This window comes from Barbus barbus, assembly GCF_936440315.1.
Source record: "Barbus barbus genome assembly, chromosome: 13".
Lineage (NCBI taxonomy): Eukaryota > Metazoa > Chordata > Actinopteri > Cypriniformes > Cyprinidae > Barbus > Barbus barbus.
In genome coordinates this window covers 30,306,885-30,378,973 of record NC_136741.1, presented here as the reverse complement: position 1 = coordinate 30,378,973, position 72,089 = coordinate 30,306,885, and the positions used below count along the sequence as shown (strand labels likewise).

The window sequence follows — 72,089 nt, the reverse complement described above, 5'->3', positions numbered from 1 at the left end:
TAATAATTTGTGATAGTGTTAATTAATGTTTAATTAAATTATTTTGAAATTTATCTCAACACTTAAAATATAACATCAATCAAAAAATATATATATCAGTGTTTTTGGAAAAAATGCAAAAGCAAAATTACATTTTCAGATAAATGTATTAAAATGAATTTTATGCCAGTGGGGTAAGAACAATTCAAATCCAAAACAATTTATATGCTCATAAAAATACTGATTAATATTTAAAAATATATATATTTTTTTTTTTTTTTTTTTTTTTTTTTTTTTTTTTTTTGCAGTGTTTGAGACAAAGATATCACAAAGACCTAATTTTTCTTGTTTTTGACCAAAGCTATTTCTTTCTTATAAGGCAGCATCTGTCTAGCTGTCCAGTTAGGCAGCTCACTAGGTTTTGAAAGACAGCCTTTAATGTTTGTAATCTTTCGGCCTTTCTTTCCATGTGTTTCCCATAATTATTATTATTATTTTATTTTATTTTATTTATCCGTCAAAGGGGATTATCCGTTTAGGGAAAGTCGTGGCCTAATGGTTAGAGAGTCAGACTCGTAATCCAATGGTTGCGGGTTCGAGTCTCGGGCCGGCAGGGATTATAGGTGGGGGGAGTGAATGTCCAGCGCTCTCTCCACCCTCAATACCACGACTGAGGTGCCCTTGAGCAAGGCACCGAACCCCCAACTGCTCCCCGGGCGCCGCAGCATAAATGGCTGCCCACTGCTCCGGGTGTGTGTTCACTGCTGTGTGTGTGTGTTCACGGTGTGTGTGTGTGTGCACTTTGGATGGGTTAAATGCAGAGCACGAATTCCGAGTATGGGTCACGATACTTGACCATATGTCACTTCACTTATTTTTATTATTATTGTATTTTTTTCTTTTTCAAAAATGCAAAACAACAATTACATTAAATCTCATTTTCATAGAACTTTAACAAAATATAGTTCACCTTATGTTAGATGCGTACATTTTTTTTTGCATTTTATACTCATAAAAAAGATTCAGAATAATATTTAGTTAGTTATTCACAAAGACCACTTTTTGTTTTGTTTTTGTGGCCAAAACAATTTACATGAGAATCCATGATGCCATCTAGTTAGGCAGCTCACTACGTTTTGTAGCAAAGCCAGTTTTTTCCCCCCATTATTCATCATTTTTGCAGCAATCTTTCTGTCTTTCTTTCTTGCCATGTGTTTCTCATAACATTGAGCGTCTAGTCTTGCAGAAACGTTTCGGTGCGTTCCTCTCAGGACTGGCTCTGTCTTTACGCCACAGACTAATCAGCTGTAAATGTTTCTTTTAAAAGGAGAAGGAGGCAGGAGTTAAACCACCGTTTAACTCCTAACAGATCTCTCACAGGAGAGGAGAGGAGAGGAGAGGAGAGGAGAGGAGAGGAGAGGAGAGGAGAGCAGCAGGAAGGAGGGGCCAGAAAGAAAGAGAAGACAAGTAAAGAGCTCTGGGTTTTGACAAATGATCTAATAAAGGGGCAGGAGGATTATGGGCCAGGAGCCCACTGGGAAGAGGAAGTGTACGGGTAAATATTTTTAAAGGCTGTCAATAAATTAGAAGAGTAGAGAGTAGCTGAGGAAGATCATCAGTAGCAGCCAGTCTAGAACTGAGAGAGAGAAACAGAAGTACAATAACATGATGCATATGTATACATACACTGTCAACAGCCTTTTTATAAAATGCAAATGGATTTCAGGGGAAAATACAAGATTAGTCTTTGTCTTTTGCACTTTCTGTCCAACTCTAATATGCTTTGATACTTTTCCCATTAAAACAGGCTATTCTAACATAGTTAGTTAGTTAGAAAGTTGGTAAACACGTTTCTCCCCCAACAGACACTAACAGGATGAACACAATAATCCAATATAACTTGGTGTTCGTTGGCTTTTATTGTGTCAATTCAATTTATTTGTTTAGCACTTAGCTTTGAAAATAGCTTAAAATAAAATAGAAAATGGAAGAATAAAGAAGACAGAAAGAAATGTAAATGAAAAGAAAACAGTACCCCTAATAAAAAAAAAAAAGCCAAAAGCGACAGTGGCGAGGAATTAGACTTTATTGTCCTTTATTGTATTTCATTAATTTTATATTTATATTGGCAGATTTAAGTGCTATAGAAGCTCATTTCCACCATGGGATAAACTGCAAGCTCTGAGATTTTATTCAGAATTTTGACCTTTTTTCTCTGAATTCTCAGCTTATTTCTCGCAATCCTATTTTTTTCTGCTACGGAATGAATAAATAAATAAAGTAAAAATAAAAAAAGACACAATTGTTAGATAAAAAGTTTAAATTAAATTTAAACTTTAATTTCATTTTAAATTAAAAAAAATGGTAATTGCGACTTTTATCTCACAATTGTTTGTTTTTCTGGCAATATCTGAGTTTATATCTTGCCATTCTGACTTTTTTTTCTGTAAATTGTGAGGAATAAAAGACAGAACGATGACATAAAATGCCATAAAATCCTTTTTGTGTGTGTGTGTGTGTGTTCCATGATGGAATAACAGTCTTCTATAAAAATATAGAATATTATTAAAAAAACAAAATCCCAAAAATAAAATGTCACAATATACAACATTATGCTTTTATATACAGTTCATATATATATATATATATATATGCATGTGTCTCAAGCTCAGATTTGCCAATATATGAAAGTCTGCAGTCAAAAGTCAGTGATATCAATTGAACTTTCGAAATGAACTTTCACATTTCTTGTTAAATTCTTCTCTTAAATTTGTCTCTCATGAAGATCAGACGAGCGATGTCATTAAGACATTAAGATCTCATCGAGACATTAAGATCTGAGCGTCTCAATGTTCTTATGGTATGATAACTATTGACTTGTTTGTATCAGTTTATATTTCTACAAAGAATTTTATGACTTTTGTTTTATAACTTTTGAGACAAAGTTAAAATAAGCCATTAAGAAAAGAGCAACCTGTAAGCAATCTTTTGAGTACGGCCACAAGGTGGACATCAGTTCAGATTCACAGCGAACAAGCCTGTGTACACGTCACATTTTACTGCTCCCACATTCACGATCCGCTCAGGTTTTTCGTATTTCCCCTCCGCCCAACCCTCCTCCTCTCTCTGTTTTCTTTCTGGAGCGCTCGGGCCTTTGAGCCTATAAATGTCAAGTCCTCTCACTTTCCCACACCATTCATCTTGGCTGGTTAGTCATCAGTCTGTTAAAGCTGATTTAAGCAGTTCACCTGTGCTGGCCATGGGCGGCTGTTGCTCCAGATGAGTGAGGGTTTGATGAGGTGAGGAGGAATCGCTGGAGGTCAGGCCTGTGCTCGCTTGCCCCACAGACGGCTTCATTAGAGCAGATAAGAAGAGCTGCTGGAGAGGAGAGGGAAGATATTGGAGCAGACGACAGATAAAAACAGATGAGCAGCCGAGACACCTAATTATAAGAGTAAAGAAGGTCATTAATAAATTTATTTTATATTTATTTATTTATGATTGCCTGTATATCAGGAACAGTGTCGCATTCAAACTGAGGTCAAATAGCTGTCTTTCAAATAATACAAATACTTTTTCTTGTTTCATTTATTTAAATATAAATTATTGAGTGATTGATTGTAGCCTTGTTATCCAGTAACAGCATCAAATTTAATCCATAAGGTTTAAAATAAAAAAAAAGAATATCATTTATTTATTTATTTAGCCCTGCTTTGTTATGCAGGAGCGGGATCTAATTCAAACTTAAGGGTTTTTTGCGCTGGGTGTTAACGCTAACACATTTCAGGGAACAAAAATAAGAAAAAACATAGACGGCAGCAAATTCAATTTCAGGACCTCCCAGGATTCACTCTCAAACTAAATACAAAATATTACCTACTAAAACATGAATTCATCACAGAAAGTCAGCCTAAAGTATGGCATTACAATAAAATAAAATAAAACAAAATCAAATCAAATAAACTAATGAAGTTTGGAATAAAAGTAAACATATTACTGCATTGGGTGTTAACCCTGACACATTTAAGGGAAAATAATAATAAAAATGGCAGCAAATTCAATTTCAGGACCTCCCTGAATTTACTAGTTAAGAAAATATCAGTAAGAAATAAAATAAAAATAACAACAGAACAATAAACAAACAAATAAACTCAAGCAGTGACTACTGGGTTGTCAGAAAGTGATATTGTCTGTGGGCTGCTACGAGATCGACAGTGTTTGGTCCTGACAGTCAAACACAGATACAGCAGGCCAGCATACGGAGATATATCAGAGCTTTAATGGTCCGTAAATGTGAAGCGATTTGCAAATCATGAATGTCATGTTACCACACACGTCATTACTCACTCAGGGGTTTTGAACACACACACACACACACTCACACCTTTCCTTCTCCCTTCTGAAGATCTGAGGATTTTTCCTTGTGTTTCCATTTCTGAGGACGTTCTTTATCAGTGATCCATTGCTATGATCCCACCGTTGTGAAATATCACACTAATTGAGTCATGTTTTCATGTTTTCTGGGAAAATTCGAACTAAACCAAATTGTATTAATTGGATTGAATTTGATTTGACAAATTTGATTTGTTTGGAACCAAAGAACATGATGAAATCATGTAAATTCAAACACATGGGAAAAAAACAACAACTCAAAAACAATGACTGACCATTTTTGCAATGACAATTTTTGTCATTATTGTGCAGGTTCAGCTTGAGCTCACAGCTGCAGGAGCTGCTTCAAGGATCTGCAAAAAACTCTGTTGCTCTGGCAGACTGTGAGGATGATGATGATGATGAAGGTGAGTTGATATACGCTCCTGTCCTCCCTCTGTGCTAAAAAGCCTTCAGAGGCATCTGTCTCTTCACCTCGCCAGCTCTATCTTCCCCTGGAGCTCCTCATTCATCAGTAAACCCTGCAAGACAAGCCAAGAAGTTTTTTCCCCAATATATTTTTTTCATTTTATTGCATTTCTAGTAGTGTTTCCATGCTGGTTTAGTGCTGATCTGCCTTTAAACTTTGTTGTGCTACAGACATGAATAATGCCGCAGATCATGTAGCTTGTCACATTTATTTATACAGCACTACAATACATACTGTTTCAAAGAAGATTCACATTTATAAACAGGAAAATAACAAAAGCTAACAAAAACATGTTCTAAGAACGCTTTGCTAATGTTCCCATTAGGTGATGAAAACATTATTTCTGAATGTTCTCTAAATGTTTAAAACATCCAGGTTTTTTTGGCACTATACTTTTTCCACTATAAAGAACCTTTTGATTAATGGAAAAATGCCATGAATGTTAAAAGTTCTTCATGCCAATAAAGAACCTTTATTTTTAAGACATTATACTAACATTGAGGGAAGTTCCTGAATATGAAAACCTGGAAGGAGGGCTCTGTTGACTTGGGCCAGTAAGGAACCACCTAATCATCGTGGTTTCAAGTTTTGCACGGCAAACACTCTTCAGAAAATGTAAAAACCCAGTCCTTCATGTTCTTTGCCTCTTCCTCTCGTGCTCTTCGCCAGCACACATTCTCCATTTACTAGAACGTACAGTAACCATAAGCTACAGCCAAACTCAAGAAACACAGCAAGCAAACACATCACTGCAGCGAGTGCAGCTCAGCCGACACCTTACTAAATCAAACATCTGTCTTTACCAATTAGCCTCAGCTCTCGCCGTGTGCCCTGGAGGAGGAACGCCAGCATATGGGGTTTCATGCCCACCATCACACCGCTCCCATCCAGCCGCTCGACAGAGAAGATGTCATGGTGGAACAATGAAGAGGTCTGCGGAACTAGACAGCGTGCAAAATTATTATTTTGAAAGGTTTGATGGCCTTGATTTTGGAGAGCGTATTTGCCGCCCGTCTCTCTCTCCAAACAGGCTTTGCAGTTCGTTTGCTTTGGCAGTCGTCTCGGGTTTGTGGTTTGTGTGTGTTCAGGCTCTCAGGGCATCACGGCTGTGCCATGCTTTCAGAGCGGCGTGATGTCAGAATCAAGCTTCTGAGATGAAGATGCAACTTGTAGTGAGTTCAAAATATGTAATTAATCAAACTAAAAGGTGCAAATTCAATAAACACAATCGCACATGCTATTTAAGTGCAAAAACATGCATTTTATCCACTAATCACCCTAAAACAAGGTGCTAAAAAGTACATTTTGGTAGCCTCAATTTTCAAAAAATTCATCAATCCATCAATCAATCAATCAATCAATCAATCAATATAGAATAAAATTAGAATATAGAATAAAACATTTTAGAATAAAAATTTCTTATAGAATAAAATGGATTATATACAGTATAAAAATTAAGTTTGTTATTAAAATAAAATTCAAATGAAAGTTTACATACTAATAAGACAATACTGATTAAGAAGCTTCTGAGATGCTAATTAAATATGAAAACATGCATTTTATTCACTAATCACCCACTAAATGAGTTGCTTTCTGTGCTGGTATGGCACAGTGAGTATTTATGTCATTAATGTCATAAATTATAATTCCTTACTTTTATTCATTAAGCAGACACTTTTCTCGAAAACTAAAGAATGCAACAAATGAAAATGTCTTCTATGTAAATGAGACTTATTGACTGTCCTTATGCATAAAACACATTCAGGCTGCCTCAGTTTTCTATTTCTGTTTCTCTCACCACAGTAACAGTTTAGCAAAAGAAGATCAACTGGTAGAGAAGCGAGCCAGTCTGCGAGATGAGTAACTGTGTCATGTTAATTGCATTCAGCACTAATTTTGTGGGTGTGTTTGCACTGTATCCTGATTTGCATAATTCCTTTAGTCAACAGGGTGCTAAAACAACAGACAGATCTATTTTTCTTATGTATTTTTTATATATTCATGATTATATATTTATTTAGGTGAAAATAATCTTTTTAAATTAAGTATTAGTACATTTTAAATTATTTATTATATTTCACGGAATCAGGACAAAGCATTAAATGTGATATGACATGCTTCCATTAGGAATTTGATTTTATCCATCAGGATTTGATTAGAGCATGGGAAGCTTTCAGCTGCATTATTACTTAACATTATTAAACAATTTAGGTGGAGAACATTTCATAATTATTTGAAAGATTATGATTTCTAATATTCTTTTATAATAATTTGCACTTATGAATTTAGAAAGTAAACAAGGTCAATTTTGCTTTTTTATTCTCTATAAACGTCTGTGAGGTTCATCAGACGCCACACACTGATGGCAGCAAGCTTGTTTTCAGTGTTGCATGAAGAGCATTTGCCAGCAGACCATCATCCTCATGGCCTGTGATGTGCGTTCACTGGCTGAGCTCGAGGGGTTTTATTTTTCATTCGAAGGGGGGACGAGGGTACCCTGCTGTTTGCATTCCACCCTCCGTGGGTGTCAACCCGAGTTTGAGCTGCTACGTTCTTTCAGTTGGCACCGAGGCTCCTTCCCTCACGTTCATCGATTAATGACCTCACTTATTCAAAATCAAACAACTGCAACTTCCTCCTGGTATTCTAGTCAAAACACGCTAGCCCGGCCGTGTCCGCAGTACCCCGGCCAAATCAGCACCAGATGTCCCTAAAGCATTTTTTTCTTTTCCACCATCCCTCTTTCCTGTCTGGTATTCCACATTCCAAGAGGACTGGGATCTGCCGACATCTCTGAGATTTGATCTGCTGTTGAGAATTAGATGAGATCTTAAAAACCTGTTACATAGTGAGGGTGTGAAATGAGATTGCTGCATTAACACATGCATTCATGCACAAATATTTAAGCATGCAAAGTTGCTCAAACTGCCACATTTCACTTATATTGTTCAAGGCAATAAAGTGCATACATACACTAACACAAAAAGCACCTGGACGAGGATGCATTAAACATTTAGCCTATCCATCCATTGCTGCATTTACATATGCATGCATGTACAAACAGTTAAGCATGCAAAATTGCTGAAATTGACGTGTCAAATATACAAGTCAATATAGAGCAGATAGTTAATATAGCTCATTCACAGACAAACTAGCACAAAAAACATCAAGAATAGGATGCATAATAAGTTTAGTGTCTCCATACATTGCTGCATTTACACATACATGTATGCACAAACATTTAAGTATGCAAAGTTGCTCAAACTGATACGTCAAATATACAAGTCAATATAGACACACTTACACAAAAAGCACCCGAAGGAGGATTTATTCAACATTTAATGCCTCCATGCAACATCTGCAAAGTTGCTGAAATTGACGTCAAATATACAAGCCAATGAATTGCATACATATGCATACTAACACAAAAAGCATCCAGAATAGGATGCATTAAACATTTAGTGTCTCTTTGCATTACTGTAGTTACACATGCACGCACTCACAAATATTTAAGCATGCAAAGTTTCTCAAACAGATACATGTCAAACACACATGTCAATAGAGTGCATACACACACACACACACACACTAACACAAAAAACACCCGGAGGAGTATGCATTAAACGTTTAGTGCCTCCATGCATCAGTGCCATGCAGCTCTTTGAAGCCGAGCACATCTCAATAAGGGCTGACAGTATGCATCAGCTCCTGCCAAAGAGACAGCAAATCGGCCCATTAGCCCACCCAAAGCTGTCCAACACCCTGCCTGTCGACACACACCATTCACACCGCTCCTTCAGCCAGGAGGGAAGACTAATTTACTTTTCCACTTCACTGCAATAGGAAAACAACAGCCCTGCAGTGCCTAAACAAAAGAGCCACTTGAGAGGTGATAGCAGCACCTCTGGAAGCTTCCACGCTCTCAGATAAAGCCTATTTAGCAAGAGAGCAAACACACGTGCACTGTCTCTTTCTCTTTCTCTCTCTCTCTCTCTCTGTATGACAGATTGTAAATAGCTCCCAGTGTTGTTTTTAGGGCTCAGGAGTACCCCGGGGCTCTGCGCTGGACCCGTTTAGAGAGTGAATCAGTGTGTTTGAAGTCCGAGACGGGTTGATGGGGCTCGATTTATGTCTGTCTTCATCTCTCCTTACCCTTTCACTGACATATAAAGAGGCCCGAGATGTCTGTGAGGAGGTGCGGATAGGTTTGGGTTAATATGCCTGTAATGTACACTTTCAGCACATTTTAATATTCAAACACTTTTGCTTAATGTTACATCCTTTTTAGCACTTTATCTTGAATGATTATGAATTGCCTATATGATGCTATTTGTATTTGCACAGTGTACATGTTTCAATGCGATTCATTAGTAGAAAATCACAGAACTGATGTCAAGTTAGGAAAATGAGTTAAATACATAAATGTGTTAAAAGTAATGGCATTAAACACAATTAACGAATCAATTTACTATACTTTATTATATTTAAAAATATATATTATTAATAATGTTCACTGAAACTGCTCAAAGTGAAGTAACTACAATACGATAAAATTACCATATTTTTTTTTTAAATAGCTGGTTTTGGACACCACAAAAATGGTAATAAGTGTTATTCTTTTTATATAATATAAATAATCTGATACAAGTAAACAAGCAAACAATAAATAAAGAAATAAATATTAAATCACAGTATATAAATATAGGGTGAGCTCAGATCATCTTAATGCCTCTCACAATTTATCAGGAGTTCAGATTCATGGTGCTAAACTACACAACAAAATTAATGAACTTAAAAATAATCAGAAAACAAACATCAGAAAGCAGAAAATCTGCAGTGGATACTTTAGCTTGCAGTGTGACTCTTGTGAAAAATTAATTAAAGTCTTGTCACATTGACGTGAAATCCAATGAATGAATAATATTGCATTGGTCTCTGTATTAAATACTCATCCACTCTAGAGCACGGGACAGCAGACGTGTCCTGGACGGGACAATGGCAGGGGTTTGAAGGGGAATCTTGTGGGAAGGAAAAGCTCTCATTGCTTGGGATCTGCTTGTGTAAACAATCAGGTTAATGAAGCTCACCGCTCCTAATCCCACCTCCCCCTCCTGACCCGCCCACCCCTTAATCCCACCACACAACCCCAAACTGTCAATCACACTGCCCCGGGGCAGGGGCTGAGCATGTGTGTGTGTGTGGATCAAGGTGAATTTCAGAGCCTAAATCATACTCAAGCCCAGTTGAGGGCAAAGAGGAGCACAAGTTTAATCAACTCCACATGAACGTGTTTCCAGCAGAAAGAGGCACTTCAGCGGCTTTACAAACACTTACATCATGACCTGCTGCTCTGGGGTTTCAAATCAAGGCATTTATGGGCCTTATTAAGGGCACATATGAGTTAAGCACAAGCCACACATGATGACATGCATGAGAAAGACTTATAACAAGATAAAATAATGGATTTCTTTTGTATATTATGATAAAAGTCACTGTACATTTACTATTAGAAAACACTGGGGTGGTGATGGCGCAGTGGATAAGACACATGCCTTTGGTGTGAGAGACCCGGGTTCGAATCCACTGTGAGACACCAATGTGTCCCTGAGCAAGACACTTAACCCCTAGTTGCTCCAGAGGCGTGCGACCTCTGACATATATAGCAATTGTAAGTCGCTTTGGATAAAAGCGTCAGCTAAATGAATAAATGTAAAATGTATATTTCCTTTCTGCCTTGTTTTCATTTTAATAAATAAATGTATATATATATATATGTATATATATATACACACACACACACACACTAACTGTGTTTTTGTTAGAATTTTCCTAAATGTGTTTGTATCCATTATTTGGGAATAATTGCAGGAACTTTCTGTTGCTGTAACCTCAGTGCTGTAACCTCGAGCAAAACTATTGTTATATAAATATACATTATGGACCCTGTGCCTCTCGTTACCCCGGGGCTGTAAAATGGGTGTTAACCAGCAACACCATCTCTACCTAAAGAAGTGTTTAAAAATCTGTTCCCTACTTAAAACTTAAAACAATCCTTAAGAGCAAACAGAGCTGTGAGCTTTAGGAACAGACACAAATCTGGAGTGTCTGTGGACATTGTTTCCATCCCCAGAGAAATAACAATTATTATAAGCAGAGCAGAACGAGGCGGATCCATTACACCATCATCACTTTCATCCTGACTGCTGGTTTCAGAAATACAAAAATCATACATGTGCTATGGAATTTAGAGCCAAATAAATATAGATTACCTATATGGTATTGTTTTGTCCTTTGTTGACATTCGTTGTCATTATGAACTGTAATTAAATATAAATATTAAATATACTGTAAAATCATTTAAAAAGACATTTTTCATTATCAATATCATGACTCACATTAGTTGGTGTTTCTTTGCAGTCTGTCTGTTTTCACACTTCTCTTTTATCTAGTAGTCGTTGTGTCATCTTCCTTTCTCTTTGTCTTTTCCTGACGTTCATTCAGAGGAGGGTGCTTTATTATAGCCAGATTATTGTTATGATGTTGAGCTATGAGTCTGAGGTCTCTCTCTTTCTGTTTTCATTCACATTCATGAGTGTGAAGCCTCTGGCGTCATGGCAGACAGACACTTTGAGGGACTGAGAAGAGCTGAAATGTATCAAAACCACTGTGTTATTCATTCACAATATTACTTTATAAGCACTGTTCACCACCAACAACATGTTTTTCTTTCCTCCTCCCCTCTACAGTGTCAATATATGAACAAAGTGACAATTAACCTCCTTCCTGTGTCTTGGATGAGGGGCCCAAGATGTTCAGGACGGCTTAGCTTCAGAGGTTTATATGAGACAATTGACAAATTAACTGCAATGTAAGATCAATTTACTACCAAAACATAAATTGCCACAGTAACGGACTGTGCACTGTATCAAAATACCATGTTATTTTTAGAGTACTATGTAAATACTGTAAATACTGTGATGGTCACATACTATGGCACTCTGAAATATACCATGGTACTGATATTCATGTACCATCATTTTTATACTTTGTAAGTAGTGGTATTACAGTATAATAATGATATCAGATGCCAGGCATGGTCATACCATGGTACTTTACTGTGGTACAGAAATACAGTACATGTACCATAGCACTCCAATGTACTGCCAAAACCCCTTGTCCTAAAACACAGTAATCATGATTTGAAGCTTATCAAAAAAATTCAAAGTTATTATGTGACTATAACGCAGTTTGGTTTTAGGACAACATTGATGAAAGGTTTTGATCCGCTTCAAATGTTGACTAGTGTATATATTATTTATAAAAGTACCAAATAGTGCTGTGGTACTACCATGGTATTTTTGAAATGTATACCATTGTAATCAGCACCATATGATAACATGTAAAAACCACTGTATATTTCAATATACCATAGTATTATCATCTGATACATCATTATACCATGGTACCACCATAGTACTCTTTGGAAAGATGTACAAAGTTGAGCATAATTTCCACAAAGATTCTGGAAGCTTACACAGTGAAAGAAATCCCAAATATATTTATTATGGTTTAACAGTAATTGCTATTTTGGGGGAAACCATTGTTAATATATGGTAAACCTTTATGAGATTAAATAATGTTGTGATTTGGGCATATTTCAGTCTGAATTTAGTTATTTTACCTGCTTGTTTATCTGAGAGAGACAGAATAAATGGAGGTGAGCAGTGAAGGAGGAGAGTGGTCGGACGGTAAGGAGGATAAACGGGAAAATAACAGCCCTGAAGCAGCCGTGGTTTGGTGCTCACCGTGTTGGAGCGAGCGAGCTTTTCCGTGCCATACAGGAGTCCTGTGCCCAGATTGCGGAGCGCCGAGGCGCTGACTTCAGGGGCGCTGCGCCAAACGCAACTTTACCCGAGCGGTGCGTTTGGCAGAACCGGGGTACGTTCATCCCATCATCCCCTGTGTCAGGGTGGTGACATGGGCCGCCTGGAAGGCTCTTACAAGACTGGAGCTGCTTACCAGAGGCTTTATGGAAGACCCTGCCGGTTATTATTTCTATTACGCGGCGTTTTATTCTGCTGCAGATGCCAGCGCTCGCTCTCCACAGATGGTTCTGCTCAGACGGACCGTGTTTGCTTTACTTAAGAGCTGCTTTGCCAAATACCGTTCTGATATTTTTCTTCATCCCCTCTGGTCTCTTCCTCATCCTGTCAGTCTTCATTTTTGTGTTTGTGGAAGTGATGCCTTTTAGCACGCTCGTGTTTGAGTTTTCTGTTTATTAGTTTTTCTTTGCTTTTTTTCAAGAGGAAGTCAAATCATCAGAACGGTAATTACAGCTCGGTCTTTGGTGGGACAGGTGGTTTTTCTTGTAAAATAAATGAATATCCTTATAGAAAGATCAATTTAAATGAAGAACAAATTCACATGACAACACTTTGATATAAACCATGATACTTATGATTAAAAATTTCATTTCATTTTCTTTTTTCAGTTTAAAGTACTTTATTGAATTTTTTGTGTTTATACACTTTTGCCAAGGTATTATTATTATTGTATTATTAAAAAACAAGTGAAAGGAAAAACAAATACGCAATATTTGAATAACATTAATTATTTATATAATTATTTATTATATATATACATATATTAACTCATTTATATATATATTAACTCATTTATAATTTTAAATTAATCACATGCATTAACGTCTTAAGGTTGACAGCCCTATTATATTATATAAGTGATTAATTTAAAATGATAAATGAGTTAAGGCAATTAACACAAATAAATTACTGAATCACGTGAAATTGCATCATTAATCATGATTAAAAAACCATACATTGTATGGATCAAAATTATCGATTTTTCTTATATGGCAAAAATCATTAGGATATAATGGTAAAAGATCATGTTCCATTTTGCAAATTTTCTACCATAATTATATCAAAACTTATTTTTTGATTAGTAATATGCATTGCTAAGATCTTCATTTGGACAACCAAATGTGGTCATATTGACCAAAAATCAACATGATTTTCTCAATATTTAGATTTTTTTTTTTTTTTTTTTTTTTTTTAGATTTTCCAGATTATCTCAGCCAAATATTGTCCTATCCTAACAAACCATACATCAATGGAAAGCTTATTTATTCAGCTTTCAGTTTTCAGATGATGTATAAATCTCAATTTCAGAAAATGGACCCTTTTGACTGGTTTTGTGGTTCAGGCTCACATATAGCCTATGATACATGGTACCATAGTACATGTCTCAAATAGTCACATTTATGTCAAAAGAAATATGCAGTTAGCAAGGTACATCTCCAAACAAAACATGGTATCACTGTGATATTGTTTAGCACAGGCCTTGTTTTAGGATTCAGTCACTAAATAAGTCAAGAGTTTTTGATCATACAATGAAACAACATTGGCACCCACTGACTTTGCACAGAAGAAAGAAAGTCATACCGGTTTGGATCAACATGAGGGTGAGTAACTGATGACAGAATTGTTATTTTTGAGTGAACTGGCCCTTTAAATCACAGAGTCTCTGAGAGTTCTATATCTCTCATGTAGTTTTACTTCTCAAGTAAGCTGATCTTGTTTCAAGGACGTTTAAATGTTGTTACAGAAAAAAGGCACGATAAGAAGTCTGATGTTTCTGTTGGTCTTGTCTGACAATAAGTTGTTTTGACAGTGACATGTAAAGCTGAACGTTTCACACAACGCACAGCTGCTGTGATTGACAAGAACATTTAAACATGGAAAACATTGTAACACAATTTAACAAACCTAAACCAGACTGAGCTCTTTTTCACTTGACTTCACCCGCTGATATTTCTCACGATGAGCCACAAATCTGGGTTTTTGAGAATGAAAAGCGAGAAAGGAAAGAGAGCAATAAAACAAAGATTTATGGATATCATCTTGAGATCTCAAACTGTTACTGCAGTATTTGGTATTTTGACAAATCTGAGCACATTGTTGAGATCTGAAACTTTAAAGGAGGTCATAAAAAAACATCTGAGAATCAAGTCTCCATTTGTTCTCCATTGAATCTCATTGCTGTCTAGACGAAACGGCTGTGATATTACAGAACCTCATGTGTGATTGTTCTATCCTGTGGGTATTTTCCCAGTCGCTCGTGTCGTAAAACATCTTTTGTGTGTTTGGGCCAGTATTCTGTGTATGACAGCATAACAATGGGGAAATTCCCCCAAGTTTTCTTCTGGACATAATGATAGTCACTCGAGAAGGAGGAGGAGAATAGCAGTACTACATAACATCAGCCACAACTAACACAAAGATGCTCAAAAATACTGATTTTGGGACAAATGGACAGTAGAAAGTCCAACGGGAATGAATTGTTGAGTTATATCTGCATGAGTCCAAATGAAAGTAAACATCAAAAACCTTTGTTTTCTTCAATAACCACCCAGAATTCAGGTCTTTCTCCATCTCAGGGCTTGAACCGCACAGGGGTTGTAGGTGAATAAACATCTCCACTGAGATGATAACACTCCACCCTGAAACCTCTGTTTTTCTGTCTTTCATTCTCTCTTTAATATCCATCATCTCTGCACTGTCTCCGATTTTTGCTCATTTTGGAGAAGGTCAAAAAACACTGGTCTCTTTCGAGTTCATCAAACACTCTGGAAAACAAAGCTTTACTAGCTGTGAACTGCGGTCGAGAGGTCGTGCAGACTGCGTCCACCAGCCACTTCGTCTGGCAAACAATTAAAAGTTGTTTTGATGGTTTGGACCTGACTGAACTCATACAGTAACGACTTATTGTTATGTCTGGAGCAAAATATGAAAATAAGCCGCCTTTATTGAGGAAATTAAATTCACTGTGAAGCCAGAAAGGGAAGGGCACTCCCTTTGTGAGCTCATCTAAATGAAAACGCGCTGATAGTCCAGCGTCTGCTGTGGTAACGTCAGTCAGACAGGAGAGACAACGAGACAAAAAATCAGTTCTGATCAGTATTTTTGTCTTGTTTTCCACCACTTGATACAGAAACTGTAATATAACAAGATTGTTTTTAGTGGGAAACATGAAAAATACTAGTAAGAAAATGTCTATGTATAGACAGCTATACCTGGAATAAAAATACTAAAATGACAAAATCAGTTGAATTACTAAAAACTAGAAACAAAATAAAAAATAAAGCTAAACAGGAATATTAAAAACTAATAAAAAGTACAAATTAGAATGAAATAACAGTATATACATAATATAAAATACATAGCACACACAAATAGTGGGTTGTGATTTATTATAATTTATTATTTTATTTAAATATTAACTTTGAAAGTGATATACATATAGTTGTAGAAGATTGTTTCCACCATGTAATAGCTCTTTTTTTTCTTCTCAAAATTGCTCAGGATTCTGAGTTTCTATCTTGCAATTCTATTTTTGTTTTGTTTTGTCCATGAAATAAAAAAAAATGACTTTTTTCCCTCAGAATTGCCTTTTTATTTTATTTGTTTGTTTGCTTAATTCAGTTCTATGTTGGAAATGGGCTTCCATAAATAGTTATCAATACAAACAATAAAATAAAATAGGTAATATATTAAAAAAATAAGATCTTTTTTTGAGACCGCCTTCATGTTGAAAAGCTCATATGATGCCTTATAGTAAGCATGCAGCTCATAGGTTTGGGAGCAGATCTAATGTTGTTAATACTAGTGAATATGTCAGATCTGTGGGTCAGTGGGGGTGAAAGGCCACGTGGAGGTCATTAGCTTAAAGCATTAATATTGATCTTAAAAGCGGATTGCAGAGAGTCAGGGAAGTAAGTTGATTTCTGACAGTGTCTTATAAAGAAGCGTGCCTCAGGTGGTTTTGGCGCAAGCCTGAGAGAAACTCAAGGAAGGGGGAAAGACAGACCTTAGACTATTTTTGTTCTCACACACAAGGGAGGGCAGGGCAGGTGAGCGGGGGTGTTCGACGCTTCTCAACGCCCGGGGTGACGAGAGAATACGAAGGTGTGAGAACAAAAAAAGAAAATGACATTCTGTGCATTTCCTCTCCTGCTCGCCAACTGGCTCTAGGCTGAAGATTTCCCAAACTCTGCCTCTCTCTCTCTGGCCTTCCCTTGTCACTCAAACCTATGTGAAAACTCCTCCCACCGAGGCTTATCAATGCCTGCACACCATGAGAACCTGTGTCACTTTCACCTGCAGTTTGCATTATAAATTCTTCTGTCTGTATTTAGAGCATGACAGAGTTCCCAAAGTAAAACTCCCATTCATTTTCTCTATAAAGAAGCTCTGAGGTTATTAAATGATGATGTACGCTTATGCAGAATATATGCATGTATTTCAACTTTAATACTTTTAAAATGTTGGAATCATTCAATTCCCAGTACATATGGCAAAAATTTTTAATATTGCTCAATATTTTTGACTTGATTTACAGTACAAATATCTAAATATTTTAAATCAATAGATTTACTTCAAGCTAAATTACTAAAGTGTTGTTTTGAGTTAATACCTAATATGACAAAAATATAGACAAAAATATCTGCCAACTGGGTAATAAAAGTAAACTTAATTCGAACGGAAAATTCTTATTTTTCTGACCCCATTGGCAGATATTTGTTATCGTTTTAATTATAAATTCACTTAATAATTGTGATAAAATTGATATATTTATAAAAAATAAAAAAGCCAGATGCAGGTATATTTATAGCAGTAAATTATTGTTTTCATAGCCTATAATAAATAAGTCGATAGTTTTATACTGAATCAATATTTTTATTTGATTATTTCATAAACATTTTGATTTAAATGAAAGTTTGTAAGATTGCGACAGCTGATTGGTTTGGTTGAAGTCCTACAACTTTTTATTGTGGGTTTGTTTGTTTTGTAATTCATATGGAGAAAATTAATGTGATGAAATACCGGAACCAAAGCCAATATAAAAAAGTGTGTGATCGCTTTATTTATCATATTATCATAACTACTCCTTCAGATACAAACGATCCCAAATAAAAGATAAACAAATGACATTGGCATGTTTCTAAGCTTGTAACACCGTATAACAAGCATAAAACACAAAAAAAGGTACAAAAGTTGTCACTGGAGCAGCACCATTACGGGACTAATATGTATCTTTAAGGTACTTATATGCACCCTTTAGGAGTAAATAAGGTACAAATGTGTAACCTTAGAAAGTGTTCTGCCCCAGCGACAGCTTTTGTACCTTTTTTCTGAGAGTGTACAACAAATACTAAGATGGGAAAATTAGTCCATATATGTACAAAATGTACAGTCAGACAGTACAGTCTGGGGTGTAGTTTCTGACCTCCATGTTCAAACACGGCTCGTCCTTTGAGCTTTAACAGGGCATGCATCTCCAGTGGAGCTGCGGTCACGCTCTGTGACTTTATGTGTGTGTGTGTGTGTGTGCGCGTGTGTGTGGGGAAGATGCTGGAACGCCTGTCAAACCACATGTAATTAGAACAAGACTGCAATGACCAACACAATTTATGATTTCTTTAAAGTCAACTTATCTTATTTAAAGATTTTTCCTTTGTTCTTTGGTTCACCACACGTTTAATAAATGCTGTCAACCCTCACACAGAAGATTTACATCTCAGAAGTTAAACGTCTCATTTTCATTTATAAAGAAAGAGGGAAATGTTAACATTTGTCAGACTCAGACTTAAATGTTGCACATCTACTACATTTTTTAAATGAAAAATGCATCATTTTTTATAAATATTATAATGGAACAGAAATATTCAAATAAGTATTGTAATGAATAATAATAATAATAATATAATTTAATAAATTATAAATAACATATAATACATAATAAATAAATACTGACATCCTGAGAATAAAATCTGAGAATAAAATATATAATTAGTAATGGTGATTTAATAGTGATTCAGCCTACTGAAATTGAAAGAAAATTAGCTAAAAAAAGTTGTGCGAAAGTTACTTTTATATATTCATGTATATTGTGGGATTGTGTATCTTTTTAAATTCTGATGATTGCTTAATTAAACTGATAAAAGTCAGAAGAAGTAAGTGACAGGTGAATTAGCACCGGAATATGGTTTTATTGGATGAACAGTTATTGAAAACAAATGATAAGAGAAGCGTTTTATCCTCCCTTTGGTTTGTTTCATGTTGAAGGCTGAGAGATTGTTAACAAATGGGAGTTCAGGTTTACATATGTTTCCAGCTGCCAGATGGGTGATCTATTATTAATCATTCTCCAAAGGTGATAGGAATCCAATAACTTATCAATAATTCATGGCACTGTGATCAGGCTAACTTAATTACAGGACTAGTTAAAAGGTTTAAAGTGCCCAGGTCTTTCTATTAGTGCAGTTAGGTTATTGATACGGCATAAGGACGCTGTGCCAAAGATCACCGTTAGTAGCGTTGGTATCGGCAGGCTGAAAGGATTTTGATGTTTGAGTGAAAAATTTGGCATTGATCAGCACTGAAGCTCAGATTGAGTCCGATGATTCTTTGCCACCATTTCTATTCAATAAGGATTGTGTTTCTTTACCTCGTCACATCTCTCCACTAAAGGCTTCCCAAAGTGCATAGAACTGATCCAAATCTCTTTAATATCTCAACCGTTTCTAAGACAGATATTAGATTTTATCGTCTGATTCTCAGAAAAGAAAGACCACAGTATCTCACATGATTCATATGGAGTTTCCCGTGAGATCTCCTTGACGTCTCAAACTGTTATCAGATTTGCCAAGAGACCCAAGTCTGCCATCAAAGTCAGATGAACTCAAACATGTCTCATCTAATGATCTGAGCTGCTCTACATTCATTTCACAGCTCTGTACTCTTACTAGATGACAGTTATTATATATCTCAAGTGTCTAGTTTTGGTTCTTTTTCATTATTAAATATTTGAGAGTTCATCATCAAAAATGATAACCAATAATCAATTATTATAAAATAAAATATAACATAAATAAACACAATAAAATGAAAAACAAAATAAAATAAAACTATTTTTAATTTCCTATGTGATCCAAATGTTCAGCATATGCCTCCACACTTTATTTAATATGAAAAATGTGGTTATTTATGAGCTCATACAATGCATTACAAGGCATAAATAATGCAATAAAAATCCTTTTATTATTACTTATACATAATCTACATAATTACATATACATAGCATCTATTTTATAATATAATAATTTAATAGATAATAAATGAATAAAAAATAGACATTTTAAAAATTTGAGAGTAAATCATCAAAATCAAACTGATAATCAATCAATTATGATAAACTGACAAGTCGATAATTAAATGTAATATAACATAATCTTCTGAACAATGAAAGATCAACATCTGAGTAAAAAAAAATAAAATGAATAGCAAATAAAATATTATAATGTATAATAAATCAAATAAATATAACAAAAATACAATATAAAATAAAATAAAATAAAAAAAATAATAATTTCCTAGGTGATCTAACTGTTCAGAAAAAAATTTATCATAACATTTATCTAATATTATAATGGGGTAGCATTACATGTTTGTTGTTTTCCAGTATATTGAATAACAGTATTTCTGTGAATAGACTGCGAGCTCTTAAATCAAGGTTTACCCTCAAGATTCAGTTGCAGGCCTGTGCTGCTGTTGGGAAGGCAACTGTTGTTTGGCATCTCTTAAACAGAGACGTGCTAATGCCAGGACCTGCTGTATTGTTTGGTTAACAATGCTTCAGCGCCTGTGGCCATGCGAAACACCAGCTTTCTCAGAGACCCTCCTACCTACACCCCGCTTACAGAGGGACAAACAAACAGAAACACAAAGCTATTGAGAACAGCCTCTATTCATTTCCTAACAGTCGCCTCTGCCTGAGGGAGGATACAGATACATCCACACACACACACACACACACACACAAAATAACAATTCCATCATCATTTACTCTTGTACAGTTTCCCCAACTAACAAAAATTTGTTGTAAGAACATTTTACTAACGTTCCCATTAAGTTATAAAAAATGTATTTCTGAGCGTTCTCTGAATGATCTAAACAAATGTTTAATTTTTTTTTGATAACACTTGATCAAGGTGTTACTTTGTAACTAAGGGAAATAGGTCATTTGTCATTTACTCTAATTAATTACACTTTCTAAAGGTGTAACAATGAATATACAAGTGTTACATGCATATAACAGTGTTTACAATTATTCATGAGATGTTTTCAATGCATTAAAAACATTTATATTTATAATACATTTGTATACTATTAATATATAATGCATATAAATGTTTATATATGGGTGTGTGTTTGTGTTTGTGTGTAGAAAAAAAATTATAATAAATATAGAATATATATTATAAATTAATATATAAATTCTTAATAAATAGAATATTAAATTATTCATATAATTTATATAAAGCATTTAAATGAATATATAAAAACTTCAAGTAAAGCGTTATAAAATGTATTTATTTATTTAAGCAAATATTAAGAGAGCATTTCATTTGATAATTTTGTTAACATTTTGGGAACATTACTTTTAAACTTTAAAACAAGTAGAAAAAAACTTGAGACAAATGTCAAACTAAATTATTTCTGAAATGAAACTTTATTTTATTTTTTTTGTACCTTTGTTTCAGTACTTTAAGTCAGATAACTTTGAATGAATATTCTATTAATGTTCTTTTAACGTTGCCAGAATGTTCTGAGAACGTTCTCTGGTAGCTGGTTCAGTGTTCTTCATGGGAAATACAAAAGGTGAAGTTATATGAAAACACTTCATTATACAAGACTGGAACAGACATAAATGGTCATTTTTGGGTAAATTGCCCCTTTAAAACACACAAAACTGTCTACAAAAACACACACATCCACAGGTGAGCGTAGATATCTGTACACCTATGGACAAACGTGACAGAGGATGTGTTTTGCTGAGCCCCCTACACACACACATCCAGTCACGTTGCATGAAATTTCATAATATCCAGCAGCATAATGGAGAGAGTAAAATGTGCATTAGTCACGGCTGCTCCTTTAAGTGCAAAATTTAAAAAAATCCCCCAGTGCATGAGCCCTGGGGTCAGGTGCATTTTTGACTGCCGTGGGAACCACAAAATGAAATGTGTGAACGTATCTGTCTCACCTCTGGGGCTGGGCTGGGAAAAGAGACATACACTCGCACTTTCACACAGTCCTGATCTGTCGTAAAGCGTTCAGACTGCTCGTGGCCCGGCTTTATTATAAATCATCTGGGGCCTGTTCATTTCAAAGGGCCAGAACAGGTGCCAATCAAATGTTGTCGCCAAAAAATGTGAGAAAAAAAAAGACACTGCATGTGCAACAGAACATAAACGCTTAAAACATCTAAAGAACTGAAAATATGATTTACAGTAATTTATGTTATAATTAATATTATTTTAATTGCATTATTTCATTGTTGCAAATAGATATGTATACTGCATCTAAAAATATATTAAACAGCATTATGCTCTTTTAAAATGATTTTGCATGCTATTATTACTTCTTTTGGATCATTTGGGCTTTTAAAAATGACTTTGTCTCTCTGCAGTGCTGTTTAAAAACATTTAGTGAAGACACTATGTGTGATATAAAATGTGAAAAAACATTGGTGAAAATGACAAAGAAATTACATTCTTTTATACATTTATGTGCATTTAAAACTACATTGTCAACATTAAAGAAAAAAAGTCCCTTTGGCTTTTATTTAACTTTTTAAACTTTTATGTAGCATGCCAATAAATCCACTTGAAGGCCTAGCAAAAGTTAAGATTGACGTCTGACACTGATTAAGGTTTTCATTTTCATCATTAGTGTCTGTTTAGTGTCTGTTTAGCTGCACTGTTTTTCGCGATGTTTCACTCATTCCAGAATGGCATTTTCACATCAGTCGACAAGACAAGACTGAATATTAGCTCATGGGATAATAGCGCTGTTTGTATCAAATACCTTCCTGCAAGGCACTCTTGAATCAGTGCATTTTTGACAGAGCATACTTGGAAACGTTTCTTCAGTTGTTTTTAAGCTTTACATACCAGAAGATTTGTACACACCTTTCACTCAGATTTCTGAGAAAAATAGATTTCCCAATTGAACAGTTCACCCAAAAATGAAAATTTGCTGATCATGTACTTGGCCTCAAGCCATCCAAGATGTAGATGAGTTTGCTTCTTCAAGGGAACAGATTTGGAGAAATTTAACATTACTTCACTTATTCACCAATGGACCCTCTGCAATAAATGGGTGCCATCAGAATGTCCATGAAAAAGCCCATCCCCTGTTGTCTTTCACATCATAATCTATCCACATATTGGGTTAGAACTGTTTTTGCTGTGCAGATTTCTCTGCCGATTCAGACCAGATTGCTTTTTCACTGGAGGAAGCAATATTATGGATTATGGACTCGCATTTTAGCCAGGAAGCAACAGTTTAAAGTTAAAACACATCAATGACAAATTTGAAGCTTTTCGCTTCATACGACATTAATTGATGTACTGGAGTGGTGTGGATTACTTGTGGATTATTGTGATGTTTTATGAGCTGTTTGGACTCTCATTCTGACGGCACCCATTCACTGTAGTGATGTAAAGCCAAATTCGAATAGATTGTCAGCAAATTTTCGTTTTATGGTGAACTATTTCCTTTAACCCCATTACAAGAGCATTTTAAACTCTGGGTTAACAAATAGAAAAGGTCGTAGTGCCAAACACTCGTCCAAAAGTCCAGTATAGGCCAATAATATAAGGTGCATAGATCCAAAAAATACAAAAGGTATAATAGACTCTGACTCAGGCTTATGAAGCCACTCTTCAGAGTAACAGCAGTGCAAACCCAAATCACAGCATGCAAGTTTCTGTAAATGTGCACAGTATGTAATTTTTTCTTCTTGAACAACTTGCTGTAACATTTTAGCATCACATTGTAAACATTTAGCAATGCAATGCTAAAATGTTACAGCAACTTGTTCAGAACGCTGCACACTGTGATCATTCTTGCAGGCATTTGAAGGCAATAGATTTCGTTGTGTTGCGTCTTGTTTCTGTTGTGGAGATTTCGTTGTGTTGTGCACTCCTGGGCCACCGTAGTAACCAACCAGTTGACGGCAGCCATTGACTTTAATAGTATGGAAAAAAAAAAACTATGGAAGTCAATGGCTACCGTCAACTGTTTGGTTAGCAGCATTCTTCATAATATCTTTTTTGTGTGTTTAACAGAGGAAAGAATCTCATACAGGTTTGTAAAAAATGGAGGGCGAGTAAATAATGACAGAATTGAATTTTTGGGTGAACTGTCCCTTCAAACTCCAAAGCTAAAAAACAAACACGCAAAAATCGCTATTTTGGAAAGTGGAAGTAAACTGGATGTGACCGCAGTGGCTTTTGTTGTGGAGATATGCAGTGAAGGTGGGCCTGTCGGGTCAGCAAGGTCTCTGGAGAGATCACTTCTAGCTGAACTTTATCGGCTGAAACATCTGTTGTAATTTCTGTCAAATTAAACTTTTATTACCTGATCATTAAAGTCCTGGCGATGGAAAAAACAGATGTCGGCGCTGTTCTTACGACCGCTGCGTTTTATAGTGTTGGTGAAAATTGAACCAAAGGGAGGCCGCCCCTCCACTTCCATTATAAAATTAAGTGGGAAATGATTTCCACATTCCACGGACACGAGGGGCACTGGTGGGGTGCTGAGAGACGAGCGGCCGGTGTGTGAGGGGTTAGCTGAACTACTCAGAACCACCACAGACTGAGAGTTTATTAGTGCTGGGAAGGGCTCTACTGTATATATTGGTGTAGTACTGAGACTCAAGTACATTAAAGGAAATTTGCTTTATGACATCCACTTCAGTCATGTGCAAAACCTGCCGTCACGGTGATAGGGTGTTGCTATGTGGTTGCTAAGGTGTTCTGGGTGGTTGGTAGCATGTTGCTAGGCAGTTCTGAATTTGTTCTGCGTGGTTGCTATAAGACATTGCAACACCATTGCCATAGTATTTTGTTTTGTGGTTGCTAGGTTGTTCCTATGTGGTTGCTAAGGTGTTCTGGGTGGTTGGTAGCATGTTGCTAGGCAGTTCTGAATTTGTTCTACGTGGTTGCTATAAGACATTGCAACATGATTGCCATAGTATTTTGTTTTGTGGTTGCTAGGTTGTTCCTATGTGGTTGCTAAAGTGTTCTGGGTGGTTGGTAGCATGTTGCTAGGCAGTTTCGAGGTTGCTCTGGGTGGTTGCTAATACATTGCAATGTGGTTGCTATTGTATTTTGTTTTGCAGTTGCTAGGGTGTTGCTTTGTGGTTGCTAAGGCATTGTGAGTAGTTTTTAAGTTGTTATGCAGTTTCTAGGTTGTTCTGAGTGGTTGTTAATACATTACAGTGTTGTTGCTATAGTATTTTGTTGTGCAGTTTCTAGGGTGTTGCTATGTAGTTGCTTAGGTGTTCTGGGTGGATTGTAACATGTTGCTATGTAGTTTTTAGGTTGCTAAGACATTTCACTGTGCTTGCTTTGGTGTCCTAAGTATTTTGGCTAAGCATGGTTATGCTAGGGTGTTGCTATGCAGTTTCTATGGTCTCCCTAAAAGACTGTTTGTCCAGTTGCTATGCGGTTTCAAATGTATTCTAAGTGGTTTTTAGCATGTTGTTATGCAGTTGCTAGGGCATTGCTATGTGGCTGCAGAGCTGTTCTGAGTGATTTTTTCACCATGTTGCTATGTGGTCTCTAAGATTGCTAAGGTCTAGCTGTGGTTGCTAAGACTGCTACAGTTTGCTAAGGTCTTCTGAGTGGTTTGTTGTTTGTTGCTATGTGGTTGCTAGGGTGGTGCTATGCAGTTGCGAAGGTGTCCAAAGGTGTTGTTGGTGCATTTCTATGTGTTTCTAAGCTGTTCAGTGTAGTTTTAGGCAAGTTGCTATGTGGTTGCCAGGGGATTTGTACAGTGTGTGGTGCCAAAGGTGTTCTGAGTCATTTTATTAGGATGTTACTAGGGCATTTCCAGGCAGTGGCTAAGGTGTTCCAGGTGCTAAGTGACTGCCTCAAAAGCCGAAAGTGTCCTCAAGGTGACAATAATGTGAAATAAGGTGAAACAGTCACAGATTGGTAAAGTAACAGCACGATTACTGTATGTCTGGAGCACAAACACTACAGGACGACGCAAACACTAAACTTTATCGCTTCATGTTAACGATTTCATTAAAATATGAGCAATTTAAATGTGTTGCTCAGTTTTCCCCCTAAATATATTCACTACCGCTTCATGGTTTTAATATTAGTATTGGCATCAGCTGAATGCAGACTTAAATAGAAAAGAGCTTCATCTCTTTTGGGGAATATTTACATGATGTTTTGGAAATGGGTTCTAGTTCTTTGCTCATGAGGGATGGTAGACAGAACTGAATTGAGAGGAAACTCTCCCTGATCTCTTGCTGTTCACAGCGTGTTTGACCGGCTCAACAAAACTCCAAGAGAGAAATAAAGATAAAGACAATGGCTGCTTTTATTTTCTTCTTTAGCCACACATTCTACAGAAAGCACGGAGATCGCCCACCCTCCTCGCAAAATGAATCACGGCCAGACAAATTTGTGTCTGGGTTGCGTTACTTAACTACAGTCATAGGTAAGGTTACCAGATTTTTCCTCATCCGTGCTCTTGCTCTCCTACATTCAGACTCTTTCTACCTTTCTGTCTCGGCAGCCAAACTGTTGCCATCTCTGGAAATAAATCAAATCCACTAGCATATCACACACACATCTGAATCACTGCTTATTGTAACCAGATGATGGTCACTGTTGTAATGTTTCTTTTAACATTAATAAAGTGTGAACTTGATTTGACCCCCATATGTAGACTGTTGCTACGACTTCATGCACCACAATCTGATATCTGTCTTCGATTTTAATTACAATAATAGACAGACCAAGGCTAGTTGTCACACTTTTTACACCAGTTTATTTTTGAAACCCACAGATACAAAACTTAAACTCTTAACTGCAAAAAGCTATTGAACAGTGCAGATATAAAATATCATTAACTAGTTAAACTAGGTGTTTGAACCCAGCATAAACAACCACTGATTGTAAAAATCGGTATTTGTACAATTAGACATTTCATTCAAGATGCTTGGGAAAACTTCTGAGAGAATAAATATACTACACATAACAACACAAGCTTTAAGGCATTTTCAACATTGCAGTTTGAGACGCTCACACAAATCTCTTATAAGATTATTTACAAGCCTTGCAAACTAGTTCAGACTCACCTCACAAATCTGGTATGTAGTGGGAAACTAGACAGTAAAAGAAAGAGGAAATGTCATTAACAACTTGATTAGCCTGAATATTTTGTTTGCTTCACCTAATGTTTCCCTAACATAATAACTGCAACAAAGCAGGTTATACAAGTTAATAGATTTTTTATATAAATTTTCTTAAAAAAAACAAACAAAAACACACACACACACAACTTCTTAAGCCTGTATCTGCCAGGGAATAAAATAAATAAAAAAGATTAGGTAATTGTGACTTTTTTCTCACAATTCTGAGAAATGTCTCTATAGACACAGAATTGTGAGATATAAAATCAGAATTCAAATTTTTTCTCAAATTCAGAGTTATATCTCACAATTATGACATTTATTCAAGTAACATCCACATGGCTAGTTTCCAATGACAACATATTTTATACAGAATACAATTTTAAATGAGAGCCACTATCAAATTTTGTATTTTATAATGAAGTTATGTATTTACATTTAAGTATGATGAACATGGGTATGAACAACAGTATAATGAAACACCACTACGCTTCTAATGCAAATGAAGTACACGTATACTGTGATAACTGAGGATATTTCTGTTGATAACAATATGATGATGATTTATCTTTCTCTTTTAACCACTTTTGAAATAATCCTTTCGAAACCAAATGTCACTGATTTTCAAAGGAAACTTGCTTTACTGCTCAAAATAAAAAGGAACTCTATAAAAGAGGAACAAAAATCAACATGTTTATCCAGTTATGGGTCAAAACTATTTGTTAATTATTAGTCCTTCACACTGGCTGGAAATCATTGTATTTGACCTCAGGTTCATTTGTTACATCACAGTGTGTGAGGCTTCATTCATAGAAGTTTACGAAGGTAAATCTGCTGAAACACACTATGAACACTGCACCTTCATAACGAAGACATAAATCATCATCATTTAAATGAGATCATCAGGATTTACTATGCAACTTCCATTGAAGCATACATGAATAACTTTTCTGACAGTTATGGGGTTTATACTTGTGTTTAAACCATTGAAATACAGTTTCAGAAAGATACATAGGCTATCACAGACTTGTATTGTTTTCATACTGAACTAATTATATTTTATATCCCCTGCCCTTAAACACACAAACCTTTCTGTACTGATACATTTCGAGTAAGACATTATTTAGTGTGTTTCTGAACAACATATATTCACTTTTTTTATTAACTTTTACAAAATAAAATTCCAAATAACAAATACATTACATATATATATGGCTGACTGATTTATAAAGCTTAAAGAGTAGGCTAATTCAAATACCCTTTTATGCCTGTTTTGCACGTTCCGGCATATTTGTGAGATTTAAAAAATTTACAAGCATAGATAAATGAGCGTGCGCGCGCACACAGAGCAGGATGGTCATTGTGGTGGAGCTACACGCGCGCGTTGAGGACTGGAGCAGTAGGAGGAGGAACGTCAGGTCGGTCATTTATTGAACGTTTCTTCACTTGAGTGCGCCACACACGCAGGGAGCGAGACACAAGCAGCAGAGCTCTAGATCACAGCGCGCGCCGCCGGATCGTTCCAAATTTGAAAATTCGAATGTAACAGCAGCGGCGGGATGCGACATTATATCCGTCTGTCGGCGCTTTGATCAACACGCATCCCGCAGGATGGAGAGGGAACTTTGCTGAACTTACCGCTGATTTTTCATTTGCTTTGCTTCAGACATGGTGAGTGCATCATTTCCTCACTTCTTGTGCGTTGTATTCTACAATAATGAACCGCTCATATTTCCTCTCTTTATAATATAAAGCATTATTTATCCGTCATATTGAGTTATGTCGTTAGAAAATCTCTTAAAACGAGGAAAGTGCAGGAAGACGCGTTTATTAACATCTTGAGAAGGTTTGAAGGATGGTTAAAGATGCAGATATCTAAATATATTCTTTAAAAAACAAGTTTAATTTAGGAACAAAATAGTGTTATAGTGGTAGCCTATGTCATGGGAGAAGCTTTTTATTCCCTTCCTTGTGCATTAAAAGAAACCTAATCACTGATCTGAAGAACCAATAAAGAAACATTACTACTTTTTAGAACCATATAGAAATTGACGAACCCTGTAACCCTCTTTTTAAAAGAGTGCAGATAAAATAAAACCAGGCCTACTGTATGCAGTGCATTGAGTGTTTACACATTTTCATTATTGTTTGTATTCGTATTACATTTTGCTTAACATTTTAATCAAACAATATAAAAAATAGTATAATCATGCTGGTTTGAACTGAATTGAAGATTCTAATTGAGGTTATTCAGTTAAAAATGAAGCTCTTGTATCGTTACTGGCTTCAGAACTTTCTGCTATATCAAGAACTATATTTGGCAATGTAGGGTCAATTTAATAGATAGATGAATAAAACAAAAAAAAATAGATTTAAAAAATCTGCATGTATTATTGCAGGTTCTTCGGATCAGTTTTTTGCTTGCTGGATTCCAAACAAAAAGTAATAATAATAATTTGCCAGTCATAGTTTAGACAAATTTAATAAACATAACATTTTATGCAAACAGAATTAAAAGTACTATATAGTTAGAATCAAAGATTTATTTGAAATATATTTAGCTGTTAAGTGAAATATTAGTGCTCCACATCAGATACATATTTTGTATTTGTAATCATTTGTATTAATGCAGTACCTATTTTTAGACTGAGACTGAAGCATCACCCTGCACAAAATGCACAAAAGAAAAAACAATGACGATCCTACGCTACACAGACTTTCTTTTTCTTTTTTGCTTGTATCACGGGAAGCTCAGCATGATTAAAATGATAACATGATTTTAACTCATTCTTTTGGGTTAAAATGCAGTGAAGTATTGTTTCAAATTGCTACCCGACATTTAAAACGCAGTAGTTTTTGACGGGAAAAGGCCCCTTCTATTATTTCAAAACCAAAGAAACTTTAATTAGTGCTATTAAGAATCATTTTCCTAATAGTGTAGAAGATCTTTGAAAAGAATACTTTGTTTTTTTAGATATAAACATCTGCATCATTCTTAATTACATTGCTTCACTTGGTCCAATCACACTTGGTAAAGATTTTCACTCTCATAGTTTATGCATACGTGTCTATTCACACGAGCAGTTTTCTTTTATGAAATTTGGCTGTTTGAACTAAATCAATGCTGGGTTTCACAGAGCTAGATGATTACTCTGAAATCGCTGAGGCGATGTTTAAAGTCAGGAAGCTAATAAGGTAATTTTAGGGTGCCTTGCTAAGCATTTTTCAAAGAGAAGCATTCATCGTCCTCGAGAAGCTCTCACAACCCCCTGCTCAATACATTCACCGCTTTGTTTCACGAAAACGCAGGTCACTGTTGCACAATTCCAAATTATTAACAATCCAGGTCCACAGAAGAGATCAGGAATCGGCCACTGAGATCCAAAACCAGTTGCAGATGTAATACTAATCCTAAACGCCAATGCTTTCTTTCCCAAATGCAATGATTCTACCACCACCATGACTTTGCAACACCAAAGCAAGTCCAAGAAATACTGACTCATGCACGGCAACTCAGCAGATTTAGTTTTTCTATCATGACGACAATATAACAAATAATATTTCTCATTGCAGAACATCTGCACAAGCATACAATGCAACTATTTTTGTCTTTGGTAACTTGACATATTGTGATTACTTTGAAAAACTTTGTATTATCATGAACTTTTATCTGGTGTTGGTCTTTGGTGCAATTCCTCTTTTAAAGAACCAAATTCAGTTCAGTTCAACTGGATTCAACTGACATGGCCACTTTCCAGTCTGTTAACACTTTAAAAGAATCAAATTCAAACCTTTTTGACTATCACAAAAAAAAAGAATTAGTAAAAATGAACCCCTCTGTTTTTGCATTCACATTTTACATGCTTTGAAAATGGAGTCAGATCTCTTATTCTCCATGTCACAATGTAGAATAAGGACATTTTTTATTAATTTAATCAAAGCCTTTTGTGGATATGTCTGATCACAGATTAATTAGACTGAAATCAGACATAAATGTAGAGTTGTTTCAATTCTTTTTTGAAAAATGTTAGACTCATAACAAAGGTCATGTGCACAGGGGCAAGTTTGATTTAACGCTTTCGTTTTCAGTGTATAATAACATCAGGTCTCATTCTGAGCTCTCGTTCCGTCATGGTTCTGATTACTAACCCTAATAAATTGTGTATAAGCTGCACAATTCCTGCTCGAGGAGGCAAAGCGAGGCCCGAGTTCCCCATCCTGAGACGCCCCCTCTTAAGAAAACACGAATTAATTCCTAAAGTCCTCTGTAGCCAAAGGTTTCTGGAATGATAAATATTTTCATAGGAAGCACGGCTCTTCCTGAGTTTATCGGTGCTCGGTTCATTACGGGCCGGCCGGCGTTAACCCCTCGGTTTTAGGGTGAGGCTGGAGGCCTTGAACTCCGCTTCTGCTTTGAATTGTCAACCGATCCTCTGCTTCCAGATGGAAGATAACCTTGCTCGTAATGAGCAAAATATTTAGCTAGCGCCCATAGAGGGATTCCCAAAGTCTTGTGAGTCTTACGCAACTAAATGTGATCGGTAGTGAAGAGCCGTTGTCACAGTTAACACTTTGCCACATCATCAGACAGTCGAGACTGTGGCTTGGAGTCAAGGCCAAGGAATTTTTCACGGCCCAGGGTTAAAGGTATGAAAAGCCTATAATGCAAATATAGAAAAAGAAGCTTTCTAAACAAACATGAATTTTACATTCTTAATAACACCAATAGCAACAAGGCAAGCATCACTACTATTATTGATCATACTTGGAGAAAGAATTGCTATGAATTTCTTGTCGGTCTTTTCCCAAAACAACTGTTGAGTTGAGTATTCAGGAATGCTTTAGCAGCACAGTTACGGTCAGAGGTCCATCGACAGCGAGCTGAACTTCACATAAACTCCTCGCTTTGATCAGACGACGCTCTAACAATCTTTGATTACAACCAAACTTCCTTTTGTAAAGCAAAGAAACTGGTGTGGTCAAATGTTGAATGTTTTTTGGTGATTTGCATTACTTTCAAAGGTTTACAAACTGATTGTTGATCATATTTGGTTTTCCAGACAATAAATATCAGAGAATTTTAAAACTGTGCTTTCTATAGTGAGGATTTATTATTTTATGAACTGCATATAGAAAAACAAGATCACAAGGTATATATAAAATAACAAGATCAAAAACCATTTCTGAGTACCTGTGTTACGTTACTGGGGTGTTGCTATGGCGTAGCTATGGTGATCTGGGTGGTTGCTAGGTGGTTGCTTACTGCTGTAAGTGAAAAGTCTCTGATATTTTCATCTTAGGTCCAACTTCATTGTAAGTCTGTGGGATTTTCCACATCATTTAATTTGTTCAGATCATTAACCAAAGATATGACTTAACAAAATGAGAGCATATAGTGTGGAGAGATTCTGTATGTTAATGTGAGTAGGAAGCAACACAGTTTTGTAGTTCCCTTTCAGTCTGACACACGCGCACACACACACACACATGTTGGTTTTTGTGGTTTATGGGGACTCTCCATAGGCGTAATGGTTTTTATACTGAACAAACTGTGTGTGCTATTGCCCTACACCAACCCTACACCTAAACTTAGCCCTCACAGGAGACTTTGTGCATTTTTAGATTTTCAAAAAAACACCATTTAGTATGTTTTTTTAAGCCTTTTGAATTACGGGGACATAGGCAGTGTCCTCATAAACCACCTTCATATTGTAATACCTCTGTCATACCCATGTCATTATACATATTTGTGTCCTCATAAACCACATAAACATGCACACACACACACACACACACACACAGAGTCATCCAAACCCCTCCTTTTCCCTACAGTCTCATTCTTTTCACCAAACAGCAGCTGGTTCTTCAGCTACTGCCAACCTTTAGTCCTTATCTTATATCTTAAGACGCACACATTTGCAGCCAGTGTCACATGTGTCACTCTCATGGAGTCCTAAAGCAAAGTGCTGAGTGTGTGTGAACCCAATGCATTTAATAATTTGCAAATGAAAGGTGCTTTATCTTATTATTTTCCTGATTTTATTTGGAACTTGATGGATGCAAACAAAAAATAACATTCATCCAAGAAAGGAAAGTTGATTTGAAAATAGCGTCATTACTGCTGATTGTCTGATAGCACCCAAGCAAAATTCGGATATTTCTACAATCACGCAGTATATACCGTTATACCCTCCAGCGCTGATGTGAATAATGTTTATATTGGGATTTTTTTTATGACACTAATTGTGTTAAGAGCTCTGGTAGTTCATAGTCAAGAACTACAAAACTGAACACCACAATCAATAACTCAACATCAGTCAACATGTGAATGATTAAGAGATTTCATCAAATTAACTAAATTCTCTCTCTCATAATCAATTTCCAAAGGTGGCGACTGAAAAACTTGGACCGTATACAAAGTAAACAAATTAGTTCTCTTGAATAAGCTGAAATGTTCCTCGTCTCTGCCGCTCAGGCGTGTTTACACATGCTAACCGCCCTCAGGGCAAATAAGCAGGAACTTTTTCAACAGGTTTCTTTGATAAAGCCATATATTATATCATTCAGTGACTGTCCACAACAATGTAAGCCGTGGATCTTAGCATTTGCATCTTACCATGTCGCAAGGTGAAAAGTTCAAGACTGCTAACTGAATAAACTACTTAGTCTTCCTGGATTGTACATACATTATGTAGACGGCAGTTTTGCAAGTCATGCGAAAACTCGGGGTTTTAAATCCAAGTCAAACAAGTTGCTAACTCAATTTCAAAGGAATATTCTTGGATAAATACAGCTTAAGCTCCTTTGAATAGCATATACTTAGGGTTAGTGATTTGAGCAAAGCTTTAAACCAAAGTAAAACATTTGTCATAATACATCCTGCAGCATGTGTGCAATGTACTTGAGGTGTGCTGTTATTTTTCATGCAAGCTGATGATTTTCACCTGGTGGACAATAAAACTGGAGAAAAACTGTAAACCATGGAGACTTGGGCTAGTAAGAAACCACCAAATCTCCACTTAAACCACTTTTATTTAAGTGAACAACACACTTTCAGCGTGTTTAGAGTTTTGCACATGCAGAAATGTAAATATAGCTTCAAAACTAAATGTTTGCAAGCCTGAAATATGATTATACCATTGAGAAAAAGAAGTACACTTTAGCATATGCTTAAAAAGATTACTTGTAGAAATAATGCACTTTATATTATATGCTAATTTAAAGGTTTGGATACTTCAATGCATGTTATTTACAATAAAATGAAAATGTATTAAATGCAATTATATTATGCATTATGCATAATTATATTAAATGCAATTAGTTGAGTGCCTATTTGACCCATAAAATAGGACTAAAGTACATATTTATATGTAATTTCGTAATAACTTCTATTGTCTTTGAAATATGGCTAAAGTGTACTGTCAAATGTATAAGCATTTACAGTATGGTAACCTAAACAATACTTAAACGTAATTTCTACTGAAACTTGTATGTCATGTATTTAAATATATTTATAATTTCACATCTGTAATGATGAAATTGCAATTTAGTACCTCTAAAATTTAACTTTAACTGTTATATCCGATAACACACTACAGTTAATATTATAATCAAGTCCTTTAGTAATCATGTGCTTCAGTATATTAATCAGCACGTCAAAATAAGTGTGCCTCTTTAAAGTGCAACTAAAGATTAAAACAATCATTTAAAATATAAAGTAAAAATTCAAATTTAACATTATTATAAAGTGCGTTTTTTAAAAGTGTGCTTAAGTGTGTTATGAAACAGTTGTGAAAGTGTACCGTGGATTTAATTAAAAAAAAAATAAAAAATACTTTCAGCATCTGAGGTATACTAGAAGTGCACATTTAATACAATTAAACACACTTCTTTTTCACAAGGCTAGTCAGTGAAATGTTATCCCAGATTAGTTGCTCTTTCATTGTGCGTGTGATTTGCATGCACTGAAAACATGCAGCTCGCTCTCTCTCTCTCTCTCTCTCTCTCGCCCTCTCTGATGCACTCCAGCCATTTTAATGCAGTCTGAGCCTCCCGACTATAACGGGCCAGATGTGTTACCTGACCGATCCCCTCATAATACGGATCCTGGGAGGTCCACCAGCTGTCCCCATCCATGACCCACGTCTCGGGGCAGCGCTCCAGGGGTGAAGGGTCCAGCAGACCTGGAGGTTGGTGGCAGTAGGGACGAGGGGGGATGGGTCGGATGAGAAATTGGGAACCGATGGGGCGAATGTCTGAAAGGAGGGGGTCGATTACACATAAGTCGAGGGGTTTTGGGTGGGAGAGGGGATCCTTCCATACAAGCTGGCATGAAAGGTGGCTTTCTCTTCTTGGAGGCTGTCATGTGGAAAGCAGAGCCCACCATGGCAGGCGGTTAGTGTTACACACAAACATGGTGGCCAGGAACGTGCGGCTGAGCCCGGGCTGGTTTTTTTAATAACAGAAGCCAATAAATTAAAAGTCTATCTGCAGGATGGAAAACTGATAGCTTTCCGAGGCCTTTCCGCACGGCATTTTGTGTGTGCTCATTTGTTTTGCGCTTTTCTTTGCTGTATTTTCTGGATGATAAGCACTGAACAACTAAAAGGAAGTTGGAAAGAATAGAATGTTTTAGAAATCATTATTTTTTTCATACTGAATTGTACGATGGTTTATATTGTGTAATAGTAAAAATGTGTAAAAATGGACTTTCCATAATGTATTTTGTGTATGCTAGCTCGTTTTACACTTTGCTTTCTTCTCTTTATTCTGGCTGACATGCAAAAAGGAACTTAGAAAGAATACAATGTTTTAGAAAGGATTCAATTTGAATACAGAATTGTTTACAGTATGCAACAGTAAAAATTTGTAAATATGGACTTTTTGCATTGTATTTTGTGCATGTGAAACCCGTTTTACACTTTTCTTTGCTGTATTTTCTGGACAAGTATTGTCATGATTCTGGCTGAAAAGCTAAGAGGAACTTGGAAAGAATAAAATGTTGTAGAAATGATTCAGTCTAAATACATACTTGTACCATAGTTTATATCGTGCAATGGTAAAAACTTAAATACAAACTTTCCGCACAGTATTTTGTGTATGCTAACCTGTTTTACATTTTTCTTTGCTGTGCTTTCTGGACAGAAAGTGTTGTCGTTATGCTGGTTGGAAAGAGAGACTTGGAAATTACACAAAAGACTATGCAAGCAAACTCTTCGCCACTCAGCAGAAAAGTTTGGAAAGGAAAAAAAAATTTGAGCAAAGAATAAAATGTTTTAGAAACGATTCAATTTGAACACGAAATGGCACAAAAAATTATATAAAAAATATTTTTAGAAATGATTCTTTTGAAAACAGGCTGGTACGATGGTTTATATTGTGCAACTTTAGAGATTTTGCTATAGATATATTTAGGTAAATATGGCGTAAAGTGAAATAACAGCTGCTTTATAAAATCAGTTTGACTGTTTTGAGTCACATTTTGCGTTACAGAAGTTGAAGCTGTTTTTGCACTGACATCAGACTTCGTTTGTTTTGAATAATCTTATCTTTTGGTTGGCTTCCATCAAGTTCCAAATAAAAAAGAGAAATTAATCAAAGCGCCTTTATTTGAAAACGCTTTAATTCACCAGATTTTCTAAAAATAGGGGATTACTACATAGTTATGCAACAGACAAACCGTTTCTAATTGAATTCCCAGCATTTATCGTGATTTATACGGTTAGCATTATCGTTCACCTCTATATCACACATTACATCATTGTGCATATATGTCTTCATCGAGTCCATGCAACACTTGTCCGGGTTCCCATGTTCTGCTGCGCTCCAGCATTGATGAAATCCCCGGACAGTGATGTAAGCACCGCCGCATCTCAAGAGACCATTACTAGGCTGTTACAGCCCCCCCATCGCTCCATTAGCGAGCTAAAGAGCAGACGCGTGTGGCCAGCCGGCTTTATTTACGAGAGTCCCAGTTCAAAGGCTGCAGACAAGCTTGAGCCCCAAAGGAAAGCGGCCGCAGACGAGCTCTTCACTTTGTGTGTGCATTTCAAATAAAAAAAACAGCTTAGTCCATCAATTGAAAAACTCCCACAGCATGCACCGCAAGAGCCCTGAGGTTCAACACTGTGTAGTAAACCAGCTAGAGTAAGTCTGATGTTTGGATAATACTATTTACCAAATGTCAAATGCATCACTGAACTATAACGAAGTGAAGTGGGAGGAGAAGAGTCTCACCAACAATCACTTTTCATGAGAGTTTACACTACGAATCTACTGATTTCAATGGAAAAGTTGCATATTAAGCATATAAAAGAAAACTGTGCAGAAAGGTTGTGCAAAGAAAAATAAACACTATAGAACTATAGAAAGCCATTTACACCTCGGAATTAAAAAAAATTAAATAAACAAAAAGGTAATTATTACTTTTTATCTCTCAATTTGGACTCTCAAAAAATTGCAAGAACACATAATTTTGACCTTTTTTCGGAGTTATAAGTTCCTGACCTATAAATTCTGTATTACTTTTTTTAACCACTTTGAGTTTGCGTCTCACAGTTCTGTTGTTTTTTTCCCCGCCATGGAATAATAATAAAAAAAGGTAATTGCAACTTTTTATCTCAACACTTTTTCCCTCAGATTTCTGACTTTATATCTTGCAATCCTGAAAAAAAAGAATTGAGATAAATAGTCACCTACCTTTTTTTTACCTACTTTTTTTACTCTGTGGCAGAAATGGACTTCCATAGTTTTTGCTGCAAATCCATTGATTTCAACTGAAATGCTGCATATCAAGCATAGATAGTTTAGATAAGAATACTTATATTATACTATAACTTTATGAAAATTATGAGTCTCAACAACAATCCCTTCCGACAAGTTCGATTTAGGGAGTTTGTTCATTAAGTTTACACTGCAAATCAATTGATTTCAATGGAAATCGCATCCCAAGGATGCACAGGAAAATGTTCAATAGTTGCTTTTGAATGTAAGTGTTTCTATTGGTCTGTTTCCACTGCATTTGCAGCACCTGTTGCATGTATCAGCAACTGTTGAGTTTAGGCACTGAGATTAAAACTTTTGTGAGCAAAAAATTACTAAAGCAAACTCAAGAACTCTTTTGTAAGGAAAAACATTTTTGAACACAAAAGAAAAATTCATAGCACATTCTCAGATTTGGTTTAGCTTGCACGATGTTTTTGTATGCAATAAAAGATACTAAATAAATTCAGAAAATGCATAGGGAGTTGTTATTTTGTGGCTTTGTATAGTGGCTCAGGTTAGTTTTGTTAGATTAACTCTCAAAACACATGTATACAAGTTAATTCAAATAATTCTGCATGTTAAACTGGGACTCATGAAAGCATTGCAGAAATGACATACTTTGGCTTCAATCTTTCAAAAAACAACGGAAGATGGTCCTATTTTAAATAAGTCCTATTTGTTGTAGTTTCCGTTCACCACTATAGCCATCTATGACGAATCTTGGATATGGGAAAAGGCTCCATATTTAACTAGTGCTCATTTGTTGAGCTGGACTACCTGGCCCATTGATCCCTCAGCGAAAGCCCGTGTGAGTTCAGAGGAAATGAAAGGGCAGATGGCTGCTTGCAGTCTGTCTGGAGTCACGCTGGAAATACGAGGGCTGCAGAAGTGCTGCATTGTTGTAGTGAGGTCACCGTGTCTCGCGGTTTCCCTTCAGGCAGAGCAGCGGTCACCCGTGAACCCGCGCCCAGCGCCATATGGGACGTAGCCCTTAGCTACCGGCCAGAGAGCAATTTGGCGGCTTTGATTGAACGGTTTAGATCACGGTTCGGGTTGAAGAGCTCACTGTAGATCAGACAGCCATATGGCAAAGCTACGGCTCATGATTCGTTTCAAAGACAGACAACCTGCTCTCTTAACCCGGTCATAATGACCCTGTCAGGACATGTAGAGTACAGTAAAAATCACATTCGTTTTTTCATAAGAGGAACGGATTTTTATTAAATTAAATTAAAGACAGCCCTACTGTGAGCTACAAGCCTGTTCATAGGATTTTGATGAACCAATCAGCCTGCATGAATTTGAACTTAAAAAAATAAAATAAATAATAATCATTTTTAACAACAGAGATACTGAGAAACTACATTACATTTCTGCAGATAAATCTCCCCCAATTGGAGAATTGTGACAAGCAAATTGTGCAAAACAACAACAACAACAACAAAAAATAATAAAAACAGTGTATTAAACATATACTACATACAGCACAATAGACAACCCTGTTTGTTTGTTTTGTTGTTATTGTTGTTTAGCATCACATTGACACCCGTTTTATATTAATATTACTTATATATTATTATAGTATTTATTAATATTTTGACTTATTTTTAAATTCAGTTTTCATTTTAAGTCTTAGTCATTTTATGTGCTTTTGTAATTTTATAATTTTTTTTATATTTCTATTTATTTTATATTTATTGTAGCATTCAGTATATTTAGTACTTCAACTTTAAAGGGATAGTTCACCCAAAAATGAAAATCCTGTCATCATTTATTCACCCTCAAGTACTTCCAAACCTGTATGAATTTCTGTGAACAGTTTAGAATAGGGAACACATATTCACTATTAACTACGACTTTTCCCTCAATAAATTCCTAATTTGCTGCATATTAATAGTAAGGTAGTTGTTAAGTTTAGGTATTGGGTAAGATTAGAATAGGGATGTAGAATAAGGCATTAATATGTGCTTAATTTGTACTAATAAATGTATAATATTCTAGTAATATGCATGCTAATAAGCAACTAGTTAAGAGACCCTAAAATAAAGTGTTACCGAATTTCTTTGTCCTGCTGAACACAAATGAAGATATTTTGAAGAAAGTTTGTAACCAGGCTGTTTTGGGGCACCATTGACTTCCATAGTAGGAAATAAAAATACTATGGAAGTCAATGGTGCCCCAGAACTGCTGTTTCCCACATTCTTCAGAATATCTTCCTTTGTGTTCAGCAGAACAAAGACATTCATACAGGCTTGGAACTACTTGAGGGTGAGTAAATGATGACAGAATTTTCATTTTTGGGTGAACTATGCCTTTAACTCATTTTATTTCAGTTAGTTACTAAGGCAAAATTTCTAATTTAAAGTTTTTTTATCTAATATTTGTATTTCATTATATTTTAAAGAATTAATTTTTTATACAATATATATAAAAAAATAATTAATTGCTTACGTCGCAATGTTGGGAATATTTCTGTTTTAAACCTTGAAGGCGAGCCAATTAATATCATGATGATATTCTCTCAGAGACAACGAGAGACTTGCTGATAATGGCATATAGCTAACGGTTTTCATTTATTCCCTTAACATTTCTCTTGTGGCCCGTACATAGTTAAAAAAAGACAAGAAACGTAGGCTATTTCGTGTTAAACAGGCTGTTTTTGAAAACCGGTGCTGGAAATAGGCTAAAGCTTTTTATGCATTGATTTTAATTGATGACTGCTGTGGTAATATTTTAATTATAGGCCTATAATTCATTGTATATAAACCTGTTTTAAAAGACATTTTAAAAAAACATTTAATTAAAGAGTAAATAGGCTAATATTTTGTTATCCTCGCAGCGTGTCAGTTTATGCGGTAATATTGCGGGGCAAATTAATTGTAATTTTAATTTAATAATAAATGTAACTTCATAATAATAATAATAGGCCTAATAAAAATAAGAATGTAACAGGCCTATATTAATTGGAAATACCAAATCCTCTTAACATTGTTATTTTTGACAATATCTCTGGCTCTTGTCGATACAAGATCGTGCTGTCGAACGATTAATCGCGATTAATCGCATCCAAAATAAAAGTTTTTGATTGCACAATATATGTGTGTGTACTGTGTATATTTATTATGTATATATAAATACACACACATACAGTATATATATTGAAAGTATTTACATGTCTATATTTATATTCATATAATTTATATTATAAATAACTATTTAATATATAAACATAACATTTTTCTGAAATATATACATGCATGTGTGTGTATTTATATAGGCATAATAAATATACACAGTACACACACATATATTGTGCAATCAAAAACTTTTATTTTGGATGCGATTAATCGCGATTAATCATTTGATAGCACTGATATATTATATATATTTCAATTGCCAAAGCATATTTTATCATTTTCTATTAGTTTAATAAAATGCCCTAATAAATAACTAAAACTTTAAAATAAGGAAAAGCAAAAGTTTTTTTTTTTTGTAAATTATATTTTATTAAATTTCAATTAAAGAAAACAATTTTCAACAATTCAACAAGTAAATTGTGCCAAAAACATATATATACTTCTTAAAAATCTCAATGAAAAAAAATCCTTCCGGAACCAACGCCGCTGAAAAATTGGGCAGCCACTGTTGAGGGCTTCGTCATGTGACCAGTTGTTCCTCACCTGGTTTAGCTTCACGACCACGTTCATGCTGGGTAAAAAGAGATATGGATGTGACAGCGCACACTGATGTATGATGTAAGGCGTTGTGTGCAATACGATAGCCGTGAAAGACGCCAACGCTAGCAGAACAGCGCGAGGCCAGGTGAAGCGCTCTGGACCGGCCGTGCCCCGTCCCGGGTTTGTTTTAGCTCAGTTTACCACTGTGAAAGGGGGCAGAGCATTCTTTCCCATGCCCTCTCGCTCCGGGACACGCTCGTACCAGGAAACACACTGCGCATCACAGGAACTCTGGGAGGAAGTCAGGACTCCGCTGGGCGGCCCGCGCTTGCCGTCTCCACTCATGTTTATTTTCTTGGGAAAGGTTTTGTGAGGAGTGGTGCGTCAGCAGGTGTGAGAACCATCGCTGCGCCTCTGACCTGGAGAACTGCTCTTTCTGTTTTCTGAAAACAAGCAGACGTGTGAGAGTGTGTTTATATGAAATTAAAGGGATGGTGGACTCAGCTACTCGCCCTCATGTTATTTAAAATTTGGGTTGTTTTTTTGAGATGCAAGATGGGATATTCAGCATAATGTTGACACCATTGTTATTTCAGTGCAATTTATGTACTATTATAGTATTGCTTAATATTTTGAATTGGCTTTTATTTTTATATTTTCAGTTTTTGTTTTTATAACATTTGGTTGAGTTTTTTTATTCATTTTTTATTTTATTTAACTCATTTTTATTTCAGTTTTAGTAAATTTAGTACCTAAACTTTTTTTTTTTTCAGTTAATTTCTAAGCCAACATTTCTAAAAGAAGTTTTTCATCTAATAATTACATTTATTTCTAATTATTTCATTATTTAAGTTTATTTTATTTAGCTTCATTTCATTTAATGATTTTGAGTGGTTTTAGTTAGCAATAAAAACACAGTTGTTCTTGTTGTTGTTGTTTTGTAAGACACAAATGCGTTATTTAGCATAATGTTGACACCAGTGTTGTTTTAGTATTATTTATGTACTATTACACTATTTATTAATATTTTTAATTGATGTTTATTTTTATTTTTTGTTTTTGTTGTGTTTTTATTTTCATTAGTTTTTTGTAAATATTTCTATTTAGCTTAAAAATATTTTTATAGTAGTTTTAGTAAATTTAGTACTTAAACAACAGTATTAAAAAAGAACAACAAAACAATTATTTCATGCATTTTCCAAGCATGATTAGCTCGCAAATCTTGTTCATGCATCTATATACGATCACTATATGTGCAAGAACTAAGAAGTTTGCATATATAGTGAAATGTAAAAAAAATGTAAGCTCAGCAAATAGATTTAAAAACATTAAATGTGCACTTTTTTCAGTGTCTTAGACTTCATACTGACTCCAGTTGATGGAAATTGTTTGTTTTACGACGCAATTGTGGAAATACAAGCCGATTAATTGTCTAATATTTGATTGATAATCCCAGCCAATAACCATGCCCACCAATTTTGATTGCATTTTAAATAAATATGCAAAATAAGCTTTTAAGCTTGTGAGCATTGCATTTGTAGTATGTATATATTGGCAGAATACTGACTGTTTAGATAGATGACATCAATATCGGCCATTGAGAACATCATTCATGCATTTCTTAAAAGCTAAAACTTTTGAAGTGGAAAAAGTTTCACCTTTAACACATCAAGCGATGGAATTACTGCAGCTTTGCTGTCGTTATGACAGTCACATGATATGGTTCCTTAATCATAAATACGCCGCACGGTAGTGTCGCAACTGTTTACTGAGAAAACAGAGCGAGCTGCAGCGAGACATTGTCTCTGTTTGTTTTAAACATTCGCTGGGTGAGGCCCGACCGCAGCCGCCAAAACATCATTCACCTCGCTGCTGTCTGAACTGTCAGATTAATTAAAAAAGAGCTAAATCTGGCACATCACGATCTGCATTTGAGGTCACACACATACAAGCCCACTCTTGCGTGATTGTATGAAAGCTCTGGTTTTGGCTCTTATTTCACCTTTTGCTGCCCTTCCTTTCCATCTTTGCTCCTGACAGCAGCTGCTCTCGTGATATTGCTCACATCAAGCGTCTCTCTGCTCCGGCCGACAGATGGAGGACCCCTGAGGGAGAAACGGGGAGAAGTTTAGAGGAAGACAACAGCTTTGTGCTTCTTTTTGTCAGAAGCGACCTTACGGCAAGCGTGTGTCTTAATCTAAGAGGAGAGCCAGGATCTGGCGGCATGAGGTGTTTATTCTGGTACCACAGTAACAGGGTTATTATCATTAACTAATACTAAAATTATATAGATATATATATAAAACACAACACATTTAATTGTTTAAAAAAATATATTTAAAAATGATCTTATTTTATTTGAGTTACCAAGACATAGCTTCAAATTTTAGTTTAACTTGAAGTAATTAAACAACATTTTTTCCAACAACAACAATTTTAGTATCGTTAGTATAATATGATAGTTTTATAAATATTTTGAGTCGGTATTTATTTTCTGTTTACTTTTTAATTTTAGTTAAAGTTTTAGTAATTTTGTTGTGTGTTAGTAATTTTTTTTAGTGTTTGTCAAATCTTTATCATTTGTTATTATTATTATTATTACATTTTTTTTAACTTCCACTTTAGATTTAGTTATTTTAGCTCATCGAATTAAACTAAATTAAAATGATAAATGTTGTTTTGGCAACTAGCTGAAAGAAAAATTTTTCTTTATATATTTTATTTCAGTTAACATTTTACATATTTCTGGCAAACAGTAATGAAGATTATATGAAAGAACGTGTCAGAAGTGATCAAACTTTCAGTATTATGGATGTCGCCATCTTTGATTTTACTTTGTTCACTGTCGCTATGGTTACTGGTAAGGAATATGGACTTGACTCCCGTTGCACGTTCATACAGACAGTATTCCAAACACAACTGCAAGCTGCTGTGTGAACGGGACATTTTGAGACTCACACCTGTAAGTAAATGCGGTTGTCAGTCCCAAAAACTAACAGTGTGAACGTATAGCCAAATTTCTCCTAAGGTCTGAGACAAAGTTGAAGCAGAAAGTAAACATAAATGAGAGGGCAATTAAAAAAAAATAGTTCAAGGTTACAAGGTCATTCGCGGTGTTTCACCCGCTTGGTCTCTCATTTGTATTCATGCAAACTATACCCACATGTATGCACCGCACCTTGCCATTACCAGCCCAGAACAGAACAGAACAGGGACGGTTGTGTTTCTTACATTTCATGCACAAGATCAGCCAGCATTTTTTCGGCCGTCCTGAAGTGCTGGCACGCAGTTCTGCCTGCGGTTTGTGATGCCAAATTATGCCAGGTTGAAAAAGCAGGTTACACATTGTTCTGTTCCAGGAACACAGTCCTACCGAGCCGGTTTATACAAACAAATGTTTCACTGTTGTCTGTATCTCAGAATTCTAATTATATGTGTTTTTGGAAACCGCAGGTGCCTCGTCATTGAGAAATACTGTCCGTTCACCTTTTCTTTTCTTTTTTTCTGTGTAAGACACGATTAGACATGAATTGCACTTTGTGCATTTTTATGGTTCCTTCTTCATATTTTATTTTCGAGATGCGTGCTGATGGACTGAAGCCCGGTGTGCTTTTTAGGTCACATATTTCTGACAAACAGGTCTCTCTTTTTCAGGAGAGCTGACAGCTGAACGTGTGCAAGCGGAAGTACGACGACAGGTCAGCAACAACTTCACAGTTTGGATTTAATGAACTTCCTCTAGTGCATTCATGGTTATTCAGATGGTAAAGGTTTAACGTGTTTCTTTCATTTACAGGAGCTACTAGATCTACACATCGGGTGACGATTTTAGGCCATGTGAGTGATATTACAGCTAGTTCTACTCACACTGGGCTTCACTTAAACACTGCAAAAATATTATTCTTCTCCAATAAAAACATCATCTTTAAAACATGATGCATGGACTTAAGGAGCAAAAAGCGCAAGATTAAACTCGTTTTCGGAAAAAAGTTCATGTTTCTTACCCCACTGGCTAACCTTTTGGCAAACCTTCCGTGCAAATTCTTCACAAAACATTCAATTCAAGGTGACAAATTGCATATGAATGGTTTTACAGCTGATTTCTGGAGAATTCTCTGCCTAAATTTGAATTCATCAGTGTAGACATGCATAAAATCCTTGTTTTAAACCGTACAATTATAGGGATGAGAATAATGATTTACGAAATCCACTTAATGGTCCTTTAATGATTCCAATTATTGTCATTTTAGTACTTATGAGGTCAAAATAACTAAGGAATTTGAGACTGGCTCTTTTGTCTGATTCATAAAAAAGAATCAGGTGATGAGAATGATTCGTTCTTGAATTGGATTCCACTTAATGATTCAGAATCCCAAACGGGAATCTTAAGGAATCTTTTACTTTTGAACAGTTCATAACTCATGAAGTTGAGACTGATTGGCTTGTCAGATTCATTAAAAAGAACCAGCCCATAAGAGTAATTTGCTTCTGAGTTGTATTCCACTTAATGATTTAGTTACTTGAAGTAAAATAAATGTTAAATGAAATAAATAAATACAATAAAAAAAAAAATTCAGCTGATTCATTTGATTTCTCATTTTGATTTAGTTTAACTTAATGTACTAAAATAACTAAAACTCTAAAGTATATAGACAAAAAAAATGTAAATGATAAAACAATTACACATGCACTTACATATATATACTTATAAGAAAGAAACGAAGAACCGATTCAAAAGAGTCATTAGATTATGAATCAGGTTGTGTTGTTTGTGTGTGTTGTTGCAATAGGAAGAGGTTGTCTATTGTTAATACCTGGTTCTCTGACTACATCTAGAGCAGCTGTCCTCAGTCATGGCTGCTTACGGACAGACGCAGTACAGCCCCGCGTTACAGCCGGCCGGTCCATACACACCGTACACACATCACACACAGGGCTACAGCATGGCGTCCTACAGTGAGTGACATTTCACACCCGCCCTAAATAGTGCACACCACAGCTGACCTGACAGCTGATCGTGTCTCTTTCTCTCACCCGATCAGATATTAAAACAGAAGATGGCTTGAGTCATTCACCAGGACAGAGCAGTTTGCTGGGATACACGTCCAACTTCAGCGGCACTCCACCCGCTCAGACGCTCTACAGTTACTCCACACACGGTCAGTGCCACAACCGCCTCTCAAAGAGCCACGCAATCATTTCACGTCATGAAACCGCTTGGTAAACAGTTTTATCTACATGATATTTTAGAGCTTGGAATGAGCAATAAACCAAGCAATGAAGTCAAGTCACCATTATTTATATAGTGCCTTTTACAATGCAGATTGTGTCAAAGCAGCTTTACGGTATTAAACAGAGAAATGTTGTGTCAAAATAGTGTGCTGTTCTCCTCTGGCCAGACCAAAGCAGCAGTTTAATTCTAGGCTGCAGCGGAATTGCAGAATCTGACTTTGTGTGCAGAGAGAATAAGGAAAAGTGGTGTGCAACTGGCCAATATTCCCTTTTTTTTTTTTTTTTTTTTTTTTTTTAAGTGTTTTCTGGTCACCAAGGCAGCATTTATTTGATCAAAAATACAGTAAAAACCATAATATTGTGAAATGTCATTGCAATTTAATATAACTGTTTTCTACTTGAATATATTTGAAACTGTAATTTATTTCTGTGATCAAATCTGAATTTTCAGCATCATTGCTCCAGTCTTCAGTGTCACATGATCCTTCAGAAATCATTCTAATATACTGATTTGATGCTCAAGAAACATTATTATTATTATCAATGTCAAAAACAGTTGTGCTGCTTCATATTTTTTGCGGAAGCAGTGATACATTTTTATTTTCAGGATATAGAATAGAAAGTTCAAAAGAACAGCATTTATTTGAAATAGAAAACTTTTGTAACATTTAATGTTACTGTCTATAATGTCACTTTGAAAAAATTGAATGCATCCTTGCTGCATGAAAGTATTAATTTTAATGAAAAAATTATACAGTCGGCTGGTCAGTATCACAGAAAAAGCCCAGACATGGAGACCAGGACTATGGTATGGTACTAGTACAGCCATGTAGAAAATTGCTTGCCTTACAGTTTAGCATGTTTATACAAACATATTTGATCACGGATTGACCAATCAGGAATTATATATCCCAAAAGTCATGTAATGCATATAATCAACTGGAATTTTAACAAATCCCCACAAATACACTGATTTTTCAGGTGCCGTCTACAGTCGATCCCCCCCAACACACACACACACACACACACACACACACCTGTTCCCCATTATCCGCGGTCTGGATCCTGGCGTCAGGCGTCTCTCTCTGCTCTCTCAGGAGGTCAGAACCTTTCTCTGCAACATGCTGGCCACTGGAGGAGCGTGTTAGTGTGGGAGTGAGTCTCAGGCGGGATCTGAGTGTCGGATCGCAGTCAGTCGCCCCTCTTTTGCCCGCAGTCCTGATTTTGGCACCGCAGTGTGAAATTGACCGCTCTCGGTCAAGGTCAGAGGTGAAGTGGCACCAGGCACGTTTTCAGGTTTAAAGGGACAGAATTATTTACTAGTCATCATCATTTACTCACCCGCATGCCGTTCCAAAGCCTGATGATGTTTCTTCCGTGGAACACAAAAGGAGATGCTTTGAAGAAAATTGAAGGGGGTTTTTCATGAAGTGAAAGCAAATAGTGAACACGGGCTGTGAGGGGACAAAACAAGCACGTTAAGGATGAAAACGCAAAAATCTTAAAATAAAATCTTTTAAATAAATATGATAGCTTTGTGTGAGGTACGGTTATTATTGTTAATGAAAACGATTAAAAACTTTTGTTTTAATTGAAATAAGCTAAAATAAAATATAAATATTAGATGAAAAACATAAACTAAATAAAATTTTGAAATGTTGTCTTCGAAACTGAAATAAGTTTAAGCACTAAAATGACTAAAAATAAATAAATAAAATTAAAACTGAATCATAATATAAAAAATGACAAAAGTGCATACAAAATTATTAAAAATTAAACTAAAATTAACATTAATAAACTATAATAGTATATCAATAATACTAAAATAACACTTGTGAGGATCAGGCTGAATTAATTCATTATTCACTAAAATCTTCCTCTGCATGCAAAAATGTTTAGTTTCATTCGTTTAAAACATTATTCACGTGCCAAATGTTAATGATTTTTCAATTCCTGTCTATTCCTCACATAAAACACACTCAGAACTGTTTCTTGAGCAGAAAATCAGCATATTAGAATGATTTCTGAAAGTTCATGTGACCCTGAAGACTGGAGTAATGATGCTGAAAATACAGCTGCGCATCACAGAAATAAATTACGTTTTAAAATATATTACAATAGAAATCATTTATTTTAAATTGTAAAAATATTTCACAATATTACTGTTTTTGCTGTATTTTTAATCAATTAAAAGCAGCTTTGGTGAGCAGAAGAGACTTCTTTCAAAAGCATTAACAAAGTCTCACTGATCCCAAACGTTTGTAAAGTAGCGTGTGAACAGTTCAGACATTCAAAGTCATAAAGCACAAGACATCTACTTCCTGTCTGTCTAATTAGCATAATCAATGAGTTATTAGTGTTATGGCAGATAATATAATCTAGAATGTATTAGAGTGATTTACGGCAATTCATAAGCGTCCCGAGACATCACTTACTGTAAAATTGTCTGCTTGTGAAATGGATGGATTTCTAATGGGTCTGGGAAAACGCGCTTACTACGTCTCGCGCTACATCTCGCCGGTCTCATTTGATTTATAGGCGAATTCCAACAGGAGACCTGCTGTAGCATGAAATAAATAACCCTTCTCCGGGCGCCAAAGGTCCTCGCGTTTCACCGCTGTGGAGAAAATCAGAAACACGGCCCTGGCGTTCGCCCGCTTCCCTCTCTCCCCCTTTGAAGACTTTCTGCTTGCTTCCTTGGAGATTTGGTGCTGTTTTGACACAGTCATTTATCTAGGGCAGGTTTCAGAGAGCCAACGAGCGGGAATATGAAGGAAAAAGGAAACAAGACAGGCCTGGAGAAAGACATTCAGACTCTGAAAGTCCGATAACGGAGACGGATTTGCTCTGGGCTCCACACTGCCCTTTCTCACCTGAACTGTTTTTGTAGTCATAAATCAAGCAGACTTTCTCTGAGCACTTTAAACGTGTCTATATTTCACCAGCCATTCCTCGGCCGCTGCCTGTCGTGTTTCCTGCGTCGTGTTTGTGTTGGATCCGTACGCTTTGGAGTGTCTTTACCGCAGTCAGCTCGATGTACTCTCTTAAACTAGCTTTCTGCTTCTTTTCCAGGCGGCAGCATTTCTTCAGGAATTTTCCAGGGTGCAAACAGCATCACAGGCTCAACGCCGTTCAGTCCTGCACAGCAGGTGGGTCAAATTAGGAAAATGCATCACACAGCACCTTCGCTGATGGACTACAAACAACCCTTGGAGACTGATACTGTTGTATACCTTTGCAAAAAAAAAAAAAAAGGCGGCATGACTAAAATGATGAAAACTCTGGCATTTTCAGTACATTATAGTATCATTTGACTGCCATGGCATATTAGCCAACCATCAATGAATGCTGCAATAGGGTTTGGACAAAATGAGACATAGAAAGTAGTAGTCTGAGATGATTCATTCATGTCATTGTCTCCATCAGGACTTCTCAACATATTCTAGCTACAGCCAAAGTCAATATTCGCCATACTACAACACGCACTATAACAGCCCATACATCACAACCAGCAACATCACGCCCTCAGCTATCACCACGGCGATACCCTATCAGCACACAGATCATCCCGCTGTATCGTCCAATCACAGCCCGGAATCACACACAGGTGAGCTCTATGGTGAAAATTATGAAGCTGATTAACATTCTTAGTGTTACTTTTATATTAGACAGGAATACTTATTAAAAATATTAAGACAAATATTATGAAAAATGTGTTTGAAAAAGGTATATGAAAGTTTGAAAAAGTTCGAAAAAAGTATGTGAAATATTTATATAAAAATACTGCCAACTTGCAATAATTGTTAAAACTAAAAAAATAATAATTTTTCAAGCTGAAATATCCAAATGCTTGACTATATGTTTTTAAATGTAATCTGAGTAAAAAAAAAAAATAGAGAGAGAATATTTATGAGAATACTATGAAAAATAGTAGAAAAAAGTCATATGAAATATATATTTAAAAAAATCTGCCAAGTTGAAAAATTGACTTTTTCAAATTGCATTAATATCTAAATATCTGTCTCTATAGCTGTATCTATATGTAATTTGAGTATAAAGCAAAGCTCAATATGATATGATACTACGAGAAATAGTATGAAAACGTTATAAGAGGGAAAAAAAACAAATATATATGTATATAAACAAACAGTGCCAACTTGCTAAAATAGACTTTTTCAAGTTGCAGCATTATCTAGCTGAATATAGGGAGATAGAAAAATATGTCTGTATGTATACATCATTTATAGTAGTATAAAACAAAGAAAGTTTCAATGTTACAAAGATACTACAAGATATTAAAGTAACCAAATTATGCTATATTTAATATATTTGTACAGTATATGACTTCTGTGTGATGTACTTAATTATTTAATACAATAACTTGAAACTTTCAGGACTATTTGCTTTGGTATTGAGATATTTGATTGTATGTCTGTATGTATATGACATGTCATCACATGCGTTTGTGTGTGTGTGTGTGTGTGTGTGTGTAACAGCAGAGTACCACGCTCCCACGAGTCCTCCGACTCCAGGAAAGGAGCAGGAAGGCGCTCCAGCGAGACGCAGCTCAGATGGGAAGCTGAGAGGCAGGAAGAGGGCCAATGACCCCGTCCCCCCTCTGGACTCTGACATTGAGGTACAGACGCTGGCCTTCATGGTGTCCCTTACACAACGCCTTTCATTAACATTCCTGTGCTCCGGACTGCAGGGATTACTCTCACATCCAACCTAGAGTTGTGCAATGATGTCTGGCAACAACCTCATTCAACACTCACAAGAATAGACAATGAGTTTAAAGGGATAGTTCACCCAAAATTAACATTCTGTCATCATTTACTCACCTTTATGTTGCTCCAAACTTGTATGAGTTTCATTCTTTCAAATGTATTTTTAGCAGAATGTCCAAGTTAATCTTCTTCATACAATAAACAAATGAGCACAATACAAGTTTCAAAACTCTGCTAACTCATCATAAGTTATACAGATTTGAACAAAAGGAGACTGAAGTAAAATGATTATGTATTCTTTACTCCATTGATTCTATTGCATTTATTTATCAGTGTTGTATATTAAAATGTGTATTTGATTACCAGACAAAGAAAACTGTAAAATGTTTATGAACAAAGGATACAGAGCGTTTGCCTGTCTGCCCATGAGCTGTGAAATGAGGCTGAACCGACTAAGATTATCAGCAGTTGTCATCATAAACACAGCACTGAGATAATATGCAGTGTTTTGGAGTAAATAACTTTCTTGACAAGTAAGCAGATTATATGTGTGCTCATACTCATCACTTTGTGTGTGTGTGTGTGTGTGTGTGTAGAGAGTGTTTATTTGGGACCTGGATGAGACCATCATCATTTTCCACTCGCTCCTGACGGGGACATTTTCCACACGCTTCGGCAAGGTACAAACCAGTTCTCCCACTCACACAACCCAACTTCATGCTGCTTTAATTTTGGAAGCTGAAACACAGGTTTATATATTTACTTTTGGCGATTTTGTATTAAATCTTTAATGTGGTATGTGTAATTCTAATTAACAGTCACAGTATAAACCACAATACAGTTTTAACATCAACCCAAAAAAGCATATATATATTAATAACAACAAAATTTTATATATATATTACTAATATGAAATATTATGTATATTACTCTGAATTTCATCTTATATACATTCAAAACTTTGGGGTCAGTAAGCTTTTTAATGTTTTTAAAGTCTCTTATGCTTACCAAGGTTGCATTTATTCGATCACAAATAAATTAAAAACAGTAAAATATTATTGTAATATAAAGAAGCTAGTTTCTACTGAATGTATTGTAAATTGTAATTGTTTGCTGTGATGCGCAGCTGAATTTTCAGCATCATTACTCCAGTCTTCAGTGTCACGTCATTCTTCAGAAATCGTTCAAATATGCTGATTTTCTGCTCAATAAACATTTTTGATTATTATTAGTGCTGAAAACAGTTGTGCTGCTTCATATTTTTGTGAAAACTGTGATGCATATTATTTTTCAGGATTTTTGATAACTATCATATATATATATATATATATATATATATATATACAGCAGAATAAATTTTAGCAAAAATTGTAATGCATACAAATCAAATTTGTTTGATTTTAATCCATTTCAAGTCCTGAAAGTTAGCAGAGACAGAAGTCCCTCGAGATCTCTTTTTCATAATCAATAAATATGTTCCACAGCTGTTTGAGAGTAACGTCGTCAGACAGTAAATGCGGAAGAACTAAATGAACAGTGAAAGATATAACGATGCTCCTTCAGCTCCAGACTTGTTATTTGGCCGCTCTGGTTTGATTGACGGCTCATGAACTTCTACGCAATCTCCAGGCAGCTGATGAGGAAACAATGGTCATGTTTCTTTTTCTTGGCCTGCAATCTATTTTGAATTCCCACGATCCCTTGCAGATTTGACGTGACACATAAGAGACTCTGAGAAACGCCTGGCCGCCTCGAGCACGCAGATCTTTGGACCTTTTATTTTTGAGGACTGCAGAAATGTTGCCGTGACTAATGTGTCTAATTTCAGATCCAGGAAAAAGACTCCAGAGTAGCTTATTACTGCGGCAGGAATCCACTGGAGATAGCAAATCAAAGAAAACATCCATATGAAAGTGAAATTGGGCTGGAGTTAAATAGGAACAAGTTTGATGTGTGTCACGACAAAGCCGCTTACGGTCAGACAAAGAGCCGCAGTTGCGTTGGCTCGGATTTCGCATCTTTAAGTAACAGGATATTTAACGCACTTTTTTATATACGTACTTTAAGCTCATCACTGTAAACAGCCTGTTTGGGCTGATTGGCCAGAAGCAAGACTCGACCTACTGCGAACAGAACCTCTCAGGGTGTTGAAAGACGCCCGTTTGCTATATGTTTTTAAGCTGAGGTGAATGTCAGAGGTTATTGGAGGCTCTTTCCCATTAGGATGTGATTTATCCTTGCTCAGTATGTTTACACTATAACGGAACATCTTAATGTGCACACTATGCTCCAGATTATCTATAGATAAATAAATACATTTGAAATATTTTCCCATTGTTTTGATTGTACATTAATGCATGAGCTCATTCTTAAATGTTCAGTCGTAATTCTAAAGAGGTACATCTATTATTCTGTGTTTGACTGCCACCTGTAATAAAGTCGTCCATTCATGACGGCAGATTACAGGTTATTATCTTAATTAAAGCAGGACAAACTCGCAGCTCCTGTGCTGACAATGATTAGGTGTAGAGGAAGAGATGTTTTGCGGTTAATCTGGCACTAACCTCTGGCTGACACCTACAGCTTGATCCGCTGCCAAACGGAGGAGTTAGCGGCTAGTTACGAAGCGGGCATGGAACGGGAGCACACAATGCCTTAGCTTATGTTAGCTTCACCTACAACATGAAGAGAAAACAAGACAAAGAGAAGCAGTTTGACACGCTTCTGATTGAAAGCACTGTGATCAGAATTCTTGTTGGACAAAAACCTGTTGCACCACACACTCCCTCTCTGACTGAGATAATGCAATCCTCACCTGTCACTTCAAACCAGGTATGAAAACTAATTTGACGTGCTTTCTGTGTTTTGATCCAGGACTCTGGCAAGGCTGTGTCTCTGGGCTTGTGGATGGAGGAGATGATCTTCAACTTAGCAGATTCACGTCTGTTTTTCAACGACCTGGAGGTGAGCGAAACATCAGAATCAACTAAATCAATTGATTAGGTTATATTGTAAGAAAAAAGAGAGCAGAGGGATATGTATGGAAGCTTGTTTCTGCATGGGCTAAAAAAAATTAACCAAAAAAGTAATTATTGTACAATTCTGACTTTTTTTCTCATAATTTTCAGGGGGAAAAAGTCAGAATTGCAACTAAACTCAATTGCAACATTCACATGTAAAAAGAAACCTTTAAAAAAAAAGTCTTAATTGTGAGATATAAACTTGCAATTATTATTTTTATTCAGTGGCATTAAAAAAGCAGAACTGAACTCCAAAATTGTGACATATAAACTTTTTTTTAGTAACTTACAATTACAAGCTAAACAGGAAAAAAAAAAGATGTGATAACTCAAAATTCTGATACAAATTTTATAACCTTATAACTTACAATTCTGAGGAAAGGGCCTGAATTGTGAGGTATAAACTCATATTTACCTTCTTTTTTTATTATTCCTTGACAGAAAAAACTAGCACAAATGTTCATGGTCAATTCATAAATAAAACATTTACTGCAGAATGTTGCAACTGGCCAATCATAATCAAGTATTCCAGAGAGCCACATAGCAAACTTCTCTTATTGTTAGGAATCTTCACTACGATTCTCTAGAACACCTGTCAATCATAAAGCTCTGCGTATTCCCCGCCCCTCATGTCTCCATTTGTTAATTTTGTTTACTAATTTGAGACCGTTTTCAGCTGCCAGTAAGACAGCAGTCGTCCTTGCTGCATTATATTTCATCATATTTAAATTAGTTCCTGCTAGGAAATGTGTAATATTTCTCACATTAAACCAGCTAGAACAAAATATGAGGAAGAAATCATGTTGTATCCTCATGTTTTGTGGCAGCTGCAGAAACTGGCTGTGTGGTTTGTCACAATTATGCAAAGAAACAGCTAATGAGGCTAATAATTCACCATAAAGACTACATATATTTAAGATAGATTACTATTTAAAGGTTTTCAAACTATTTTTTAAATGAATTGTATAATTTTGAGCAAGGATGCATTAATTAGATCAAAAGTGACACAGAGGATATTTATAATGCTGTACAAGATTTTGATTTCAAATAAATTCTGTCCTTTTGAACTTTCTATTCATCAAATAATCCTGAAAAATAAAATGTTTCACAGTTTCCACAAAAAATGAAGCAGCACAACTGATTTCAACATTGATAATAATCAGAAATATTTCTTGAGCAGTAAATCAGTATATTAGAATGATTTCTGAAGGATCATGTGACACTGAAGACTGGAGTAATGATGCTGATAATTCAGCTTTGCATCACAAGAATAAATTACAATTTACAATATATTCACATAGAAAACAATTATATTCAACTGTAATAATAAATCACAATTTTTTTACTGTATTTTGATCTAATAAATGCAGCCTTGGTAAGCAAAAGAGACTTATTTAAAAAAACATTAAAAAAGCTTACCGACACAAAACTTTATTTTTTTTGTTTTTAAGTGAAAGTGACGTGACATACGGCCAAGTATGGTGACCCATACTCAGAATTCGTGCTCTGCATTTAACCCATCCAACGTGCACACACACAGCAGTGAACACACACACACCGTGCACACACACAGCAGTGAACACACACACACCGTGCACACACACAGCAGTGAACACACACACACACACACAGCAGTGAACACACACCCGGAGCAGTGGGCAGCCATTTATGCTGCGGCGCCCGGGGAGCAGTTGGGGGTTCGGTGTCTTGCTCAAGGGCACCTCAGTCGTGGTATTGAGAATGGAGAGAGCGCTGGACATACACTCCCCCCACCTACAATCCCTGCCGGCCCGAGACTCGAACTCGCCACCTTTGGATTACAAGTCAGACTCTCTAACCATTAGGCCACAACTTCCCCACGACTAAATAGTAGTCTATATAAGGCAAAACACATATTCATAGTGATAAGAAATATTTATTATTTATTTAAAAAGTGAATTTAGGGCTGTTTATGTGTTAGTTTAACAGTCCATGACCTGACAGTAATGCAGTGTCAGTGTGTGAAAGACCTCGGTTTACCCTCTGCATGAAGAAAAGAGGGATTAGATTCTCTAAAAGCTTCCGAGGAGGTGCAGCAGAAACCCTGACAGCATCTGAGGTCTTAATTAGGGGTGTGTGGCTGCCACTGAAAAGAAGATTTGTCCCGGGGAGGAACAACAGCCCAGGGGTGGAGGGCACACACACCATTATTTCTTGAGCAGGTTTTAATCACGGCCCCCTTCCCTCTTGTTCTGTAATTGCCCTCAAACAGTCCAAGGCATCATTCAGCATTCAAACACTGGGAGTTCAGTCTATTCAAACGTGTCCGCTGGGGAACAGAGAGCTGCCGTGGGCAAAATAACTGCACAGGGGTCAACATGTGATTAATGGCTTAACTTGATCATTTAATGCTTTAATTAATCAGACAAATTTAATTAATGTTTGGTAGAGAAGGTATCCGAGTAGCAGAATATTTATAATGAAACTGGTGATTGAAAAGTTTTTTTTTTTTTTTTTACTTTTTTTTAAATATTTTAATTCCGTAAATACACATTAAATTGGTTAAAAGTGATGCCAAAGACATTTATATATATATATATATTTTTAAATCAAATGTTCTTTTCGATTTTAATCATCAAAAATCCTGGGGAAAGTAAAACAGTGAAAATCTAGTTCTATTAAAAAGAAGAAAAAAAAAACATAAGCAGTTTGTATTATATACTGTTTTATCTTTCATTTATTTAGTTTTATTATTGCAATTGTTTTAAATCTTTCATTGATTTTTAATAGAAATGTCATATTTTATGATAAATTAAATTAAGGCAGCGGGTATTTGCACTAAGTGTACAGTAAATAGCAATAGAGAATATTTACACTGTCAGAATAGCATATTTTCTTAACAATAGATGCTATTTACACTAAGTGCAAATAGCAACGGATTCTATTTACACTAATTGAAAACGGCAGTATTTATAAGTGATATGCTATTTACACTGAGTGCAAATAGCTATAGTTTCTATTTGCACTGTTAAATAGCAGGATTTTCTGCTATTTATACTAATTATTGCAAATGTTGGCAACTGTCTGCAACTCAGTATTGTAGTACAGAACGCAATAATAATGCATTGAGTGTACATTATAATGGTAATTCAAATTATTAAATGTACAATAAAGCCCTCCCTACACCTACCCTCTCTCCTTACCTGATGCTTTTTCAATTATTTTCTTAATTTTTATTTAAAATGGGGATAAATGCCTTTCCAATGTGATATGAGATTTGGAAAGGGAGGAAAAAAGTTTGGCGAAAGGCAGGTTTCGTGTCAAAAAGACTACAGCTTTAGCATCTACACCACTGGAGCTGATGATCACCAGTCGTCTTTTGCGGTGTTGATTACACCAATCACATGTTAGTGGGCGCAGTTAGTCTGAACAGCCTTTGCCAACAAGACGGCCTATTTGCACTCAGTGTAAATAGACACGCCGATAAATTAATGTTTGATAGAGTTCGGTAGAGAAGATATCTGAGTAGCAAAATAGTTACAACGAAACTGGGGTTTTGTGTGTGGGGGGGGGGGGGGGGTAAATTAATATTATTATTCAGCAAGGACACATTAAATTGATACCAAAGATATGTATAATGTATAAAAATATATATATTTCAAATAAATGCTCTAAATGTTCTTTTGAACTTTATTAATCGAAAATCCTGAAAAAAAAATAACACACACAATGAAAGTCGACTTCTATTAAAAAAGCAGTTTTATAGTTTTTTATCTTATTGATTTAGTTTTATTGCAGTTGTTTTAAATTGTTCATTGATTGACAAACTTCATTCATTAAAAATCCTGGAAAAGAAACTTCACAGTGAAAAGTCTAGTTCTATTAAAAAAAAAGAAAAACGAGAAAATCTAGTTATAATTGCAGTAATTTAAGAACAACAGAAGTCAGTGGGAGGTCGGCAACATGATATTATTAAGATAAACATGACATGTTGAGTCATATCTGTGAAAATATGAAAAACAATAGTTAGAGCATGAATGTGTTTTGTCAGTGCTGAAGGCTGAGCAATTGTTTTTGTGAATTCGAATCCAAATTTTGATCAAATTTGCATGTGTTGCTAAAACAGCAAGGAGAAGCACGCTAGATAGTGATCTGGAGGAAAGAGCAGATGTTCAGCTTGTGTCGCCCACCGAAATTAGTGTATATTGGCAGCAGTACGCACAAACCCGGCCAAGACAAAAGCGTTAATTAACGTCCAATATCGGGTTTAGATGTGTTCTGTCTGCCATCTTTCTGATATCTTACCCTCCGGCGTTAAAGGCGCCAGGATGTCTTGGGTCGCGGTGGCCTGGTTTTGCTTTTTTGTTGTTCGTCTTTTTTAATATTTCACTCTTGCTCTCACCATCGTTCCCCGAGGCTCGGTGGTGGGTGAACCTGTCTATACACAGTACATCACTTTACACGGCTGTAACGTATATCCGCCTCATGCGTATCTGCTTTCCTTTCATTTCCCAGGAATGCGACCAAGTTCACATTGATGATGTGGCCTCGGATGACAATGGGCAGGACTTGAGGTAGAGTATGGCTTTCCTTCATCTAGCACAGCAAGAAACAATATGAGCATTTCCAAAAAACAGATATTATATGCCGTAAAAGGATCCTGTACTTTATGCTGCTGACATATTGAGTATTAAACATTGTTGGTTTTATCATAATTTTGAGATAAGCCCTCTGCTTCCAGACGTTTTATGATGGACATTAATCACAAGTTTAAGAGCACGTCTACAGAGTTATTAAATGAACAGTCCTCTAAAAATTTAATTTCTGTCAATATTTACTCACCCTTTTATTCCAAAACCCATATTAATACTCCAAAAAAGCCATAAAGTAGTCTAATTTTAATTTTTACAGAAAATATGTTTTGTTTTTTAGATGAATTACTATGAGCTGATACTATATGAAAAAGCAACAGGAATATTTTTTTTACATTAAGTTTGTAAAGAATAAAAATACTCAGAAAATGTATTATGAAAGCATCTATATGATTTTGGAAGTGCTTTAATTAAAATTATTTATAGATTGAATTTTGTTCAGTTCATTTATTTATTTACTATGAACAGATGCTATATGAAAGAACAACAGGAATATTTTTAAAAGCTCCAAAAGGACAAAAATACTCCAAAAAGCACCGTAACAGTTTTATTAAATATCTATTATTTTATCATTTATTTACAAAAACACTCCAAAAATTACATGAATTAAATAATGTAAATATATTAAATGATGTAAATATCCTATTATTTCATTTATTTTATTTGATCTTTTATTATTTTTAGTTATTTATTTAATTTACAGATTTTTTAATTATTTACTGAATATGAACTGATGCTATATGACAAAGGAGCATTGTTTTATTAAATGTCTTTTTATGGAATGACAAGAGGATGACTAAATTATGGCACAATTTTCATTTTTAATTGAGCTATATCTTTAGCATAACAGCATGCTGACACACTGGTTATCAAAAATTATAGTTTCTTATCACAGTTTGTAGGCAGACTATCTCTCTGCTTCCAGACATTTTACGATGGACATTAATCAGACTTTTAGGAGCGTGACAGGAGAAATGGTGTTTGGAGGTGTGGAGCGGATCTGAAGCTGACTGTGTGTGTGTGTGTGTACTTGCAGCACGTATAACTTTGGCACGGATGGCTTCCAGAGCCCAGCAGGTGGAGGCACGCTCTGCTTGGGCTCAGGTGTTCACGGCGGGGTCGACTGGATGAGGAAACTGGCCTTCCGCTACCGCCGCGTCAAAGAGATCTACAACACCTACAAGAACAATGTAGGAGGTGAGAAGAGAAACCCACAGCATTCCACAGCTATGAACACAAGCATAATTATGGTCAGAAATGACTAGTACACAACAGATAGATCCTGTTCTCAATTTCTGATTGGTCGAATCGTACTGGAAGCCGTTGTAAAAGAGCTGAAGTACACACAGCTGTAGCCGCATGTCAGTTGACTTCTATATTAACTCATCAACTGTAAACACTGTACAGTTAGAATGAAGAACTATTACCAGGTGCAAAATTATAATAAGGATATAAAGTAATAATATAGTCATTTTTGCCAAGCCAACATATTGTTATGCTATTTAAACTACTACTTCTTATTTTTCTTCTGAGAGTCAGTTTTCCAAACCTATCTCCTCCTAGGGCTTTAAAGCCACACGCCCCAAACTCGGCAGAGACCTGGGCCCTGATTTCTAGTTTGTTGCTATATCTTTTCAGACTGATCAGACTTATAGTTTTTTTTATTATTAATTATTAAAAATGAAAAATGCCCCATAGACTTGCATTGTCTGAGAGAAATTGCGCCCCTAGAGGAGCAATTCCCCTCGGGCGAATGACTCGATCAGTTTGAAATCGGTTGAAAATACAAATAAATACATACATTTAACTCACCCTGACAAGCTAAACCAACTTATCTGATTATTACCGGGTCAGGGCTCATCAATAAATGACCGTCTGGCCAGAGAACAGTGTGAAAGACAAGAGCACTCTCACCGCACCGATCAACGAGTCACAACAGCAGCATTTATATGTGTTTTAGAGCCTTTTAAAATAAAATATTCCAGAGATTGCACGCAATCCACTAATTAGAACAAAACAAGAGCTAAATTCAGGTGTTTGTGAGCTGATTTGTGTGAAACTGAAGTCAGTCTGTGTCGATCGCTCCCGGAGCGCGGACATCACGAGCTCACTGCAGCGTCCTCTTAAACTTGTTTATTTGCACGTTTCAGCTTTTTAAGGTAAAGCACACCAGCGACTGATCATAAAACATGAAGAAGAATATAGTACACAGCTAAATTGAGTGCATGTGAGATGTTTTTTAATATTTCACTCTTGAGCTGCCCTCTGCGTTTGAAAGGAGAAATACATACAACAAACTACATCATTTCCATGTGTTTTACAGCCGTATAAATCAAAACATTCCAGCGATCGAACACAGTACATAATAAAATGAGTGCTTGTGAGATTTTTCTTCTCTAACTGCAGAGCAACGCGCAGCTCCGGACCGCATTCATCCTCACTTCTCTTGGGACAAACACAGATGAAGATTAGAAGATTCATTAAAAAATACATGTTATCTAAACATTTCGTTTATAGAGCTATAACACATAAAACAGAATTAGGACATGAAGCTAAGCAAAAAAAAAAAAAAAAACAGAGGTTGCAGTCCTGTTACGCTTTAGCTCATAACTTCAAGAAACATGCATCTTGAAAAACTGCATTATTTTCAGAAAATTGTCCAAATTTGCCATATTCTGTCGATCAGATCGAAAGATTTCGTTCATAGAGCTGTCACATATTATACCAGACAAGCGCACTGAGGCGCTGCAAAGAAAAACAGCTCTATGCTTCACGTTGCGTTTTTATTTTCGATACTTCACGAAACTTGCATAGATTATTTTGCATCCAGCGAGCCAACTCTGCTGAAGCTGTTGTCATAGCCTAGTAGGCTTTTTATTACAATAGAAAACAGCAAGGGTTCATGGAAAAATACTGTTGTATGTTTTTTGCAACGGGGCAGCTCAAGAACGCCGGACACACTAGTACTCTGGCTCTATTGCCCCAAGGCTGCTGAGGCTTGCGTTGCCAAGCCAACATTTAAAGTTTGATCTCGAGCTTTAGCTTCTAGTTATTATTGTTGTTGACAGTAACAAGAAATAATAATCAGAATCTTTATTGTCATTATACAAAAAGTACAATGAAATTTTGTGCAGTAAGATTTACAGTTAAAACAAAAATATATATGTAAAATATATATGTAAAAATATATGTATGCAAAATAATACAAATATATACTTTAAGCAGCAATATTTACATATCGCAGTTGCAGCAGTTTTTGAATACAGTCGTGGTCAGAATTATTGGCACCCTTGGTAAATATGACCAAAGAAGGCTGTGAAAATGAATCTTACTGGATAATAAGAATTTAAAATGAGGGGAAATATTATTTTGAAAAATGTTTTTCTCTAATACACATTGGCCACAATTAACAGCACCCTTTTATTCAATACTTTTTGAAACCTTATTTGCCAGTTTAACAGCTCTAAATGTTCTCCTATAATGCCTGATGAGGTTAGAGAACACCTGACGAGATCAGAGACCATTCCTTCATCCAGAATCACTCCAGACCCTTCAGATTCACAGCTCCATGTTGGTGCTTCTTCTCTTCAGTTCACCTCACTCATTTTCTACAGGTTCAGGTCAGAGGACTGGAAAGACCATAGCAGAAGCTTGGTTTTGTGCTCAGTGACCCATTTGTGTGTTGTTTTTTTAGGTTTGTGTTTGGATTATTGTCCGGTTGGAAGATGTAGGTGCTGGTTGACAATTTTCTTTTAAGGTTTTCTGACCCCGAGACTCAATTATTTTCTGCAATTCTCCAGCTGTGGTCCTTGGAGAGTCTTTATCCACTCAAACGCTCCTTCTCACTGTGCATTAGGACGATATAGACACACGTCCTCTTCCAGGCAGATTCATTACATTTTCTGTTGATTGGAAATTCTTAATTATTGCCCTGATGGTGGAAATGGGAATTTTCACTGCTCTAGCTCTTTTCTTAAAGCCACTTCACTAATTTGTGAAGCTCAATTATCTTTTGCTGCACATCAGAAATATATTATTTGTTTTTTTCTCATTGTGATGGGTGATTAAGGTAATTTGGGCTTTGTTTTCCCTCCTATTTATATTTCTGTGAAACAGGAAGCCATGGTTGGATAATTTTGTGTTCATAATCACCCTGGAGTGCTCAAAATTGTGACTATAAATGGGAATATACTTCAGAGATATGTTACTCATAAGAATTTCTTGGGGTACCAATAATTGTGTCCAACGTGTATTTGAGAAAAACATTTATTTTATAATGAGATTTTCCCCCATTTTCAATTGTTCAATGAAAGGTTAGATTTTGTGAGTTTTTTTTTAAATAAAAGATCAAAAGGATTAATAATGCAGGTTTGTTTTCAGAGCCTTCTTTGATCATATTTACCAAGGGTGCCAATAATTCTGACCACGCCTGTACACCCATGTGAATAATTATAGAGTTCAGATAGAAACAAGATGGAATATTGCACAAAAGAGACATTATATTCAGTGTGCATTTAATATTGCAACAGCCCTGGAATATGTGCTTTTTTCAGTCTGTTTGTTTTGGCTTTTATTGTCCTGTACCGCCGACCTGAGGGTTCAATTCAAACAGAGGATGTGCTGGATGGGATGAGTCTTTCAAAATGCTGCAAATAATAATAATATTGCAACAATTCTTGAAGCAAGTAATATTTTAATAGCATTTTATTATTGATGAGAGCAATGTAATTAATTGATTAATTAATAATTAATATTAATATATTTTATTTAGTTATGCAATGCATATATATGGAAATAATATATTTATTATGGATTTTCCGTTCTTTGAAATGAAGTAAAAATAATTGATTAAGTCATGGTAAAAAGTTTTAAATTATTATTATTATTTTTTAAAATGAAAATGTTCAGAATAAAACAAATTATTGTTGAATATCATATTAGACTTTTTTTTTTTTTTTTTTTTACTTTTTTCTTGTTTTAAATAAATAAACAAACTAAACACTGGAACATAAAAGTGCCTGTAGTTCAAGAAACCTTGTTAAATATTATTTAATATGAAATTATTTAGAAAAAAACTAATTGTACATCATTTTATTGTTGTGGTTCTAAAAGCAGCAAGTCACTCAAGGCCATGTGCTACACTGGTTTTAAGAGGGTTTTACGCACTCCACTTCGCTCTGTGCCAAACAACCCTATAAAATCACTGTAATTCAGGGCCGGTTCGTGACATCTCTTACTGTTATTTTTGGATTCTCAGAAGCAACATTCATGAATTGTTTCCTGCATGAATCTTCAGTCTGATGGGTTTTGTGAATGGTTCATGGTTGCTGTTTTTCTGCAGGTTTGCTGGGCAGTCCGAAGCGGGAAGAGTGGCTTCAGCTGAGGCGGGAGATGGAGGTTTTGACGGATCTGTGGCTGACGCAGGCACTCAAAGCTCTCGCTCTCATCAACTCCAGGTGAGGACAGCACACATATGACGACACAGCAATATTCCAGAGTTCAAGAGCAGAAACTACCTTCTGTGGAAATCCACGGTGCGTCACAGATACCGAATCTGGAATATTGCTTTAAAAATAGACTTACTTTACAGCAAGTCACAGCAGTTTTGTGTCACTCAAACATAATGGGTTTTGGCAAGCAAAGCACACTGTCAACATATTTCTGTCCCATGACTTATTTTACTTATTTAACAGGAAAGTGAGGTTTAGCAGAACATCTGAGCTGCTTTTCAATTAAATCTATGTAGTGACCAGAACCTGTCAAGATCCAAAAAGAACCAAAAAACCATCATAAATATAGTCCATATGAATAGTGCACTGTATTTCAAGTTCTCTGAAGTCATACGATAGAAACTATGGAAGTTTATTTTCACCACAGAATAATGCAACTTTTTATAGGATTTTTTTTAACAAGTTTACATGTCATAATTATTTTTTTTCCACAATGGAATAAAAAATTAATATAATTGCAACTTTTTTGCAGTTGTCATTTTTATTTTATTCATTGCAATTGCAAGTTTACATCTCACAGTTTAGACTTTGCAATTATGAATGTATGTTTCACAAATACAAGATTATATCTCACAATTAAGTTATGCCTTGTAATTATGAGTTAATATTCACAATTATGAGATTATATTTTGCAAATATGATTTATGTTTCACAATTGAGATTGTATTTCACAATTATATATTTTGCAATTGAGTTTTTATCTTGTAATTACAAATTAATATTTTGCAATTATGAACTTATTTTGTGCAGTTATGACTTTATACCTCACAATTCTGAGATTATATTTCACAAATCTGTTTATTTCACAATTTTGTATCTCACAATTGTGAAAAAGTAAACACAAATGAAGCTTTTTTCCACTAAATCCAGACCAGATTGTTATTTCTGACTGCAGTATTCCTTTAAGAATGATTTTTGTCCCTCTCACAGACCGAACTGTGTGAACGTGATGGTCACCACCACGCAGCTGATTCCAGCGCTCTCCAAAGTGCTTCTCTACGGACTTGGAGGAGCTTTTCCCATCGAGAACATCTACAGCGCCACCAAAACAGGTTTGCTGCCTCTTCAAACGCTGCATTTCAGACAGTTTTCCTGATCTAGAAACAGAATTGTTAACGTCGTGTGCCTGTTCTAGGTAAAGAAAGCTGCTTTGAGCGCGTGACCCAGCGGTTCGGCAGGAGAGCCGTGTATGTTGTCGTAGGGGATGGAGTCGAGGAGGAGACGGTCGCCAAGAAGGTGTGAAGGAATAATGCCAAAACACAGGCTGAATGAGTACTGTAATCATGCATTATGGGATTACAAAATATATTATTACTGGTCATTTCTAGTGAAACATAGTATTACTGTACCATGGCATCGTTTTATTAGCAAAGGTGAACTTTTTGGGGGAAAAAACAAACAAACAAAAAACATTAACTACCGTTTTAAAATAAATAAGGATAAAATATTTAAATAAATATGATATTATAAATAAATTGTTATTTTAATTCATTATATATTTTATATTGTAAGTATTATTCAGTTATTACTGTTTTTGTAATAATATGATTATAAAAATGTGATATTTATATTGAATTATATTTGTTATAATCGTAGCTTTATTTTAGTCATTTTTATTAGTTAGCATTTATATATAATGTTATATTATAATTCAATAGATTTTAATATTATTCAGTGGTGTTTTTTTTTTAAATAATACATATTTTAAATATATTTTACAATATTTTTTTATTGTATATTTGCATTATATTATATAATGGTTTTAGTTTGTAATATAATATTTTTATTATGATGATCATTTATATTATTAAAATATGTAAAGTGATTTTATATTGGAATTTATATATTATTTAATTTTTATAAATAAATATTTTCAAAAATTACATATTTATATTAAATAGTATTTTTTTATCTTAAACGTAATCTCTTTTTATAATTATCATTTATATTACAATTGAAATATCATGTTTTTAAACAAACAATGATGTAAAAGTATCCTTATCCTTTCAAAATATATCCAAATCTTTATTCTCAAAACACTTTTCAGTTATTTTAAACTTTATATATATATATATATATATATATATATATATATATATATATATATATATATATATATATATGTAAACATAAATATTTAATATGACAATAAATGGTCACTTTTTTTGTAATATCATGACTGACAATTTGCATTTTCATCAGCCATGACAAATAAACGTTAATGTAGTTGTGATGCTGTGATGTCCTGCAGAAGAACATGCCGTTCTGGAGAGTGACGTGCCGGGCGGATCTGGAGGCGCTGAGTCACGCACTTGAGCTGGATTACCTTTAGAGGGCAGCATGTGTCCGTCTGCCTCAGACCTGTGTGTGCGGTCCACAGGAATCACATGACCCAGCCAAGAACTGCAGGACCAATCAGCAGGGAGCAGCAATCTTACTGGAAACGTTTGCTTCAAATCAATCCAAGAAAAACGCTTTTGTCTCTTTCTCACGCTCCACCTGAGAGGCTCAGCTCTTTCATTCACTCGCTTTTCTTCACAACAGCACTGCACTGAAAACAAAGACCCATCAGCGACTGATTCAGAAAGCCTGTGTTCGGAATAACATACTATCACACGACAGTATGCAGTACTGTGCACAGTGTGTGTATTTTCTGTTTGTGCAGAAACCCAGATGACAATGGAGCACAACGCATGGGTATCCCAGAATGCAATGCACTTGACTTGATTTTTTTACACTTCATCTCTTTGGACTGCCAAAATATGAAAAAAAAAAAAAATCCCACAGAAACTGGATTCAAAATAACTATTTTTTATTTCTGAGATGAAACTAGAAGTCATGTGACAGTAATGCAGCAAACTACTGTTTGAAATGTTTATCACAAGGCATAATGTTGACTGGTGTTTTATATTAAGCAGTATACAGTGTAAAGTGTGCAGTATGCTGTAATGTTTATAGAACATAGCCGTTCTGAAACAACCCATTTTAAGGCTTGAAAGGGGTGTAAAAATAGAAGATTTTATTTTAAAAAAAAATTACATTTCTTACAACATTCAATCATATGCATTTCCATAAAAAAACACCAAATTCATAAGTGAAGAGAAAAAATACAAGATTTGATATAATTGTGTGTAATCAGAACCAAATTGATTGAATATTGCACCATACGTAAAAAGGATAATTCTATAAATGTTAACTGAATTAAAATGCATTAAAAAGAAGATATTGTACTAAAACTGCAGGAAAAACTAACCCCTCACCCTTTGAGCACAAAGTACTGCAAATCCACTTATTTTAATGGAAACCCCTGAAGTGATTTAAAAGTGAACTAACCAAGAAATTAGCCAAAGTATTGTACCAAGTGATCCTGCTATTGGTACTAAAAGAAATGACATGATTGACTTCTGAATGTCTGACTTCTTTTCCTCCTGTGTCTCTGACGTTTGCCTGAACATCATGTGGTTTGTTCCTGATGTATATTTGTTACTTTGCTGAAGTTGATATACTGTATACTGTACTGTATGTGCCGCTCTGACCTGCATGTGCTCTTCACAACCGCTTCTGTTCGCTATGATTTGTATATAAGGTTTTATTGTTGATTATTTCTGGGCTTATTATAATAGAATAAAGATAAATTAATTTCACTCTCATGTCTCCTTCATAAAGCGGCTTTTGCCTTGTGTTAAGTGGAATAAACAGTTATGAAAGATTATTATTTAGTCTTTTTAAGGGCATGAATCTCACAAAGAAATATCCAGCTCAAATTTCACTCTAAAATCAAAAGGAAAATAAACAAAACACAGGCTTTTTGAATACTGAAAAATCCTTAAATGCCATTTCTATAACAATTAAGCACATTTAAACACCAATTTTAAATAAGGCAAATAAAATTAAATATTTATGTAAATTATATATTAATTAATTTAAATATATATATATATATATATATATATATATATATATATATATATATATATATATATATATACGTGGTCAGAATTGTTGGTACCCTTGGTAAATATGATCAAAGAAGCCTGTGAAAATTAATCTGCATTGTTAGTCCTTTTTATCTTTTATTTAAAAATATTCACAAAAATCTAACCCTTCATTGGTTTATAAGAATTTAAAATGGGGGGAAATATTATTTTGAAATAAATGTTTTTCTCTAATACACATTGGCCAAAATTAACAGCACCTTTTTATTCAATACTTTTTGAAACCTCCATTTGCCAGTTTAACAGCTCTAAATGTTCTCCTATAATACCTGATGAGGTTAGAGAACACCTGACAAGAGATCAGAGACCATTCCTTCATCCAGAATCACTCCAGATCCTTCAGATTCACAGCTCCATGTTGCTGCTTCTCCTCTTCAGTTCACCTCACTCATTTTCTACAGGGTTCAGGTCAGAGGACTGGGATGGCCAGCAGAAGCTTGGGTTTGTGCTCAGTGACCCATTTGTGTGTTGTTTTTGAGGTTTGTGTTTGGATTATTGTACAGTTGGAAGATCCAAACATGGCCCATTATAAGATTTCTAACAGAGTCAGTCACTTATTGATTTTTTTATCTGTTGGTATTTGATAGAATCCATGATGCCGTGTGTCTGAATAACCCACACTCTCTCCACCCTCAATACCACGACTGAGGTGAGACCCTTGAGCAAGGCACCGAACCCCCAACTGCTCCCCGGGCGCTGCAGCAATGGCTGCCCACTGCTCCGGGTGTATGTTCACGGTGTGTGTGTGTTCACTACTGTGTGTACACTTGGATGGGTTAAATGCAGAGCACAAATTCCGAGTATGGGTCACCATACTTGACCACACACCACTTCCCTTTCCCTTTTTTCTTAAAGCCACTTCACTAATTTGTGAAGCTCAATTATCTTTTGCTGCACATCAGAAATATATTATTTGGCTTTTCTCATTGTGATGGATGATTAAGGGAATTTGGGCTTTGCTTTCCCTCCTATTTATATTTCTGTGAAACAGGAAGCCATGGCTGGATAATTTCATGTTCATAATCACCCTGGAGTGCTCAAAATTGTAAATATGAATGGGAATATACTTCAGAGATATTTTACTCATAAGAAGTTCTAGGGGTGCCAATAAGTGTGTCTAGCATGTATTTTAGAGAAACATTTATTTCATTATGAGATTTTCCCCCATTTTCAATTGTTTTAGTTCAATGAAAGGTTTTTTTTAATAAAAGATCAAAAGGATTAATAATGCAGGTTTATTTTCAGAGTTTTCTTTGATCATATTTACCAAGGGTACCAACAATTCTGACCACATCTGTATATATATATATATATATATATATATATATATATATATATATATATATACACAGAGAGAGAGAGAGAGAGAAAGAGAGAATTTGTTATAATATAAGTTAATATTTAAAAATATTCAATAGATAGGTTAATAGTGATGTGGGAGAAAATGGTGGATTTACAGTTAAACATAAAATACACTTAATAAGTCATCTAGTCTTAACAGCACTTCAATATACAGAGACATGGAGTAATAGGTTATATATTATATTATATTATATTATATTATATTATATTATATTATATTATATTATATTATACAGTGGGTGAACTGAAAAATTACTGAAGAGACAATTGACTGCATTAATAGTAAAAGCTTTGCTGCTATCTGCTGGAACTTCACCTCAATTACACCAGCTTATCTTAAATAACAACTCGTTTACTCAGTGTATTCGTACAAGAGGGTATTTTTAATGGCCCTTGATGACACTTTTACCATCAGTCCACACATCATGTTTTTGTCAATGCAACTTTGCACCTTGAGTCCGGGCCACATAGTAGAACAGAGACACACCGCTAAGCACGAGCTGCCCCAGATCAGATCGGATCAGATCAGAGCTTGTGTGCTCAACACTTGTTTGATCAGCTCGTGTTGACAGATCATAGCTAATGCTCGTAAAGGAATGTTTGGATGAGTAACTCGGAGCTCAGCGGCCCCTGCGACCCCTTCAGTGAGTTTGATCTGAAGGCAAATGTCAATGACTCGCCTCACAACTTGAGGCTATTCTGCTCTATTCTGTCATCAGTGTTGGGTAGTAATGGATTCCTATCCCAAATTGCACTGACTGCCCCATATGAGACACCAGTGATCCAAAGGCCAGTTGTTTGATTGGATTTTGGCCATCAGATTGGATCGAATCTTGAAAATGGGTAGTTAAAAGAAAAAAAAAAAAAGGATTCTGAATTCGGGTTAGATCACAAAATCCAGTCTTGATTTTGATCTGGATTAAATCCTCAGTTTGTGTTTTTCAAAATGTTTTTGCAAGATTGGGATACTTTTAATCCCCAAAAAAAATGGATTATTCTGATCCATGCAGCAGAAGGATGGATTTCAGGAGCAAAACTGTAATAAAACTTTAAAACTGGTCAAAAAAACAACAACATTTGTAACATCCCCAAACAGCGGTCAATATCAAACAAAAATATTATATTTAAGTTTTTTAGTTTTTTTTACATAGATTGTAAACTTCATTGGCACAATCATCAGAAATAGACCAGTCAGAATTAATTATTTGTGTAAAAGCAATGCAAAACCAGAATGCAAAATTTTGTCATTTTTCCCCATCACCATGTCCCTTTAGGGGCTCCGTAGAGCACGAGTAATCCAGATTTGGAAATTTGAACAAGTGTGTTATCTGCATCAGGGTGATAATATGCTCCTGGAGCCATATTGAAATTCAATCATATCTGCAGCCGAACCATATAGGGCTTTAAAAATAAAGATTCCATTTGGGAAGTTTCTTAAGACCGCTATACATGTTTATCTTTCTTCAGAAAAAAATGTTAGCAAAATAAAAAATTTGAGCTGGGAATGACCCATCAGCATTTAGCAAAACGTGCATGGCATGGCTGTCATTAAAATAAACTATGTGAATGTCACCGGGTTTAGATCATAGAGCACAGGTAGATTTATTTGGCAATGCTTTTAAACCACTTGTTTACACGTGTTTGGTAGAATCAATATTAACTTTGAACATTTGATTATTTACCTTTTTCTCCCCCTTTTTAAATACAAAGATTAATCCTTTTTTTTCTTTGTAGATAAACTGTCTGAAGTGATTTGAGAATAACGATTCGGACAGATTTTGGAAAGGTAAAGATGTTGTTTTATTTGTTCTATGGCATTTTTACTTAAATAGATATATTTTAAATGTATTGTAATATAAATGAAAATTTTATTAAATTAATTGTATTAGAAGAAAAAAATATTATTCTAACAAATACAATTTAATATTAAATACAACTAATAATAATATAATACAAATGATGAATATTTGAAATTATAGTTATTATATGAAAATAACAAATATATTTGTATTATAATTATATCTATAAT

At 35.4% G+C, this 72,089-nt stretch overlaps 1 protein-coding gene across 3 annotated transcripts; it reads left to right on the top strand.

Moving 5' to 3' along the window:
- The first annotated feature begins 28,517 nt into the window (after window positions 1-28,517).
- Window positions 28,518-68,414, top strand: LOC306878860 (protein phosphatase EYA2-like). Of its 3 annotated transcripts, none has more exons than XM_079431434.1 (16): window positions 28,518-28,813; window positions 45,238-45,281; window positions 45,380-45,420; window positions 46,425-46,539; window positions 46,626-46,742; window positions 49,888-49,964; window positions 50,242-50,422; window positions 51,312-51,451; window positions 52,139-52,222; window positions 54,417-54,506; window positions 59,057-59,115; window positions 60,230-60,390; window positions 64,535-64,649; window positions 65,634-65,755; window positions 65,839-65,939; window positions 66,955-68,413. In XM_079431434.1, exons 4-16 carry the CDS (start codon window positions 46,437-46,439, stop codon window positions 67,033-67,035), a joined length of 1,431 nt encoding a protein of 476 aa, XP_079287560.1. In that variant the 5' UTR covers window positions 28,518-28,813; window positions 45,238-45,281; window positions 45,380-45,420; window positions 46,425-46,436; the 3' UTR covers window positions 67,036-68,413. The 3 variants fall into 3 exon arrangements, with proteins under 3 accessions (XP_079287560.1, XP_079287558.1, XP_079287559.1); XM_079431432.1 differs by having other exon boundaries at window positions 28,536-28,813; window positions 46,420-46,539; window positions 66,955-68,414; XM_079431433.1 differs by having other exon boundaries at window positions 28,595-28,813; window positions 46,374-46,539.
- The last annotated feature ends 3,675 nt before the right edge of the window (window positions 68,415-72,089 follow it).

Coding starts and splice junctions, on each gene's coding strand:
- LOC306878860 (XM_079431432.1), top strand. CDS start 46,437: ATGGCTGCTTACGGACAGACGCAGTACAGCCCCGCGTTACAGCCGGCC. Junction 60,391..64,534: donor CTACAAGAACAATGTAGGAG/GTGAGAAGAGAA, acceptor GTTTTTCTGCAG/GTTTGCTGGGCAGTCCGAAG. Junction 65,940..66,954: donor AGGAGACGGTCGCCAAGAAG/GTGTGAAGGAAT, acceptor GATGTCCTGCAG/AAGAACATGCCGTTCTGGAG.